At 43.8% G+C, this 71,419-nt stretch overlaps 1 protein-coding gene, 1 non-coding gene and 1 pseudogene across 14 annotated transcripts; 2 read left to right on the forward strand and 1 right to left on the reverse strand.

Annotated features, from left to right (window-relative positions):
- Nucleotides 1-3,377: 3,377 nt before the first annotated feature.
- On the reverse strand, nt 3,378-3,918 carry LOC111523098 (annotated as a pseudogene). The gene has a single exon (XR_002725431.2). The product of XR_002725431.2 is annotated as a 60S ribosomal protein L23a pseudogene (transcript).
- Nucleotides 3,919-10,787: 6,869 nt separating this feature from the next.
- On the forward strand, nt 10,788-58,726 carry RUBCNL (rubicon like autophagy enhancer). 12 transcript variants are annotated; one of them, XR_002725441.1, is made up of 18 exons: nt 11,404-11,533; nt 12,072-12,236; nt 22,343-22,999; nt 26,778-26,860; nt 27,344-27,554; nt 32,586-32,684; nt 33,206-33,266; nt 34,225-34,357; nt 36,148-36,293; nt 39,250-39,314; nt 45,797-46,035; nt 46,810-46,871; nt 50,888-51,041; nt 51,654-51,744; nt 53,001-54,775; nt 55,233-55,292; nt 55,378-55,461; nt 58,591-58,726. XR_002725441.1 is itself a non-coding variant. In XM_023187446.1 (16 exons), exons 4-16 carry the CDS (start codon nt 22,441-22,443, stop codon nt 53,111-53,113), a joined length of 2,025 nt encoding a protein of 674 aa, XP_023043214.1. In that variant the 5' UTR covers nt 11,404-11,533; nt 12,072-12,236; nt 16,899-16,991; nt 22,343-22,440; the 3' UTR covers nt 53,114-54,263. The 12 variants fall into 12 exon arrangements, 9 of the variants coding, with proteins under 9 accessions (XP_023043217.1, XP_023043220.1, XP_023043216.1 ...); XR_002725440.1 differs by lacking the exon at nt 58,591-58,726 and having other exon boundaries at nt 55,378-56,533; XR_002725442.1 differs by lacking the exon at nt 58,591-58,726 and having other exon boundaries at nt 27,344-27,563; nt 54,605-54,775.
- LOC111523125 lies at nt 21,521-21,711 on the forward strand. Its single transcript, XR_002725450.1, has one exon. It is a non-coding gene; the product is annotated as a U2 spliceosomal RNA (small nuclear RNA).
- Nucleotides 58,727-71,419: the final 12,693 nt, after the last annotated feature.

A 71,419-nucleotide genomic window follows, 5' to 3' on the forward strand; every position in this document is an offset into this window, starting at 1 on the left:
GGAATAATGAAATCCAAGTCTGAAGGGCTGAGAACCAAGGGCACAGTAGATAAGATGAGATGTTCTAGCTCAGGCAGTGGGACGGAGAAAAAGGGGCGAATTCTTCCTTCCTCTGTCTTTTGTTCTATTCAGGCCCTCAAGGGATTGAATGATGCCCCCCAACACTGAGGAGGGCCAACCTACTTTACTGAGTTCACAGATTCAAGTGCTGCTCATTTTACCCAGAAGCACCCTCACAGACACACCCAGAAATAATGTTTGACCAGCTATCTGGGCATCCTCTTATCCCGGTGACAGGTAAAATGATACATCACGTTGATATTAGAGGCATTTATTCACAACTCATTAGAGAGAGAAATGGTGAATCCTAAAAGTTTTCAGACTATCAAAAACACACCAGCCATGACTCACAGACTTCATAGTTAGCCAAAATTCATTGATTCAACAGATATTTTTAAGAGCCTATATTATGTTCAAAGCACTTAGATAATTAGAGAAAGAAAAAAATTGAGATATTTCAGGTGAGTCCAGGAAACCACTTGGCAGGTATATGAAATCCAGAAACTGTAAATCGTCAGTGCAACCAAAATAATTCAGGCTCTCAGGGTCCCATGAGTTTCTTATTGCTGCTGTAACAAGGAACTATAAATTTAGTGCTTAAAACAATAGAAATGGCTGGGGATGGTGACTCACGCCTGTAAACCAGCACTTTGGGAGGCTGAAGCGGGCGGATCACTTGAGGTCAGGAGTTTGAGACCAGCCTGGCCAACATGGTAAAACCCTGTCTCTACTAAAAATACAAAAAGTAGCCAGGCATCATGGCATGTGCCTGTAATCCCAGCCACTTGAGAGGCTCAGGCAGGAGAATCGGTTGAACCCAAGGAGGCGGAGTTTGCAGTGAGCTGAGATTGCACCACTGCACTCCAGCCTGAGTGACGGAGTGAGACTCTACCTCAAAAAAATCAAACCAACCAACCAACCAACAAACAAAACCAATAGAAATGTATTATCATATAGCTCTGGAGGCCAGAAGTTTGAAATGAGCCTAGCAGGGCTAAAATCAAGGTGTCTATGGGGCTGTGTTCCTTTTGGAAAGCTCTGGGAGGATCTGTTTCCCCGTCTCTTCCACTTTATAGAGGCTGCCCATACTCTTTGCCTCATGGATGGCCTCCTTCCATTTTTTTCAAAGGCAGCAATGGTTGTTCAAAATTTTGTCACAGTGAATCACTCTGACTCTGACTCTCTTTTACTATAAGGATCCTTGTGATGACATTGAGCTCATATGGATAACCCAGGATAATCTCTTCATTTTAAAGCCAGCTGATTTACTAGCAACCTTAATTTTTTTAAAAAAAAATTTAAAAATATTTTGTTTTACATTTTTGTTTATTTATTTTTAAGACTGCATTATGAGACTGGCTAATTTTTGTATTTTTGGGAGAGACAGGGTTTCGCCATATTGCCCAGGCTGGTCTTGACCTCCTGACCTCAAGTGATTCACCCACCTTGGCCTCCCAAAGTGCTGGGATTACAGGCCTGAACCACTGTGCCCAGCCCAGGAATCTTAATTCTATCTGCAGTTTTAATTCCCCCTTACCATGTAACATAATTATAGGCTTCTGGGATTAAAATGTGGACATCTTTGGGGGACCATTATTCCACTTATTACAGGTCGGATATAATCGGACCAAACTCACTAGAGATTAATATATAAGTAAGAATGATAATTACTTACTATGTACTACAAAAATATAACATTAGGGGAGTGGAGTCGGTGGGAATGTCCACGCTGGTTGGTAAATGTCTTCTCTCTCCCTCTTTTTTTTTTCGGTGTATTTCTCTTTTATTCCAACGCTATATTTACTTTACTATTTTTTTAGTTGGAGTTTCACTCTTGTTGCCCAGGCTGGAGCACAATGGCATGATCTCAGCTCACTGCAACTTCTGCCTCCTGGGTTCAAGCGATGCTCCTGCCTCAGCCTCCTGAGTAACGGAGATTACAGATGCCCGCTGCCACCCCCGGCTGCTTTACTAATATTTTATTTAGGGTCTTTGCAAACATGTTAATGAGAGAAATTGTTTTATTAATTATACTGTAAGTTCTGTGATACATGTGCAGAACATACAGGTTTTTTACATTGGTATACGTGTACCATGGTGGTTTGCTGCAGCCATCAACCCCTCATCTAGGTTTTTTTTTTTTTTGAGACAGAGTCTTACTCTGTCACCCAGGCTAGAGTGCAGTGGCGCAATCTCGATTCACTGCAACCTCCACCCTCTGAGTTCAAGCAGTTCCCTGCCTCAGCCTCCCAAGTAGCCAGGATGACAGGCACATGCCACCACGCCCAACTAATTTTTGTATTTTTAGTAGAGATGGGGTTTCACCATCTTGGCCAGGCTGGTCCTGAACTCCTGACCTCGTGATCCACCCACCTTGGCCTCCCAAAGTGCTGGGATTACAGGCATGAGCCACCATGCCTGGCCTATCATCTAGGTTTTAAGCCCCACGTACATTAGGTATTTGTCCTAGTGCTCTCCCTCCCCTTGCCCCCCACCCCTCCACAGGCCCTGGTGTGTGATATTCCCCTCCCTGTGTCCGTGTGTTCTCATTGTTCAACTCCCACTTTGCACATGAATGTTTATTGCAGCACTATTCACAATAGCAAAGACTTGGAACCAACCCAAATGCCCATCAATGATAGACTGGATAAAGAAAATGTGACATATATGCACCACGGAATACTATGCAGTCATAAAAAAGAATGAGTTAATGTCCTTTGCAGGGATATGGATGAAGCTGGAAACCATCATTCTCTGCAAACTAACACAAGAACAGAAAACCAAACACTGCATGTTCTCACTTATAAATTCCTTCTCTTTCTATAGGCAAATTGGCATAGAAAATCCATTTTTAAGTAGATGGCTTGGTGAGCATAAAATCAGAGTATCACATTAAGCTGAATGAGTTTAATGGTTGGTGAAGTGAACTGACCCAAGAGAAGCTGGATCTATAAACTTTACAGAGAGATGCAACCTCTGTTTAGGTCACAGACCAGTATCCATTGGTATTCATTGTACCAGTGCATTAGAATTTTTGAACCACTATGGCAGGATAATTTATTGAGAAGTTTATTTGTATTTTGTGGCTGCTGATAATTAAGAAATTGATTTGTTTTGTTCTTATTGCTTTGTGGAAAAATCTGAATCAATGAGACCTCTTTTCTCCCTTCTCCCAAAAGACAGCCAGCAGGGCTGGGAGTCCCAAGGGGTAGAGTTAAAGATTTTTGTCTTTAGTTTTTTTGTCTCTAGGATATGGTATGCAGAGAGGCAGGAGTTGCCTGACTGGGAGTTACCTTCTTCAGGTAGGAGATAAGGGAGAGGGATTTTTTTTTTTTTTATGTTGAAAAGATATATATATATATTTAGAATTAGGCAGCTGGACTCAGTTTAGATGATCCCAATTTTGTTGGCAACATCCAAAGCGTCGTAATCAGGAGCCAGTCGAACATATGCCTTTTTCTCTCCATGAGGCCGAGTCAGGGTGTTGACCTTGGTCACATCAATGTCATAGAGCTTCTTCACAGCCTGTTTAATCTGGTGCTTGTTGGCTTTAACATCCACAGTGAACACAAGTGTGTTGTTGTCTTCTATCTTCTTCATGGCAGACTCAGTGGTCAGCGGAAACTTGATGATGGCATAGTGGTCAAGCTTGTTTCTCCTGGGGGTGCTCTCCCGAGGATATTTGGGCTGCCTCTGGAGTCGCAGTGTCTTGGGCCGCCGGAAGGTGGGTGACGTGCGGATCTTCTTTTTTTTGTGGCTGTGGACACCTTTCAACACTGCCTTCTTGGCCTTTAAAGCCTTCCCTTTGGCTTCGGCTTTAGGAGGGGCAGGAGCTTCCTCCTTCGCTTTCGGCGCCATCTTGTGAAAAGGCGGAAGAGGGATTTTTTGTTTGTTTGTTTTGCTGGGAAGATTGAAGAAGGTGTTTGAGGAAGAGACTCTCTGAAAGGGTAGCATTTCGATGCTGAGCCATTAAACCTCTAGGGGCTTGGCAAAGGATCCCTGTACCTACACTGGGCATAGACTGATAGAACTTCCTAATTAACACAGGCTTTGAAAATGGGAACTTCTGCAGTGATAATGATGGAACAAAGAGCAGAAATCTTTCCCTGGATGTTCCATAAGCACCTGGGCTCTCAAGAAGCTCTAGGGAGGTAAGAGTAAGGCTCTCCAACACATGACAGACTCCATTGCTTGTCATTTACTCAAGTAGGAAATACCAGGTCAATTTAATTTGAGTTAGAAGAGATTTTAGAAAAATAAGGTAATGTCACTTTTTTTGATACCAGAGTTATGGAATAAAATTCATACCAGCCACCTAAGATTTTATCTAAGTCTTTTAGCCTTTCCTTAACAAACATTTCATGTGGAAATGACTTGGGGTTGTCTAAACTGGGCTACAAGGCTGCCCCAAAAACAAAGGAAGTGTCAGGCACAAAACACTGAAGTATAGGGTCAACACCAGGAAGTACATGTGAAGAATATAACATGTGGTCCATGACTTGCGGTACAAGGGTAGGAAAATGGAGAATGTTCCCAGAACAATTGGTGGCTATTGTGGATTTTAGGGTATTTGAGGCGGGCTTGAAAGAAGAGACTGAAAATTAGGTTGAGATTACAGACAACACTATAAATGTTAGATGAAGACTTTGAACTTTGGACGTATTAACTGTTTCCAAGCATGGGATCTTAGTTTAATGTCTTCCTGTTTTGCAGGATGGCATTCAAATCACACCACACAGCCAATGTGAGCAGTTAAAAATACTTATGAAACACCTAAAGTATATAAAGTACGTGGCTAGGTTCTGGATAGGGGATGGGGAAGAAATTGAAGAATCAGTAACGTTTTCCTGGCTCCACAACCCAGTTGGCAAGACAGAGTACAAACAACTTAATGTTTTTAGTTCTAACGGTAGATTGCCATTGCACTCATGTGGAACCACGGATTTTATCTATACACATTTTTAGTCATAAAAGTAGACCACAAGACAGGTGCAGCTTCTGGTTCTACTAGTCCAGCTAAGAGCATCTTCAAAGAGGAAAAGTGGCAACTGTGTACTGAAGGCACAGGAGGAAGGACTAAAAGTCAAAGGTTACTTCTTGTTATCTGTCAGACCGAGAGCACATCCCCTCATCCAGTCATTTCCAGGAACAGGCCTACCATGGGGATAATGGTCAGCCTGAAGCTATGGGATGGTCCTATCTGGTCATCTTGGCTGCTGGAAGCAAATAGTCACTTGGGTCTACAATCCTTTTAATTTCTTCAATTTCTCTCTCTCATTCCCTCCCTCTCCTTCTCCCTCTCTCTCTGTAAGTAGTGCACAGATTTAATATCGAAGGTGTGGAGGAAAAGAGTCAAACTCTATAAAATATTCGAAGAGATTTATTCTGAGTCAAATATGAGTGACCATGGCCCGTGACACAGCCCTCAGGAGGTCCTGAGAACATGTGTCCAAGGCGGTCAGGGCCCAGCTTGGTTTTATACATTTTAGAGAGGCATGAGACATCCATCAAATACATTGAAGAAATAGTTGATTTGGTCCAGAAAGGTGGGACAATGAAAAGCCAGCGGTGGTGGGGCTTCCAGGTTATAGGTGAATTGAAACATTTTCTGGTTGACAATAGGTTGAGTTTGTCTAAAAACCTGGGATTCACAGAAAGGCATTGTTCAGGTTAAGATAAAAATTGTGGTGACCAAAGTTGTTTTGAAGTCTTATAGTGTCTGCCCTTAGACATAATAGATGACAAATGTTTCCTGTTCAGATCTTAGTTAATCTCTTTAGGAATGGGAGTGTCTGGAAGAAAAAGATCTAGCTATTTTGATAGAGATTCTTTACAGATGTAAATTTTCCCCTACAAAGAACAGCTTTGTGGGGCCATTTCAAAATATGGCAAAGAAACAATGTTTTGGGGTAAAATATTTTGAATTTCTTCCTTGTCTTGTGATGTTATGCCAGAGTCAGATTGAAAAGTAAGTCATGGCATACAGGGTTAAATAAAACCCATCTAATGGGAATTTATGATTTGTAGGGCATGACTCCCCAAACCCCTTAGATAGGAATTTGGGCAAGAAAAAAAATCAGAGTTTAGTCCTCAAAGGTAAAGAGTCCCTTTTAGGGCCACATCTCTGAATATGCCAACACAAACCCCCCACTACTTAACACCAGCTGGAGCAGAGAGTAAAACAGCATAACTACTCTTCCTTCTGAATAAGGAGCTGCAACAACCCAAAAGCTGGGCCCTGGCACCCCTAAATGGAAAGAAAAATAAATTAAGATTTATTTATTTGATTATTTTGAGACAGAGTCTCGCTCTGTTGCTCAGGCTGGAGTGTAGTGGTGCTGTCCTGGCTCACTGCAACCTCTGCTTCCTGGGTTCAACGATTCTCCTGCCTCAGCCTCCCAAGTAGCTGGGATTATAGGTATCTGCCATCGTGCCCAGATAATTTTTGTATTTTAGTTGGGACGGAGTTTCTCCATGTTGGCCAGGCTGGTCTGGAACTCCTGACCGCAAGAGATCTACCCACCTCTACCTCCCAAAGTGCTTGGATTACAGGCATGAGCCACCACGCCTGACAAAGATTTATTAACATTCATAGAGCCAGGTGTGGTGGTTCATGCCTGTAATCCCAGCACTCTGGGAGGCCAAGGCGGGAGGATCGTTTGAGCCCAGGAGTTCGAGACCAGCCTGAGAAACATAGGGAAACCTTCATCTCTACAAATAACTTTAAAAATTTGGCTGGGTGTGGTGCTGTTTGCCTGTAGTCCCAATTATTAGGGAGGCTGGGGTGGGAGGATCACCTGAGCTTGGGAGTTCAAGGCTGCAGTGAGTCATGATCATGCCACTGCACTCAGGCTGGGCAACAGAGCAAGACCCTGTCTCGAAAAAAAAAAAAAAATTAAAAGCAAAAAGGCTGGGTGTGGTGGCTCACACCTGTAATCCCAGCACTTTGGGAGGCCAAGGCAGGCAGATCACCTGTGGTCAGGAGTTTGAGACCAGCCTGGCCAACATGGTGAAACCCTATTTCTACTACAAATACAAAAATTAGCTGGGTGTGGTGGTGAATGCCTGTAATCCTGGCTACTTGGGAGGGTGAGGCACAATAATTACTTGAACCTGGGAGGTGGAGGTTGCATCGAGCCAAGATCATGCCACTGCACTCCAGCCTGGGTGACAGAGTGAGACTCCATTTCAAAAATAAATAAATAAAAATTAAAAAGAGGCCGGGCGCGGTGGCTCAAGCCTGTAATCCCAGCACTTTGGGAGGCCGAGACAGGCAGATCACGAGGTCGGGAGATTGAGACCATCCTGGCTAACACGGTGAAACCCCGTCTCTACTAAAAATACAAAAACTAGCTGGGCGAGGTGGCGGGCGCCTGTAGTCTCAGCTACTCGGGAGGCTGAGGCAGGAGAATGGCGTAAACCCGGGAGGCGGAGCTTGCAGTGAGCTGAGATCCGGCCACTGCACTCCAGTCCGGGCGACAGAGCAAGACTCCGCCTCAAAAAAAAAAAAAAAAAAAATTAAAAAGAGAAAGAAACAAAAATTCAAGCAAAGAATTTCCATGTGTAGGGGCCATGCCAGCTGATTGCTTTCACCTGGGCTTTTACTCCAAAGAAGTATTACATCATGATAAGACATTTATATTTTTTACATATATATGTATAAATTACATATACATATAATTTTACATTACATATGTGTATGTGTAATTTTACATAAATGTATATGTAAAATATATAATATATACAAATATACATACACCATACACATATGTGGTAAAATATAACAAAATGTATTATCATAACTGTTTTTCAGTGTACAATTCAGTGGCATTAAGTACATTTACAGCATTGTGCAACTATCACTACAGTCTCTCTCCAGAACTTTTTCATCATCCAAACAGAACCTCTGTGTCCATTAAGCAATAACTCCGGATTCCCCATCCTGCCAGGCCCAGCCAACTTCTGTTCTACTTTCTGTCTCTATGAATTTGTCTATGCTAGGTTCCTCATGTAAGTGGATTCATACAGATGCGTCCTTTTGCAGACAGTGACTGTTTAAGTCAGACAGGCAAGGAGGAAGAGAAACAGCCAAGCCAAATGCAGATTCCCTCGGTTCGTTCCTTCCCTGGTGCTTGTCTGGGCTTCTCTCCCATGCGAAATCATCAGTCTTTCTTCCTGGGACTTCTGTGTGGTGAGGATGCCATTAGGCACCCTCTGGTAGCTTACAATGCAGTTCATTCCATCTCATTTCCTTCCTGTTTTGTACAGGGACTGATTTCCTCTTTGCTGTCAGCTGAGTTCAAAACCAGGGTCAAAGCTCTGCTCACAGCACAAATCACTTCTTGTGAAGCCTGGCTGGGTTTTGGCGGGCAGCTGCTAGGCTTTCGTTCTTTTATGAGGCTGTCCTGGCCACAGTGGAGCTTTGTGTGTGATCAAGGTGTGCTGGGCATGAGCCCGGCTGGGCTAGCTAACACGGTGAGTTGTCCCTGACACTCATGACTTTCAAACCCTGTGTCCTGGAGGGCACTGTGATCTGGAAGTTCACCTTCCCCATGAAAAAAACCCAAACCAGCCTCTCCTTTTCCTGCATGGTGATCCGTCTGTAATGATCAGTGACATTCTCAGAATTAACGATTCAGGAAATTCTTGGAAAGCCCACGCCTCAGCATTTAGTGCTTGGGAAATTCTACTTTCAGATCCCAGAGAGGACAGAGCAGATTTCCAGTGAGCATTCCTAACTTGAAAACCCTGTCCTTGAATGTTCCTCCTTAGTCCTAGAGATGCTCTTTCAGAATGTGAACCTCCTGCATCTGCGGTGAGATGTTGAGCGTCTATACTCGGATTTAGTAGGATATCCATGTGATAGTGCCTAGGCCTGCCTTATGGCAGTTTTGATAAAGGTGATTTCAGAGTGGCTTCAGACAGGATGACTAAAGCCCACAATCTTGGTCCAAAATATCTTAATCTCCCTACAAGAATGATTTTCTTGCCTTGGACTATGTCCAATCTGCCAACTAGTACAGCTGTTTTTAGTTTTTGACTCACTGATTTACCTGGCATGACATTTCCTCATTTCAAGCTTCTTTCTCTGAGTTCCTCCTTACTCCTCTTTCCCTTTAAATGTTCCTGAAACTGGCTCTTGCCTGGTCCCTTTATTTCATTTTTCTTCCATCTTGCTGGTGGTATGGTAGAAATTGGACATAGGGTTTGGTGTTAGATACACCTGACTTCAAAGCCTAACTGTGCTACCTACTAGCTCTGTGACTTTGCGCAAGTTACTTAAACCTCTCTAAGTCATAGATTCCCCTTTGTGAAATGGGAACAATGATTTGTTATTCTCAGGGATGTTCATAGACTTGCTTAAAATAATAAGAAAAAGTACCTGGCACATACCCGATACTCAAAAAATGTTAGCATACACCCACACTTTTTTCTTTCTGATTCATTTAAGGTAAGCCCTTCCCAATCGGCCTTCAGCTGACCTGAATTCCTAGGATACTGTATTTGGAATTTTAAATGTTCTAAATATCCAGAGTTCTTGCAGGTTGAAGCTGGTCTAGGCTCCAAACAGGCTGCCCCTAAGGGAAGCAGGGTGATTGGCAGCTAGTATTCATCTGACTTTTGTCATATTGATTCAAGATTTTGTCTGAAGATGGAAGCAACTAGTACATGGTGCCACCGTTTAGCCACTCCATGCCAGAGGTACCAGGCAAGTAAAACCCAAATTACCAGTGCCTTTGCTCCATCCTGGAAATGACAAAGGACAAAGTCAAGGAACCCAGGAAAGTGCAACGGGATTTGGTTTTATGCAGCAGGGAATCTTCTAAGAAAGCCAGGACCCGCATCTTCTAAGAAAGCCAGGACCGGTTCACCTACGTGTCATTACCAGCGCAGGCAGTTCAGAGGTCCTTCCCCAGGAGAAGTTAGGGTACCGCGAGAGAGGGGCTTGGCTTAGTTTCCTTCCTTCCTTCCTTCCTTCCTTCCTTCCTTCCTTCCTTCCTTCCTTCCTTCCTTCCTTCCTTCCCTCCTTCCTTCCTTCCTTCCTGGGCTTAGGTTCCTTCCTTCCTTGGCTTAGGTTCCTTCCTGCCTTTGGCTCCTTCCTTCCTTCCTTTCCTTCCTTCCTCCCTCCCTCCCTTGGGTTCCTTCCTGCCTGCCTGCCTTCCTCTGTCCTTCCCTCCCTCCTTCGTTCCTTCCCGGGCTTAGGTTCCTTCCTTCCTGGGCTAGGTTCCTTCCTTCCTTGGCTTAGGTTCCTTCCTTCCTTTGGCTTTGGCTCCTTCCTTCCTTCCTTTCCTTCCTCCCTCCCTCCCTCCCTTGGGTTCCTTCCTGCCTGCCTGCCTTCCTCTCTCCTTCCCTCCCTCCCTCCTTCCCTTCTTCTCCTTTCTTTCTTTTTTCTTTTTTTAGACAGAGTCTTGTTCTGTCGCTCAGGCTGGACTGCAATGGTGCCATCTCGGCTTACTGCAACCTCTGCCTCCCGGTTTGCTCCTGCTTCAGCCTCCCCAGTAGCCGTCATAACAGACGCCTGCCACCACGCCCGGCTAATTTTTATACTTTTAGTAGAGACAGGCGTTCACCATGTTGGCCAGGCTGGTCTCGAACTCCTAACCTCAAGTGATCCGTCCGCCTCGGCCTCCCAAAGTAGGTGCTGGGATCACAGGCGTGAACCACCGCACCCGGCCAGAGCTTAGGTTTCTATTCGTGACAACTTTCTGTATTGGTTGGCAGGTTCTCCTAGCACCACCGTGATCTCAGGACTAACCGCTGCACACCCGTGATGGGATTCCAAACCTTCGCTGCAAGAGGACAAGGTGACGAGTTGCTGACAGTGAAGGCTGAACTAACACGGACAGTGAAGTGCTAAATGAGTCGGACTCCGACTCCAGGTGAAGCAGCCAGCAGAGGTCAGAGTAAGGCAGCTCACGTTCCGGGTAAGTTGCAGGTCGATTTCAGGGCCGACTCAGCCAGATTACTCAATCTTCATTTCAGGGAATTGTATGACTGCTCAATACAGCTGCTTGGGGCATCTGGGGTTGGGAACTCATTTCTGCCAGGTCTTTGACCCCTGAAAGCGTCATTGCGTCTGGCCCCGTGGGTAGGGCAGGGCGGGATTTCTAGGAGGACCAGCAGAGGGGCGCATGGGTGCGTGGTGCTGGGCCAGGGCGCCGCGGCACCGGTGTAGGAGCGCGCATGGCCATAGTTCCTTCCATCTCAGCGGCGTCTCAGTGCCGCAGCGGGAATGGTTGTTTGCTTCCCTGAGGAGCTTCTAGAGAGCTACGGTGGCCCCCGTGTGGGAGGTGCGGCGGGAGGCGTGGCGGCGTCGGGGCGTCTCAGTCCCCTCCTCGGTAGCTCTCCTCCCGCCCCTTTCTGCTGCTATGGGGGGCGCTCTGGTCACGGAACGCTGCCCGGAGCCGCGCGAGGGAGGACCCGACGCGCGGCGTTTACCCGGCGCAGCGTTCCACCGCCAGGGTTTGGCTGGGTGAGGCGGGCGGGGCCGGGGGCGAGAGTGCAGCGGCGTGGGACGGAGAAGGTGGTTGGAGAAAGGGAAGGGAGGGCAGCGGGAGAGGTGGGGGTGGTGGAAGGGGCGCCGGAGAGGTTTGTGCCCAGCAGAGACACCAAGGTATCTTAGTGTCGGGGAACCCTTGGAGACAGTGGGAAGGGGCTCCCTGCGGGGTGGCGGATTTCAATCCCGTCGACTTTGTAGAGTGAGGTTGATCCTGTGTTCGGCTTGGGCCGAAAAGGGCGCAGAAGCGGGACCTCAGGGCACTTTTAACGCAGGGCGATTCTCAGTGACTACAAAGCCTGCGCCCTGCGTCCTCCCAGGCGCAGTGTTCCGGGATGTGTCTTTTCTCTGTTCTTGTCTTCAACACAGCCAAAGTCGTGGCTATCTGGTGACAGAAAAACATTTTGCTACATAACTGAGCTAGGCTGGAGTGTGAAATCGCGGCGTGTTATTTGGTCCGAGCGCCCTATGTAGCAACTCCCCCCCTCTCGCCCCCCCCCCTCCCGCCACGCAGGACACTGTTAGGCGGGCGTTCCCCCAACCCGCCCCTTGTGAAGTCCACCTGCTGAGACTGATATGGATCCCCTGCGAACTTGATGCTGTCCGCTTGGAGAACGTGGAGAACTTTCAGAGGAGGGGTTACTTCGCCTTGAGTGAAAATTAAGACTCAAAGGAAAAGGTATACTCAAGAGCTGCCCTTACTAGGTTATTTCTATGAAATTTGGAAGGATCTTTGAATTGAAGACGTGGTGGGAGCGTGCAGAGGACAGAGAATCCGTAAGCTTGAGTTTCTTAGACCCAGTTTCTTAAAGCCAAAGTAGCGGGGAGATCTTGGCAAGTCAAGAAACCTCCTTGAACTTCAGTTCCCTTGCCTCAGGGGGAGAATACTCCAGCCGTACCCCACTCTATGGTTTAGAAGGTTAATGGCTTGAAGGGAGGGAGGTGTTTTGAAGCCTATAAAGTATCCTATGAAGGTATCCCCGCATCTGCTGCCAGCTCAAACACTGCCGGCCGCGACAGAATCTTGTTTGGAGCCGAGTTAGGACAGCATCTTTATGGCAGTACTGGGGTTTTCGTGATTACCGGTCCGGAGTGTCAGGACACATCTGTTTCTCAAACCCCAGTTTCTGCACTGCCACATGAAACTGCTCATTACTGAGTGACAGCAGGGGACAGGAACTTTGCCTTTTTCATTAACTTCTTTAGGGCCTGTACAAAATGGGAGCTGGTAGGAACTTTGATGAAAATTGAGGGTCATAGCCTCGGAGAGGGGTGGGTGGTTAGATTTGACTGGACATAGTCTTCATGCAACCATTTAACTCCTAAAACATTGTTGGCTGAGTTCTTGTTTTTTGATACAGGGAACATTCTGTCAGAGTAAACGTTTGTTGGTTTTTTTTTTTTTTTTTTTTTTTGCATGATCTTTAGAAGATTATAAGTGAAAAACTAAAGAAAGGATACATTGCTTGCTGACATATTTTTCCCCCACCCATCTGAAGGCACACATAATAGCACTGGAAAATTTGAATAGTTTCCCTTGTTACCAAATCTACATTCATATTTCTAATATGGAACGATTATTTGTAGTATGGAGAGAAATACGGAATTTCTAACATGGAAGATTTAGCGTGGTGTGTTATTGTAACGATTTAGGCAGTTCTTGGATAAGTATGTCCAGCCTTCCAGAGACTCTAAGTGTAGTAATATTAGTGCCTGTTAGTCATATTGTGTGTCTTCCTGATACCCAATTAGATCTCTGATTGTTTTTTCTTTTTAATTAAAAGGAGCTGAAAGATGACTCAGTTAAGAAGCTGGAAAATAAAACTAGGTCTCTTTAACTGTGCTGTCTTATTCTGAACTGAAAGTCTTTCTGCAATAATAATGATTGTGATAATAAAGCTAACCTTCATAGGACATTGTGTACCAGACTGATACACATGCTACAATTCTGTTCATTGTCACACCATCCTTCATGGGGAGGTTAAGAGCATTGCTCAAAATCACACAGCTAGTAAGTCATTTTTCTCAGATTGGCATAACAATTATATTGAATTGGGTCCTGTGTGTGCGAGTATTTTAACTTTTGCATTGTGTTTTATCCCACACACGCAGGCGACATGGATGGTGAAACTAGGGGCTCTGGACAAGGTTCCAGAGTTTGGACTTGAGCATCTGCTGAGTGGCTATGTGGTCATCACTTTACTTCCTTTTCTGACCCATAACATGGTGATAATAATTCTACATTGAATGAATCCTTTGTTTCTAGTGAACATAAAGTATGCTCTGTGAAAGTAAAATACTTCTCAGAATGTAAAAAGAAAAGTTTCAGGTTCAAGCCTTTTTGTCATCAGTAGGCTGGAAAATGAATAGATAAACTATACAATTAATGTGATTTTTCCAACAATTATGTTGAAAAATTATTGTTTAAAAATGCATTCATTCCAATGATCCTTAGCTTTATATTTATTAAAAGAAGTAAATGTAAATTAGACCTCAAAGTTTTTTTTAACAGATAATGTTGAAAAGCACCCACAGTCAACAGGTGCTGTTCGCTGGTTGATTTTAGATGATGAATATTGTAGGCCGGGCGCGGTGGCTCACGCCTGTAATCCCAGCACTGTGGGAGGCCACGGCGGGTGGGTCACAAGGTCAGGAGTTCGAGACCAGCCTGGCCAACATGGCGAAACCCCGTCTCTACTAAAAATACAAAAAATTAGCCAAGCATGGTGGTGGGCACCTGTAATCCCAGCTACTTGGTAGGCTGAGGCAAGGAGAATTGCTTGAACCTGGGAGGCAGAGGTTGCAGTGAGCCGAGATTGTGCCACTGCACCCCAGCCTGGGTGAAAAGAGTGAAACTCCGTCTCAAAAAAAAAAAAAAAACTCCGTCTTTACCAGGTCTTGATTTTTTTTGTTTTTTCCTTTTCTAGATAGTTCTATCATGACAATTTCACTTTTACTTCCTCTTTCTTCTCCTTACCTATTTTTGACACATTTATTCAGTATTTCCCTTATCTACTCTCTACTTCTCCTTTTAACTTTCTCCTATCCTTTCAGTATCTTTGTTCACAGCCAGATGTGTAGCTTGTGCTCCTTGGATCCCTGTAGCCCATGAAATACAGCTCCCTTTAGTTCTAGATCTTTTTGAAGGGAGATGAGCATTTCCTACTCGTATTTTTAAAAAAATACTGTTATTGAGATTGAGATAGAATTTACATGCCAAACGCTTCACTGATTTAAAGTGTACAAGTCTAGCCCAGCATGGTGGCTCTTGCCTATAATCCCAGCACTTTGGAAGGCTGAACTAGGAGGATTGCTTGAGGCCAGGAGTTTGAGACCAACCTGAGCAGCATAGTGAGGCCTTTCCTCCACAAAAATAAAAAAATTGGCCAGATGTGGTGGCACACCTGTGGTCCTAGTTGCTCTGAAGGCTGAGACAGTAGGATCACTTGAGCCAAGGAGGTCAAGGCTGCAGCGAGCCTTTGAGTAAGTCGCCTAATGGTCTCCATTTCAGTTCTTAAATTGGCATAATAACACCTGAAAATTTGCAAATTATTATTTTGCAGAATGAGACTGGGAAGGGTGTCATATGCAGTGACCACAGGGAGTTAGTCATTTGGGTGTTTTGGGCAACCCTGCAGTTCTTTTAGGTGAAATATTCAATTTTCCCTGAACTTTGCCTTTCCCTTCTTACCCATTTCTCTTGATTGCTTTCTGCCCTTCTTTTATGTTCTTCTGACAGCAAACCTTCAAAATTAATGGTCATTGCCAAAGGCTAAATCAGTTAGAGTGGAGTCTTTTGTGACACCACCCAGCCACATCGCAGTATAGCACTGTTTCCTTTCTGTGGCTTTTATTACTACATAGTATATAGTATATAGATGAAATAGGAAAATTGCAGTTTACCACAATTCCTGGACACTGTTTTGGAAGCTGTCGAGTTAAATTATCGGGCGTGTTAATGGTTTGTATTTGATAGGTGATAGTTTTAGACTCTATTTTTCTCTTGGGGATATGAATCTTTGCCTAACATCAAAGCATGAAGAGATGTAGATCCCGAGAAAGAAGGGAAGAAGTTCTGGGGAACTGTGGTAACCAAGCAGCTCACATCCTACAGTTTAAGATTTATCCGTGCTCCACTCAGCATTTTTTTATTACTAGCCAGGGAGATAGTGAATAGACATACATTTATACATTCAGATATACATACATTTCAAGGATTGATAAGCAGAGGTATTACAGGTCTAAGCAATACTTAGCATCTTCTCAACATACTTCCTCCCACTGCCACAAAGCGGGTCACTGTCTCCCTTCCACCAGAACATAAGCTGAGGAAGGGCAGGAAGCTCATTTTAGTCCCCTCTGTTACCCCAGTGCTACCAAAACAAAAACAATGCCAGACCTGTAGTAGATGCTCAGTAAATATTTCTTAACTGAATAACTAACACACTACAAACAATATGGCAGCAAGGAACATAGCTGGCAATGGTATCGTAGCACCTGTGCTTAGTAACGTAGCATAAAATTGATAAAAATGAATTTTACCTTTCACTCTAGACTCTTATTTATTTGTGATTTCTATTCTCTGATATCCTTCATTCTAAGGAAATGGTTGATGAACACTTAGGTCATGATTTCTAATTTCTTCTAAAGGGTGACATCCATTCTTGACTTCCTTTCTTGATGACAAAGAAATAACCAACATAACCATACCTAGGTATTGTTTGATAATTTGTTCATGATTTCATTCATAAGTGCAAAGAATATATTTATCGAACACCTATTATTGCCACTGTTCTGGGTTCTGGGGACAAAGCAGTGTCCAAAATACCTTATTTTAAAAAGTACCCTCGGCCACATGCGGTGGCTCATACCTGTAATCCCAGCACTTTGGGAGGCCGAGGCGGGTGGATCACCAGAGGTCAGGAGTTCGAGACCAGCCTGGCCAACATGGCGAAACCCCGTCTCTACTAAAAATACAAAAAATTAGCCAAGCATGGTGGTGGGCACCTGTAATCACAGCTACTTGGGAGGCTGAGGCAGGAGAATTGCTTGAACTTGGGAGGCAGAGGTCGCAGTGAGCTGAGATTGTGCCATTGCACTCCAGCCTGGGCAACAAGATGAAAACTCCGTCTCAAAAAAAACCCAAAAAAGTGCCCTCATAGGTTTAACATTCTGGTGGGTGCTAGTCATTGAGGTTAAATATAATGAGATTTGTGCTAAAGAGAGAAACAGAGCTAAAAAGAGGGATAGGAACTGTTTGGGAGAGACAATTGCTAGTTTTTATAGGCTGACCAGGGAGGCCTCACTGACAAGGTAAGATTTAAGATGTGTCTTTTGGCAGGCGCAGTGGCTCACGCCTGTAATCGCAGCACTTTGGGAGGCCGAGGTGGGCGGATCACGAGGTCAGGAGATCGAGACCATCCTGGCTAACACGGTAAAACCCCGTCTCTACTAAAAATACAAAAAATTAGCCGGGCGTGGTGGTGGGCGCCTGTAGTCCCAGCTACACGGGAGGTTGAGGCAGGAGAATGGCGTGAACCCGGGAGGTGGATCTTGCAGTGAGCCAAGATTGCGCCACAGCACTCCAGCCTGGGTGACTGACTCACCCAGGCTGAGACTCCGTCTCAAAAAAAAAAAGATGTGTCTTTACTCTGATGTCCCCAGTTGTGTATTCAATAGGCAGTTAGGGTTGGGGCATAGAAAATCCTAAATCCTGAATCTGATGTACTTTTGCCTGTTCATGAAATAACTTCAAGAGTGTTATATGTAGTGGGAGCTAAAGCTGCTCTGTGCTCAAAGTGCTAACTGCTTATGATCTGAAAGACTTTTGTGAGGTCACTGTAGGTGTCATGGTGGCACTGAGGCATCTGTCCCTCCTGCAGGAGTTGCATCTTTGCTGTTAATACTGTGCCTGTGTGGTGGCTCTAGTGATGCAATCATTCTCGATGGGGCCACTGACTCTGATGTCACAATGATTTAGCTGGAGGAGTCCTGAAGTCTCTTGTGTGTCTAGGGCCTTTGCTGCAGCTTATATGTTCACTAGTAATCTGGCCTGTGCTTACCTTTTAATCCCAGCTGGAAAATCTCAGTAGGAATGATGGTAAGCTTTGAGACTGATATCTCTTCCTTTAAATGTTTTTGGAAATTGATTTTATTTTTTGTACCTAAGTATCTCCGATTCAAAGGACCCCTTTGTGACAGTGGGAGGAAGTATGTTGAGAAGATGCTAAGTATTGCTTAGACCTGTATTACCTCTGCTTATCAATCCTTAAAATGTATGTATATCTGAATGTATAAATGTGTGTCTATTCACTGTCTCCCTTCCACCAGAACATAAGCTGAGGAAGGGCAGGAAGCTTATTTTAGTCCCCTCTGTTACCCCAGTGCTACCAAAACAAAAACAATGCCAGACCTGTAGTAGATGCTCAATAAATACTTCTTAACTGAATAACACACTACAAACAATATGGAAACAAGTGACATACCTGGCAATGGTATCATAGCACCTGGCAAATTGTTTTTTGCCTTAAAGTTAAAATAAAAAATGGGGATATTGACCTCCTGTCACTACTGCATGGACTTTGATGGTTTCCAATCATTACTTTCTCCTCTGTGTCAATCTGCCTCTTCGAGAAACTCATACTCCTGGTGAGGATCTGACCTGGCCTTTTGTCCTCTCTCTGCCACTGTCCAACTGTGACCTTAGACATGGTTGTGAATATATTATGGGCCTATTCTAACTCTCAATGCTTTGATATTATAACCTGGCAAAGCAGCACCTGCTGGTGGTTTTTGTGAAGCAACAACACTTTTCTAGAAGGAAGTGAAGCAAGCACCTGCTTCTGACAGTTGCTTTTTATAAGGAAGTTGGTTTTTGCTCAATTCACTTGGGTCATTCCATGTATGGGAGGCTCCAAATAAGGTCATTCTCTTTGAACTATTGACTTTAACTTGTTTATTAAAAAAACACTGGGATCGGCCAGGCACAGTGGCCCACACCTGCAATCCAGCACTTTGGGAGGCCGAGTTGGGTCGATCACTTGATGTCAGGAGTTTGAGACTAGCCTGGCCAACATGGTGAAACCCTGTCTCTACTAAAAATACAAAACTTAGCCAGCGTGGTGGTGCCCACCTGTAATCCCAGCTGCTAGGGAGGCTGAGGCATGAAAATTGCTTGAATCCGGGAGGTGGAGGTTGCAGTGAGCCGAGATCGCACTGCTGCACTCCAGCTTGGGCCACAGAGCGAGACTCGTCTCAAAAAAAAAATAAAAAGAATTAAAAACAAAACCACCTGGAATCACTACTGCTTTACCATTTGAGATTGCATATTTTTCATGTGGTTTCACATCTATAATCATCTCCCCTCACCAAACACACAAAAGATATGTGTAGAAAATTGAGAGTAAACCATAACTTACATAGTTTTATTCTCTTGGAAATAATGAGGCTGTCATGAACTATGGACTCAGACTAAGAGTGGAACTAGTAAGAGAAAGGAACTGAAAAAAGAAAGTCAACCAAAACAGGACACTAATAAGGATGTTCACTGTTACATACTTTATAACTGCAAAAAGTTATGCATAAATTTCTATCAGTAGGGTCTGGCTAAGTAAAGTACGATGTATTTATACTATAGAAAGTGACAAGACAGTTTAGGAGAATCAGATACACCCTGAAGACATACTGTTGAGTAAAAAAGAAGGTAAGTTGTCGAATATCTCCAGTATGATCCCATGGATGTGTTTAAGAAAGAAAACATATCTTCTGTTCTGAAATATGTACGTTAATTCATAGATAAAGGTCTAGAAATAATAGAATGATTAACAATATTATTTCTGAGAATAAAGTAGGATTGTGGGGCTTAGGGTGATGAGAGCTGTTCACTTTTTACTCTAGGCTTCTATGTTTGGGCATTTTATAAAAACGTCATGGTTTCCTTTTGTAATTATAAAATCCAGAATTATTGGAGAGGAAAAGATGTGTGACAAAGAGAAATTGGTGCACAAGGTGGGATTTGAGGTCAGGAGAAGGAGGATAGGCATTTTGGGCTGGTGAGTTCTGGCAGTTAACACAACCAGATGTACTCTGTTGATATTTTTTATGAATGGTGATTTCTATATGTATGTTTATATATATATATATGTGTACTACATACAAACGATGCATTTATGTATTAATATATGTTATATACAAAAGGTATATATGTGTGTGTGTGTATATATATATATATGCCTCCAGAAGCAATATATGTCATTTGCAAAAGATATATATATACACAACCCTACAGTTGACCCTTCAATAGTGCAGGGATTAGGGACAGTAACACCCTGTACAGATGAAAATCTGCACACAACTTTTGACTCCCCCGAACTTAACACTACTTATAACCTACTGTTAACCTCAGCCTTACTGATAACATAAACAGTTGATTAACACATATGTTGTATGTTAGTGTATAATACTATATACTGCATTCTTACAATAAAGCAGAGAAAAGAAAATGTCATTAAGAAAACCATAAGGAAGAGAGAATATATTTACTGTTCATTAAATGGAAATAGATTATCATAAAGGTCTTCATCCTCGTCCTCTCATGTTGAGTAGACTGAAGAGGAGGAGGAAAAAGAGGCGTTAGTCTTGCTGCCTCATGGTGACAAATATGGAAGAAAATCCACATGTTAGTGGATCCACAAAGTTCAAATCCATGTTGTTCAAGCATCAATTGTGTGTGCGTGCGTGCGTATGTAAATTGTACATATAATCTTTATTACTCAAAAAGGTATAAACTAGAATATAGAGCCCCCAAATAAAGAAGTCTCAAACACTCTTGAGACTCAAAGTCTCAAAAACAGTTTTCATATGTACCTTATTTTGGTCTACTGAACTTTTATTATTGGAACAATTTCATGTTTTAGGAAACATGGATTCACTTCTATTCCTATATGAGTAATTTTGCCCCATTAATAGAACAGTTATATCTGCCACAGAAGTCTTTTCTCTAGCTCTTTTTTTTTTTTTTTTTGAGATGGAGTCTTGCTGTCTTCCAGGCTGGAGTGCAGTGGCACGATCTTGTCTCACTGTAACCTCTGCCTCCCAGGTTCAAGCGATTCTCCTGCCTCAGCCTCCTGAGTAGCTGGGATTATAGGCGCCTGCCACCACGCCCAGCTAATTTTTGTATTTTTAGTAGAGGTGGGGTTTCACCATGTTGGTCAGGCTGGTCTCGAACTCCTGACCTCAGGTTATCCACCCACCTCGGCCTCCCAAAGTGCTGGGATTACAGGCGTAAGCCACTACGCCCGGCCTTTTCTCTAGCTCTTAACTTTGTCTCCATTTTGTTGGATTTGTTCTTTCAATTCGTAAACATTTATTGAAACCTCATATGCAGCTCTAGGTATGGGGCATGCTACCCGACAGGGAACAGACAAGGCCCCTCCTCTCATGAAGCTTATAGTTAGGTGGGAGTGGAGGGAGAATGGCGGTAATGAACTAAAAAATAGCAGGAAGTGAGCACCTCTGTGACGAAAACTCAGTGTTTATGGCCATGTGAGAGGTAATGATGGGGGAAGTACCTGAAGAAGAAAGGTGGCTAGGAAAGATATCTTTGAGGAAGTAACTTATAAATCAGGGCATTCACAACAGGAAAGAGCCAAATGTGTGATCATCTGGGGGAGGAGCATTTCAGAAAGAGGAAACATAAAACAGCATTCCTAGGGTTAGAAGGAGCCTATAGGGTTCAAGAGCTTGCAGTGTGGTTGCAGCTTTTGTAGGCTGGATGAAGATAAGTGAGAGAGGTTTACAGGGACAGCATCATGTCAGGCCTTCAGGGCAAGGTAAGGAGTCTGGATTTTATTCCAGATTTGATGAGAAGCCTTTGGGGGATTTCGACTAGGGCAATGACACGATCTGATTTAGGTTTATAAAAGATCTCTCCGAACACCTCTTGATTGTAAATGGGCAAGAGTAATCGCTTCTCGTCCTTTTGGCTAAGATCAAGTGTAGTATCTGTTCTTATCAGTTTAGTATCTGATATGTCCTCTATCCGAGGACAAAATATTAAATGGATTTTTGGAGCAGGGACATGGACTAGGAGCTTGCTCTGTCCACTCCATGCATCAACCTGGTATTGCCATACCTCTAGGAACAGTGCACCCCTCTGGGTGTTAAAACATGGTGTTACTGGCTGGGCACGTTGGATCCCGCCTGTGATCCCAGCACTGGAAGGCTGAGGCAGGTGGATCACGAGGTCAGGAGTTCAAGACCAGCCTGGCCAACATGATGAAACCCCATCTCTACTAAAAATACAAAAATTAGCCGAGCCTAGTGGCGGGCACCTGTAATCCCAGCTACTCTCAGCCTCCCAAATAGCTGGGATTGCAGACGCTCACTATCATGTCTGGCTAATTTTTGTATTTTTAGTAGAGATGGGGTTTCACCATGTTGGCCAGGCTGGTCTCTAACTCCTGACCTTGTGATCCACCCACCTCAGCCTCCCAAAGTGCTGGGATTACAGGCGTGAGCCACTGCGCCTGGCTGATCCTTTGTGATTTCTTAATTTTATGCTTTGAAAAATGTTTCCTACCCCAATGTCAAGCCTCTGTAGGTTTACTGCTAGTTTTATAGCTGATTTATTTATTTTTTGACTTATAAATCCAAGTGCAGCTTACTGTGTTGGACAGAACCAAGTACAGACTTCTAAATTTTTTGGGTTTTGCCTTCTCAAAGTAACTTGTAGCCAAAATACAATTGAATTCTTACTTATTTTGAATGATTCTTTGCTCATTGTAGAATAGCTCTCCAGACCCCCAGCTGGCCATGTGGTGAGTTCGGGGCCCAAATCAAGTCGTACCAGCAATCAGGGAACTCCCTCTATCTGTTTTGAATGGATGCACAGCAGTCACAAGCCTGGAAAGATGGTGTCACAGTCTACAGTCAGGCAGGATTCTCCTGAGGACCCCTGGGAAGGGATCACCCATTACTCTGGCATTATTGATGGTTCGCCTGGACTCCTGAACACTGACCATCCTCCTTGCCAATTAGACATCAGGCTCATGAGGCACAAAGCTGCCTGGATCAACCCCCAGGATGTGCAGCAACAGCTGCAGGACTTGCAACCTCAGGTGCCAGCAGCCGGGAACAGTGGGACCCATTTTGTGACAGATGCTGCCTCTCCCTCAGGCCCTTCACCTTCGTGCCTCAGGGACTCCCTGGCAGAGACAACATTGTCTGAGGCTACTACAGACTCCACTGGCAGCGCTTCTCCCCATGGCTCGAGGGAAAAGAGTAGCAGGTTCTCTCTGTCCTCAACAGAAGTACACATGGTCCGCCCAGGATACTCTCATCAAGTGTCTCTGCCCACAAGCCCTAGGATTTTGGTCACCTCCCCATATCCTGAGACTGACAGTGCTTTTTTTGAGCCTTCCCACCTGACATCTGCTGCTGAAGGTAATTTTAGTAGGTGACCTCCCTCATTCCTCTCTGTTCACACCCTTGCTTTACCTTACTCTAAAGCCTGCCTTATTGTCTTCCCCGTGGGAGAAAAGTTCGTGGGTTTCCACTTTGACCAGATGCCAGTGCATTGCCTCATTTAATATTGTCAGCAGCCCGGCCGGCTGGGTGGTCACAACAGGTGAAATCCAGTATTGGCTTTCTCCTTTGACTGCAGAGAATTGTTACCTTTTTAGCTTAATGTAGTTGATAATCAATGCCATGTGCCATCTTTAAGCTGGTGTCTGCCTTCAGGAACTTAGAGTTCATTAAATTGTCTGCAAGGGAGAGCATCAGAAGCACTCTCAAGTCAGTGTGGGGGTTGGAGGTGTTTCCAGACAGTCACAGAGGGCTCCATTTCACACCAGTACCTAGTAGGTGGTGAACTCACTTCACTTGTTATATTTATCTGTATAGAGTCTGACGGGAAAATAGGAAGATTTTAAAACAATAACCACAGTACCCCCCGACGACTATACCAAACCCCTTTTTATTAAAACAAGGGCTCTCACTGCTATGAAGTAATGTACATATCCCTAAGACCCTAAAATTCCTAATACTTGGATAATCCATGCAAAGGGCTACTCAAGAATCAATAAGTTAGCTATCACTGTTATCATCTGTGACATGTTTATTTCATTTTTAAATATTTATGTTATAGTCACACTTGTCATTATCAATTTACATTTCTATTAGAACCCTAGTACAAATAATTAATGAAGCTTTTTCTTTCCAAGCAATTTAAAAAGTCATCAGTCTGCCTGCTGCCTGCCTATTCCTCTATATGTTTATTTCTCACTAGCAGGAGCTCATCTTTGTTATTCATTCTTTTGGAATGTTCTTTGGAAATGTTTGGGCAATCAAAGATGATGATAGTCTTTAACACATTTATTCATCGCTTAAGAAGAACACATTTTGGACAATCTTTCAATGGTTAAGTTTGAGATAAGGACCAAGTGTAAGCGAAATGACAAGACTGATGACAGACCTTTTTTTTTTTTTTTCTCTCTTTTTTTGCTTACTTGCTTGGATAGTTCTAAGATGTAAGAGTGACTTGCAAATTTAGTAATGGCTAAGTGAGAGATTTTTTTTTTTTTTTTGAGACGGAGTCTGGCTCTGTCGCCCAGGCTGGAGTGCAGTGGCCGGATCTCAGCTCACTGCAAGCTCCGCCTCCCGGGTTTACGCCATTCTCTTGCCTCAGCCTCCCGAGTAACTGGGACTACAGGCGCCTGCCACATCGCCCGGCTAGGTTTTTTGGGTTTTTTTTTTGTATTTTTTTAGTAGAGACGGGGTTTCACCGTGTTAGCCAGGATGGTCTCGATCTCCTGACCTCGTGATCCACCCGTCTCGGCCTCCCAAAGTGCTGGGATTACAGGCTTGAGCCACCGCGCCCGGCCCTAAGTGAGAGATTAGTTTTAATAGATTGTTTCATCGAGGAAAGCCCTCTCCCTAACAGAGCACCACCATAAGGACAAGTTCTAATAAACTGAAGATGATCTCTGGGGCCTAGCATGCCCTTGCCTGAAACCTTTTGTTCTATCACGGTACAGGAGGTCGTTCTACAATTTACAATTATCCTGTAGCTTTGTCTTTTTCTCAGAAAGAAAACAGGTACCCCAGCCCCTGTTGCCCAAAGACAAGGACTCCCAGCAGCTCCTGCCAGTGCCTTTAGAAACAACTCAGAGAGCCGGGCGCGGTGGCTCAGGCCTGTAATCCCAGCACTTTGGGAGGCCGAGGCGGGCGGATCACGAGGTCAGGAGATCGAGACCATCCTGGCTCACACAGTGAAACCCCGTCTCTACTAAAAATACAAAAAATTAGCCAGGCGCAGTGGCGGGCACCTGTAGTCCCAGCTGCTCCGGAGGCTGAGGCAGGCGTGAACCCGGGAGGCGGAACTTGCAGTGAGCTAAGATCGCGCCACTGCACTCCAGCCTGGCCGGCAGAGCGAGACTCCGTCTCAAAAAAAAAAAAAAAAAAAAGAACTCACAGAATGTTTTGAGAATATCTCTTAGACTCAGAGAGGGGATTCATTCTATAAGACTAAGAAAAAGAAGCCCTGAGTGATCGGGTTTGTTTCTTTCTGTGGTGTGGAGGCAGCAATAGGGAAAACAGCCATTGGCCACTAAGACGTGGATATTCCTATGACCGCTGCATCTCAGATGGCAGCAAAAGGGTTTTGTTTTGTTTTGTTTTTGGGAAAATACTTTAGGGAAAGACTGCCTGCATCTGTAAGCATTTCTTGAGACTGTAGGAAGGGATTCCACAGTTTCTTTGGTTTGTGTAGGAACTACACGTTCACCTGCCTTTATCTCCTTAATGTCCTGATAAATTTCCCAATTTCAGGGCTGAGAGCATTCTGATGCAGAGGCACAGCCGGTGAACGGACAGCTGGAACTGGAATCTACTCTGTTTCAGTTCTTCTCTGTGTTCTTTCCTCTATACTCAGAGTCTGCAAACTATGACCCATGGACCAAATTCTGCCAGCTTCCTGTTTTTATAAATGAATTTCTCTTTTGTCTATAGCTGCTTTCTCATTACAGTGGCAGAATAGAGTAGTTGAAACAGATACTGTATGGCCCTCAGATCCTCTAATATATACCACCTAGCCCTTTATAGAAAAAGTTTGCCAACCCATAGCTTCTGAAGCTAAGAAATCCAAGTTTTTCCATGCAACAACTACTTTCTTGAACATGAAGCAAGGGATTTGAATGATCCTGCTTGCAACTCCATCATGCTGAGAGCTGTGTCACCACCATGTGCAGCGTTTTGTTCTAATTTAGCAGGTTGAGACATCTCAGCTCTTGACACAGAAATTTTTGCTTTAAATGCTGCGGTAAGAAATCACATGACAGAAAAAATGTTCGTTTTGATGGTGGTCATTGCCAGTAATGGAGTGGCTAAGGGTGCAGGAATGGATGTGTCAGCAGAATATACCTTCTGCAGTTTGTTGGTTTTGACTGGAAGAAGACTATCTTAGAGAAGCAATGCTGACCTTTTTTTGGATGGATTTTATTTCTCTAGACAGGAGGTTTAGGGCTGAGTGCAGTGGCTCATGCCTGTAATTGCAGCACTTTGGGAGGCTGAGGTGGAAGGGTAACTTGAGCCCAGTAATTTGAGACCAGCCTGGGCAGCCTAATGAGACCCCCATCTCTGCAAACAAAATTTAGAAAATTAGCTGGGCATGGTGGCACCAGTAGTCTCAGCTGCTAGGGAGACTGAGGTGGAAGAATCGCTTGAGCCCAGGAGGTTGAAGCTGCACTAAACTGTGATCACGCCACTGCACTCTAGCCTGGGTGACAGAGCGAGATACTGTCTCAAAAGAAGAAGAAAAAAAGGAAGTTTAAGGTCAATCACAATGAGTTAGAGAAGCGATCTCATAATCCTTAGGACCCTGCTTCTGGACTGTGGCTTCTCACCCTACCCCAGTCCCTATTGGGATTTCCCAGGACCATATTCTCTTTCTACCCTTTTCCCCATTGGTCTCATCCACTCCGGTGGCTGAGGATACCTCCCAGTTGCTCCAACAGCCTCTCCTAGAAATGACCATCATTAAAGCAATATCTGCAAGACCTGCCATGGGAAAGATCTTTCTTTTTCTGTCATCTTAATTTATTCTAGAATTGTACTTATTGTTTTTTTACATTATTTAAAAGCCGCTTCCTAGAATTGTTTTATTTTATTAGGTAATCTTTAAACTCCCTTTTCTCCATTTTTTAATAATTTGCTATATTGGCAGGTGCTGTTCAAGTCAGTAGAAGAACCATTTCTTTGAATTCCTTCTCACCAGAAGTATTTGTGCTGCCTGTTGATGTAGAAAAGGTAAGTGCTATCTTCTTTCTTTTTAACCATAGAGTCTTAATCCTTTAGATAACGTTGTTTTGATTTAACCTGGAAACTTCAATTTGATGAAGCATTACAAATAGGTTTCCTTTCAGCATTTCATTGATAGAGACTGCCAGAAACACTAAGCTAAGAAGGGTTCCAAGGCAGTGCCTGTGCTCAGCTGGAAAGTTTTCTGTGATTGATGAATGATGTCTGGCTTAGGCTTCCCCCAACCTAAGGTTTTATATAACAAGAAATCCAACTTGAGTTGTCTGTTGATTACAGTAAGCCAAATGTACGGCTCTGGACAATGTGTGCTATAAGTCATAGAGTGACCTATGACAACTCAGTTAAATAAATATTTATGTTGATATGCATTAATTCCACTTAAATAGAGCGCCTTGATTTTTCAAATCTAATATACCCTCTATGAAAAAAAGTTGATTATGCTTGTATTTTAATTGATTTCTTTTTCTGCAGGAAAATGCCCACTTTCATGTTGCAGATATGATTATATCAGCAATGGAGAAAATGAAGTGTAACATTCTGAGTCAACAGCAGACAGAGAACTGGAGTAAAGAAGAAGCCAGTGGGTTACTTGGGAGTGATCAGCCTGACTCTGACGTGACTTTTGATACCAACATAAAGCAAGAGTCTGGGTCTTCCACTTCTTCATATAGTGGCTATGAAGGCAAGTTGGGCAAGTATGAGAAAGCTGTATGTTTTGTGTTTCACATGTATCTCCTCTGTAATTCCCCTTTATCCACGGGGCATATTCCAAGACCCCCAGTGGAAGCCTGAAACCTCAAATAGTACCAAACCCTGCATACACTACTTTTTTTTTGTTTTTGTAACCAAGAGGGTTACTAAGTGACTAGTGGGTGAGTAGTATATACAGTGTGGTATGCTGGACAAAGGATGATTCATGTTCCAGAGGGGACATGGCAAGACAGTGTGGGACTTCATCATCCTACTCAGGATGGGGGACAATTTAAAACTTAAGAATTGTTCATTTCTGGAACTTTTCATTGAATATTTTTGGATCACTTGACTGCAGGTAACTAAAACCACGGGAAGCGAAACTGCAGATAAAGGAGGACACATGTAGGTGTTTAAATCCTTTGTCTAAAAACGTCTTGAGTAACCTCTGTAATCCTCACCATTTCTGCTGTCTTGGGTCAGGATTGGTTATCATGCTCCATTCAGTTGTCAAATCCTATGGTTTTTTGTTTTTTTTTGTTGTTGTTTTGTTTTGTTTTTTGTTTTAATCTTGGACTTCTTCCTACTTTTCTTTTGCACTGGAAATAAAAGTGGCTGATGTCTCCTCTTCCTTTGTTTTCTGTCACATGGCATTCTCCTGGCTCTTCTTACACCATCTTTCCTTTTCCAACGCGTCTTCTTTTTTTCGTTCAGTAATGAGCCTGTGTCATGCTAGGTGCTGAGCGTCAGCAGTACACAGCGTGTGCTCCTTCCTTCAAGGAGCCTGCATGCTGGAGCACGGGACCGGGAAGCCCTGTGGGGTAACTTGTAGAAAAGAGGTGAGGACCCAGCACAGTGCATCACTGTCACTGAGGAGGAACAGCTCGGCTCACTCTAGGACCCAGGGATTCTTCCCCGAGGGACGAGTGCCTAAGCTGTTAGCTCATGTTAGGGTTTGCTACTTTCTTACCATTTCCTAAGTCCTGCCTCCAGTCCTGTATTCTTTTTTTAAATCTGTATTTGCTTCCTGGCATATTTAACCTATTATACACCTTCAGTTATCACCTTCAATTACTCCTTCTCAGCTATTATCTCCCAAATCTGTGTTTTCAGTCCTGGACATCTCTTCTAAGTGCTTGCTGTCTATGGCTGGAGACTTGTCCATCTGGCTGACCCCGCAGGACCTCTGACTTAATACTTCATTTCTGGGTGACTTAAAATGCTTCATTTTATTCATTGTTGATACATGTTCACTGCAGCATAAAGGTGGGCATAGTTAACCTATAACTTAATATGTCTAAACTAGTCATTTCTCCATCACTCCCTCACAGTCCTCTTCCTTCCAAAGAAAACCACTAAAGCTTGCTTTTCTTCTTGGCTTCCTTTACTACACGTTAATCAGGAATATTCAATAACAAAGGAAGAACTCACTCCATATGTTGTGTAGCATAATGCCTGGCCCAGAATAGGTGTATGATTAAATGCCTGTTGAATGCACTAACTGGCTCAAATTAAAAGGGTTGTTTTGTCTTAAGATACAGAACATTCTCACTGAACCCAGTCATGGGAAATATATCTGGGACATATATGACCAGTATAGACATAGCTCCAGGGTCTATCTTTTTGCAGACTTTGAGCCTCTCACCTCTTCTTTTTCTAGCAATTGCTTCATTCTTTTTCTGTAGCCTACCTACTTCTACCCACCCCTGGCATCTAGTTTCAGCTCTGCAGTCTTCCTGACCACTCAGCCAGGTCCTCACAGCTCAACAACTCCGTTTTGCAGGACCCTCAGTCCAGATTCCAGGGCAGAGCACCTGATGAACCTTGCCTTGGTTGGATGTCCGTGACTGGTTGGTCAGATGCAGCCAGGGGAGTAGGGGAATGTGATATGGACGATCATGCCTTCTGAGGCTACCAGTAGGGAGAAAATGAATATGAGTGGAGAAGAAGTAATTCCTGTTTTAGTACACTGGGCTCTATCTTGAAATCTTTCTTCTTCCTTGGTCTTGTGCTCCTGTCCTGTTTCTAGTTAGTGAACAAATCAATCCTGACTTCTCAGTCATAATCACTTCTCTTCCATCCATTTCCTATTTCTATCCCTTACCTGGCCCGCTGCAGTAGCCTTCTGGCTAGTCATTTTGTAAGAACTACAATTTAGTTCTTCAATACTGATTTGGTTTAATTTTCTCTCTTTACTTTCAACTTGTTTCCCCTAGTTTATCCTGCACATATCTGTCTTCCTGGATCACAACTTCTTGTCCTCTATAATGGCTTGCTGACCTTGTGCCACATTTTGTTCTAGAATTTTTAGCCTTGTGGCATCTGGCTGCTTCCTGTCTTTTAAACAGGAATCTCGTGCCATTCCCCTTGGCTGGATGGTGAGCTATAGTTGAACTAGACTGTGTATAGTTGCTGGCAGACATTTCCCCCTATGGCTTTAGGAAGGATGTCCTGAAATGTGGGTTCCCCCAGTAACCACACATCAGGTCTTTCATCCTTCCCATCCTTCAGAAGCAATCTCCTGCCACTGTCACTGTGACACGCTCCCTGGTTTGTATCCCAGGGGAGGGGCACCATCCATGTGGAATGAAACACAGGTTGTGTTCCAGAATGCTCCAGCCATCTACATGCATGGCTTTCTCTGGAGTTGTGTAGTGCAGAGCCCTGCCTCAGAACTTCTCAAGGCCCATGCAATGTGTTTTGTGTGTGTGTGTGGTTTAGGTCTATTAGTGTATCAGCTTCCTCTTGGGATTTTTTTTTTTTTTTTGAGTTGGCGTCTTGCTCTGTTGCCCAGGCTGGAGTGGAGTGGTGTGATCTTGGCTCACGGCAACCTCCACCTCCCACATTCAAACCATTCTTCTGCCTCAGCCCCCCAAATAGCTGGGATTACAGGCACACACCATCACACCCAGCTGATTTTTGTATTTTTAGTAGAGACAAGCTTTCACCATGTTGGCCAGGCTGGTCTCGAACTCCTGACCTCAGGTGATCCACTTACCTCGGCCTCCCAAAGTGCTGGTATTACAGGTGTGAGCCACCACATCCAGCCCTTCGTGAGATTTTAAACTCTTAGATGGATGAGAAACTGTCTTGTTCGTATTTGTGTTTAGTATAATGCCTTGTCTGAAATAGGTATTTTTATAAATAGTGGTTGCGTAGAAATTGATGGTAGCTGAAACTTTAAGAAAACATGAATAAATATGAATATGTTAAATGAAAATTAAGAACATTTCTATCCTCCAAATATAAATATTTATCTTGTATTAAGTATTTCTCTTGTGACATTTGTGGCAATAGATGTTCCTCCGTGAGGTGGGTTGGTATTACTCAAACTGCCAGTTGGTCCTGAGAACATTAAAAAAGAAACAAACAAGAGTAGAAAGTATCAGAGTGCATCTTGCTGAGGGTGACCAATGTTTCCCGAAAGTTTTTTGTTTTTTTATCAGTTAAACATATTATTGTGTCTGTACTGAGTCACAGTGTAAATTGTATGTTACTGTGGATGATGGGCACAAGACAGTGAAAAACACAGATGGGCGCTCTTACCCCCATTCTGCCCATGAGGAAACTGCAGCTGGAAGCGGTGGTTGTCCATAGTCATCCAGCTGGAATTGGTTCTTAAAGTCAGCCAGCCTACTGCAAAACCCTTCATATAACTTCTTCTTCTTTTTTTTTTTTTTTTGAGATGGAGTCTCTCTCTGTCACCTAGGCTGGAATGCAGTGGCACAGTCTCAGCTCACTGCAACTCTGCCTCCCAGGTTCAAGCGATTCTGCAGCCTCAGCCTCCCGAGTAGCTGGGACTACAGGTATCTGCAAACACGCCTGGCTAATGTTTTTTTTTGAATTTTTAGTACAGACGGGATTTCACCATGTTGGCCAGGCTGGTCTCAAGAAACCTGGAGGCACAGCTACAGGTTTCTGTGATATCATTAAAATCTCCAAGCTCTGTGGGAAAATAAAAGAAAGAGTGGTGAGGTTGTTTAGTCTGTTTCATTTCATCGCAGTCCATTTTATAAGAACACTAAAATCACTCCCTGCATCTCAGAAAGAGCAAATTATTGATCCACCTGCCTCAGCCTCCCAAAGTGCTAGAATTATAGGCGTGAGCCACCATGCCCAGCCCACATAACTTCTATGTAAACTATGAGCTAGACTATTTCCCTAAACAACTGTATTCATTTTTCTGTGTTTCTCTCCTATGTTTATTCAAATGAAGACAGTTTTACAAATTAATATTTACAATGATTATATAATTATATTAACAATATAATTAATCATAATATGATTAATACTATTATTACCAGTATTAATAGTATTAATAGTGTTCATACTAATAGTTATTAATAATCATGTTGCTTTAGTTTTCACTTTTTTTTTTTTTTTGAGACAGGGTCTTACTCTGTCACCTAGGCTGGACTGCAGTGGCATGATCTCAGCACACTGCAGTCTCCGCCTTGCAGGCTCAAGTGATTCTCCCACCTCAGTCTTTCGAGCAGCTGGGACTACAGGCACAGGCCGGGCCACCACACTGGGCTAATTTTTTTGTACTTTTTGTAGAGACAGTGTTCTGCCACGTTGCCCAGGCTGGACTTGAACTCCTGGGCTCAAGTGATCCTCCTACCGCAGCTTCCTTAGTAGCTGGGACTACAAGAACACTCCACTGCCCCTGGCAGATTTACATTTTTAAATGATGGTATTTAATCATGTGATTTGCAAAATCAATTTCCTATTATTAAATGTTTAGGTGCTTTCAGTGTTTTAATATTTTAAAACATTGGATGTACTGCAAATAGCTTCTTTGTGATGAAAGCCTTCTGAGTAGCTGGGACTACAGGCACTTAATCATAGTGAATGCAAAAAGAACACACAAACAGTTCCCTAATTTTTTACTTCTTTAAGTTGAAATGCTTAATTCTCTTAAACTTTTAGCCCTCTTCATTTCCCAATTTCTATTTAGCTGGGTGTTGCAGGTTGTACAGTTTTTCTTCTTATTGGTAAAAACCTCCTTCCTTTCTTTGTCTAGGTTGTGCTGTGTTACAGGTCAGCCCAGTGACTGAAACAGGTACTTACCATGATGTGAAAGAGATTTGCCAATGCGACATTGATGAATTTGTTATTTTAGGTAAGATTTGGAAACTACTTGGATGTGACTGGCTGCCTCCCCAATCCCATCTGCATACACATACTAACATACGTCACACACAATACTACGCTACAGTGGCATTCAAATCAACTTCTTCCAGAATCAGATTATGTCCCTGATATATATATTTATATATTTTTATATATATTTATATATATTTTTATATATATATATGGATGTTCTTGTTTCAAATGTCTGGATAGCTAATCTCCCATCTCACTTATAGAGTTGAATGAAAAAGCAGATATTCATTATGGTCTGATATCTCTTTGGCCTCTCAGTGATATTTTGGCGAAATTTCAGATGAAATCCCATCTTTGATCATTATCTATACTCTCATTATCTGTTCTGTCCATTTCTCAGAACCTGAAGCATGGAGATGCTGAATAATTTGCTGCTTCTGAGATGCAGGGAGTGATTTTAGTGTTCTTATAAAATGGACTGCGATGAAATGAAACAGACTAAACGACCTCACCACTCTTTCTTTTATTTTCCCACAGAGCTTGGAGATTTTAATGATATCACAGAAACCTGTAGCTGTTCCTGCAGCTCCTCTAAGAGGTATCTGTCTTCTGTGCGCAGTGCACATAGACCCTTGGGCTGTCTTCTCTGAGGCAGTGTGAACACTAGGCCTCTGACATTCTGGGCCCACTTCAACTAGTTCCAATGATTTGTTCCCACGAATCTAGGAGATTACCACCTAGAAATGAAACAATCACCCCCAAAGTTGTTATAGTGTTTTACAGTATATAAAAGGCTTTTGTATGCATTTTCATTTAATCCTCATTTCAGTTAAACAGGCTGGGTGAATTTTATATATGCGTGTGTGTGTGTGTATTTATGATTTTTGTTCTTGTTGTTTTTGAGACTAAGTTGTGCTCTTGTCACCCAGGGTAGAGTGCAATGGCCTGATCTCGGCTCACTGCAACCTCCGCCTTCTGGGTTCAGGCAATTCTCCTGCCTCAGCCTCCTGAATAGCTGGGATTACAGATGCCTGCCACCACACCTGGTTAATTTTTTTTTGTATTTTTAGTAGAGACGTGGTTTCACTATGTTGACCAGGCCCATCTTGAATTCCTGACCTCAGGTGATCCGCCCGCCTCAGCCTCCCAAAGTTCTGGGATTACAGACAAGAGCCACTGCACCCGACCATGTATTTATGTATTTTTAAACCTAATTTTATAGACATAAAAATTGAGACTCATACAGGATGTGCTTCAGGACACGAAGGCTGTGAGGTAGAAGCAGGGCTTGAATGCAGATCTTCTGACTCTAAAACCGGTGCTCCTTCACCACACCTCTAAGTCTTAGTGCCCTCAGTAAATAAAAGATGCTTTATTTATTGAACATGGAGGAGCTATGTTGAGTAAGATAGCTGGTGCGTGATTGATGTGTCATCTCATACGACAGCCTCTTCTGAGTTTTGGGGGCTGGGAAGAACAGTTGAAAACCTCAGGAAGACCGTGAACATACTCCTCATGAATATAATTTTCCGGTTTTTGCATCTCTTACATTTCAGTGTCACTTATGAGCCAGAGTTCAATTCTGCTGAACTATTAGCCAAAGAGCTGTACCGCGTGTTCCGGAAGTGCTGGATACTGTCACTAGTTAATTCTCAGCTGGCAGGTTCCCTGAGTGCAGCTGGCTCAATAGTAAGTATCAAAAAACATTGACCTTGAATTGAAAGTTCCTAAATCCTCATTTTGCCTGCCCTGTTCACTTTAAACATTTGTGTTTCCTTGTATGGTCATTGGATATTAGGGGAGACTCAAAATGAATGAGGAAACTGGCATGTATTGAGTACTTATTGTGCACCAGAGACTGCTCAGCAGTCCACATTATTTTATTTTATTTATAATTTTTTTTGAGATGGATTCTTGCTCTGTCGCTCAGGCTGGAGTGCATTGGCGCAATCTCAGCTCACTGCAACCTCCGCCTCCTGGGTTCAAGCGATTTTCCTGCCTCAGCCTCCCAAGTAGCTGGGACCATAGGTACCTGCTACCATGCCCAGCTAACTTTTTGTATTTTTAGTAGAGACAGGGTTTCACCATGCTGGCCAGGCTGGTTTCCAACACCTTACCTCAAGTGATCTGCCCACCTTGGCCTCTCAAAGTGCTAGGATTATAGGCCTGAGCCACTATGCCCAGCCAGCAGTCCACATTTTAATCCTCGTAAGTATCCTATTAGGTAGAGGCTGTCCTTATTTTTATTTTTAAGTGGTGGGCCCAGTCTCCCAGCAGGGCTGGTCAGCCGTGAAGCAGGAGTCATGACCAGGCTGTCTCACGGGAAAGTACATGTTGGTTCCCTCATGCAACACACTGCTCACTGCTGTCAGAGAGCAGCCAGCCTTCTCGGGGTAGAGAATATTATGACAGAGGCTAAAATAGGGGTAGGGAATATGCCCTCCAAGTGCAGAGGAGGGCGTGTTTAATTTTACCAGAGGAACTTAGGAAGGCTGATTGCAGATTTCAGAACTTGAGCTAAGTATTGGGCTGGCCAGAACTGTGGCAGGTAGAAAGGTTGGGGGAGGACATTCTTGGCAAAGGGGAGCTGCAGCAAAAGCAGAGGGGCATGCTATGCTCTTGAGCAGAGTGATTTGGTGCGGTTGGATAATACCCGTTTGTGAGTATTTGTGTGCGAGAGGTTGTTCTTTATGGAAGTAAGGTTTGAATGATGGTAGCCAAATTGTGGAGGATGTAGAATGCTAATTTGAGAAGTTTGGATTTAATTTAATTTAATTTAATTTAATTTAATTTATTTATTTTTTGAGGTGGAGTCTCCCTCTGTTGCCCAGGCTGGAGTGCAGTGGCACAAGCTTGGCTCACTGCAACCTCCACCTCCAGGGTTCAAGCAGTTTCTGGCTAACTTTTGTATTTTTAGTAGAGATGGGTTTTCACTATGTTGGCCAGGCTGGTCTCGAACTCCTGACCTCAAGTGATCCGCCCATCTCAGTCTCCCAAAGTGCTAGGATCACAGGCATGAGCCACTGTACCCAGCTGAGAAGTTTGGTTTTTAAATGACAGTAGGAAGGTCCAGTGGTTTGGGGGGAGGCACTGAACATTTATAAGCAAGGGGAATGGTCTTAATAGAGCTGTTTCTGGGGAAGACTAATAATGATAGGGGTTCTATCATTGATATCATTATATCAATGATATAGGATTGGTAGCATTTGTCAGTCTGTTGACTAAGAGGGGTAAAACTTCTGCTATTCGTAAATGCATTCCAGGTCAAAATGACCTACTTACAGTAAATTTGAAGTCCGGAAATAAATGAACTAAAAATACTAAGAAAAGTGATCTCATCTGGGTGGTGTTTAAAGTTAAAAGCACTATTAATTTTTCATGGTAAATTTTACTGTTGGAAATACATTTAGGTGTTCCTTTAATTTAAATTCTTTGAAATATGCTTAAGTTGTTCCTAAATCATTTTATGTCTTATGCAGGTTGTAAATGAAGAGCGTGTCCGAAAAAACTTTGAATCCAGTATGAATGTTGTACAGGAAATTAAATTTAAGTCTAGGATCAGAGGGACTGAAGACTGGGCTCCTCCTAGATTTCAAATCATATTTAATATTCATCCACCACTCAAGTAAGTATGGGCTGCTGCTTGGGCCTCCAATCCATTTAAATCACATTGTAACAGATCCTACCTGACGCTGTATGGCAGTAGGTGAAAAAATACATATGCTAAAGAACACAGGAAAATTTGTTTTAGGGAAAGGAAAGTTGGCTGTCTTTTCTGGCTTAGGTTTTTTTTTTCCCTCTTGTTTACCATGGACTTTTGGGGCCTCTATAAGTTTTGACAAGTTGAGAATTCAACTATGCAAGCCTAATTGTAAATATTACATAGCAACTCACAATTAAATAGGCTTAAAGGAGATTTTTTAAAGTGGCTAATATCAAAACTTAAAAATTATATACAGTAATTTTTAAAAAATTTGTTTCCTTTTTGAAAAAGTTAGAGATGGGGTTTCACCATGTTGCCCAGGCTGGTGTTGGACTCCTGGGCTCAAGTGATCCACCCACCTCAGCCTCCCAAAGTGCTGGGATTACAGGTGTGAGCCACCTCGCCCAGCCTATGATCATTTTAAAAGACCGGACCACTTTATCTTCCAGAACAGTCAGTGTGAAATAAAAATGAATGAATAAACTTCTAAAAAAGGAACATTTAATCTCAGGGTAAGCACTTATAGTTAAAAAAATGTTACAGAGACCAGGGAGTGGCTCACACCCATCTGTAATCCCAGCACTTTGAGAGGCCTAGGCTAGGATCGGGGATCACCTGATGTCGGGAGTTTGAGGCCAGCCTGGGCAACATGGTGAAACCCTCTGTCTACTAAAAATACAAAAATTAACTAGGCATGGCGAGCGCAGGCCTGTAATCCCAGCTACTCCGGAGGCTGAGGAGCAAGAATTGCTTTAACCCAGGAGGCGGAGGTTGCAGTGAGCTGAAATTGCGCCGCTGCACTCCAGCCTCGGTGACAGAGCGAGACTCCATCTCAAAACCAACAAAAGAAATGTAACAGAATGTAAATAAAAACATGTTTGTTCTCTAAGAAGTAACAAAAGTCCTAAAAGACAAAACAACTAAGATTATGCAGAAAAGGAAATAAACCTATAAATTTAAAATAATAGTTTAATTGTAATTTGTTCTGAGAGTATAGGACAGATTATGGAAAAAGATTATACACAAAACATTTTAACCAAGTATAATTTTTCCATCCCTCTTGGTTTGTATTCAATTTGGTGTGCAAACCGCCACACGTTACAAAGGGACTAGTGAGGGTTGTTGACTGTGTCCAAGGGACTGGAGAGGGGTTGACTCTGCCTCATGGAGATGCCTTATAGACTAGATATTTCTTTTGTTTTTCTTCTTTTGAGAGAATGCCAAGAAAATCTCTAGGTGTTGTGAGGGGTCACTTTCCTTAGCCTGGGGTATCTTTACTTTAGGGGTTTCCTAAGTCCTTGCTATGGCACCTGGGCAGAGATTTAGCATATTTTTACCTTGGCCATCTTTGCTGACCCTGAACTGTAATCACATTTTACAATTTCCTTGGTATTTCCAAGTCACATGTAAAACTATGGCATAAACAGTTCCATAGAAAATCCCTCAAGCCGGGCTCAGTGGCCGATGCCTGTAATCCCAGCGTTTTGGGAGGCCAAGGTGGGCGGGATCTCCTGCGGTCAGGAGTTCAAGACCAGCCTGGCTAACATGGCGGAACCCATCTCTACTAAAAATACAAAAATTAGCCGGGCATGGTGGTGCATGCCTGTGGTCCCAGCTACTTGGGAGGCTGAGGCAGGAGAACTGCTTGAATCCGGGAGGTGAAGGTTGCAGTGAGCCGAGATTGCACCACTGCACTCTAGCCTGGGTGACAGAGTAAGACTACGTCTCAAAAAAAAAAGAAAGAAAATCCCTCAATGGAATGGAATATCTCTTACCAGAAATGTTTGATTTGATTTCTTTGTCTTATATTACCTCTTATTCATCTAAATTTCTTTAGATCCATTTGTGAATTTCCCAAGTGCATCATCTTTTGGTGTATGGGCTCCCTGAACTATCTTCCTTGTATAACATGTCTCTGGTTCTCTCTGGAGCTGGAACCCTATACATGGGCATTGAGACCCTCCCTAAAAACCCCTTGGGGTTATCAGTGACACTGACTTCTGCTTTGGTTTTAGCAGAAGCTTTTTGTTTTTTGGTTTTTTTTGAGACAGAATCTCACTCTTTCACCCAGACTGGAGTGCAGTAGTGCAATCTCGGCTTACTGCAAGCTCCGCCTCCCAGGTTCATGCCATTCTCCTGCCTCGGCCTCCCAAGTAGCTGGGACCACAGGCGTCCACCACCATGCCTGGCTAATTTTTTTGTATTTTTAGTAGAGATGGAGTTTCACCGTGTTAGCCAGGATGGTCTAGATCTCCTGACCTCATGATCTACCTGCCTCGGCCTCCCAAAGTGCTGGGATTACAGGCATGAGCCATTGCACTCGGCCTAGCAGAAGCTTTTAAAGAGACGTAGCTTTAAGGCTGGGCACAGTGGCTCATACCTGTAATTCCGGCACTTTGGGAGGCTGAAGTAGGAGGATGACTTGAGGCCAGGAGTTCGAGACCAGCGTGGGCAACATAGAAAGACCCTATCTCTACAAAAATAAATAAATAAATAAAGCCAAAAAAAAGCTAGCTGGGCATGGTGGCGTGTACCTATAGTCCTAGCTGTCTACACAGGAGGCTGAGGATTGCTTGAGCCGAGTCGAGGAGTTTGAGGCAGTAGTGAACTATGATCATGCCAGTGCCCTCCAGCCTCTGTGACAGAGCAAGACCCTGTCTCAGGAAAAAATAATAAAAATTAGTTGTAGTTTTAAAAGACCCAGAGATTTCAACTAGAAAATTGTATTGAAAAAATCTATTTCTTTCCCAAATGGAAGGTGACAAAGTTAAGGCCCTTAGTTGAGAGAAGTATCACGATGGCAATTTCTTTTCTAATTAGTGAAAAACATTCCATTGGCCTTCTCTGAAATGTAACTAGTATCATTTTTTGTATTCAGGAGGGACCTTGTGGTAGCAGCCCAGAATTTTTTCTGTGCCGGCTGTGGAACTCCGATAGAGCCTAGTAAGTACGGATAATGGATCGCCTGCTTATTATGTGATGGCACGGTCAAGAATAGCAAAGTAGGGCAGCGCATTGCTTGTGTGAGAGACGCCTTTGATGAGAAGTTGTTATAAAGGCTTCACAGAAGTTGCCCTCTTTTTCATGAGGAGGCCATCATGACTGACAAGGCTGTGTGACCAACTAGGACTGAGGACACCAGGACCAGCCTCCTAGTTCTCTCCTTGTTGGGCATCAGCTCCAACCACGTGGCCTCCTGCTGCCCCTTTAAAATGCCAGGCTCACTTCTGACATATTTGCATTTGTGGTTTTCTCTCCCCAAAATGCTCTCCCTGCAGACACCCCCATGACTAATTCCTTTGCTTCTTTCACATTTTCACTCCAAAGCCATGAGGTCTTCCCTTGCTGCTCTATCTAAAATGCCTGTCTTGCCCCACTGCTGGTCACAAACAATCCCATGTACACTTTGTATTACCCATCCTTATTTTTTTCTTTATTTTCTTGCACAATATTTTCTTAGAAGCCCCTTCTTTTTATTCTTAGCACAGTCTTTCTAAAATAGTCTCTTATATTTTACTAATATGTCTTCTTCTTATCTGTCTTCAACACTAGATTATAAGTTCTGTGAGGCCAGATGTATTGTCTGTTATATTTATTACTTTAGTCCCAGCTTCTAGAAGAGTGCCTGGCATGTAGTAGGTCCTCGAAAGATATTTGTTGAGTAAAGGAATGACTTACCAAGGAGCTGGCCAAACTTCTCTGAGGGAATTTGAGGAGGTAGCCTGAGAGGATCATTCCTGGGCCAACTGAGGCCTAGAAGATTAGACTTTCCTGGGCCAGGCACGGTGTCTCCCACCTGTAATCCCAGCACTTTGGGAGGCCGAGGTGGGCAGATCACCTGAGGTCGGGAGTTTGAGACCAGCCTGGCCAACATGGTGAAACCACATCTCTACTAAAAATACAAAAAAGAGAAAAAAAAAAAAAAAAAAAAAAGCCAGGCATGGTGGCAGGCACCTGTAATCCCAGCTACTTGGGAGGCTGAGACAGGAGAATTCTTTGAACCCAGGAGGCAGAGGTTGCAGTGAGTCAAGATCGCACTATTGCACTGCAGCCTGTGAGACAAAGTGAGACTCTGTCTCAAAAAAAAAAAAAAAAAAAAAAGTGCTCAGGCTTTCCTCAGTCAGAAATGCAAGTTTACCCCTTGAGACTGGGAATCACTTGTTTTGCTCTGATGGTACCTGTATGTCTGACCTGCAAAAGGCTGGAAGGAGGAGCTTTGTGGCATGAGTTCCCTTAGGCTTTGATAGTCGGTATTTGAAGGAAAAAGACTATGAGGAGCTCCCACTTCAAGAGATAAAAATAGTAAGCAGGAATGGATCTGGGCTTCCTCTCCCACACTGGATGATAATGCCTGACGGGCATCACCGTTGTTGCTGATTTTCTTTGAATGAGTCATTTTCCCAGCACATCTAGTGGGGAACATGTCTCTTTGGTTAACCGCTGTATCCTGGCACTTCCATAAATACCTAATGCATGAGTCAGAAACTGCACACGTATGACTATCATTCCACCAACTTTTTGTTATTTCCCTAAGCTTGTTCAGGTATGGAGGTGTGTGTCTGCACTTTTGTACATTGGCCTTGCCCTCAGGAAACTTGCTTATCTTTTAGGGAAGATACACTCATCAGCCAAGTAAGTGTACGTAACAAAAGAGTCAAGAGTGCTGTGGGATTTACAGCAGGGGAACGTCGTCTGAGCTTGAGGAGCTGGGAGTAAGAGGTTTCATCAGAAACTGATTGCCCACAGAAGTAGGGGTGTTTGTCATGTGCAAAGGGCCTGTGGCAAGTAAAAGAAACCCTGTGTGAGCAGAGAGAAAGAATAGGAGGAGAAAACATGCCACAGAGGTAGGGGGAGCACAGATTGCAGACAGCATAGAAATAATTTTGGGCTTTTCCTGTTAACTTCCTCTAGCTTCTAGGATAAATTTTTTTTAACTTTCCACTTTGAGTTAATTTTAGACTTACAGAAGAGTTGCAAAAATAGTAGAGAGAGTTCCTGTACACCCTTCACCCAGCTTCCTCTACTGCTAACATGGTACATAATCATAGTATAATTATTCAACCTGAGAAATTAGCATTGGGTACAGTCCTATTAATGAAACCCCAGCTTTTATTCAGATTTCACCAGGTTTTCAACAACATCCTTTATCTGTTTCAGAATCCAATTCAGAATTCCATGTTGAATTTAGTTGTCATGTTTTCCTTAGTCTCCCTCAATTTCCACACACCAAACATGACATTTTACCCTTTACTAGTTCAGTATGTCCCAACAATAAGGATAATAAACAAGTTATCACACCAAAAACATTAAAAACAGTTCTCTAGATTGTCTACTTCCTAGTCCTTGTTGTTCTTAAGGTATCATTTATGGCGATTTTTTTCCATCAAGATTGCAAACTTGATGTATGCAATCAAGTTTCATACATCACATTTAGTCATTGTTTCTCTTTAGTTAGCTTTGTTCTAGAACTGCACTATGCGGTATGGTAGCCACTAGCCCATGTGGCTATTTAAAATTAAATTTAAATTATTTGAAATTAAGAATTCAGTTCCTCAGTCACACTAACTACATTTCAAGTACTCAATAGCCACATGTAACTCATGGCTACTGTATTGGATGGCACAGAGACAGAACATTTTCATCCTCATGGAAAGTTATACTGGACATCTCTGTCATAGAGTATTTCCCTTCCACCCTACCCCCTGACACTGACTTTTCTTTTTTTTTCTTTTCTTTTTTTTTTTTTTTTGAGACGGAGTCTCGCTCTGTCACCCAGGCTGGAGTGCGGTGGCTCGATCTCAGCTCGCCGCAAGCTCCGCCTCCCGGGTTTAAGCCATTCTTCTGCCTCAGCCTCCCGAGTAGCTGGGACTACAGGCGCCCGCCATCTTGCCCGGCTAGTTTTTTGTATTTTAGTAGAGACGGGGTTTCACCGTGTAGGCCAGGATGGTCTCGATCTCCTGACCTCGTGATCCACCCGTCTCGGCCTCCCAATGTGCTGGGATTACAGGCTTGAGCCACCGCGCCCGGCACTGACTTTTCATAAAATGAGAACAATTGTGTTTTAGAGCAGGATTTCTCAACTGCAATACCATGGACTTTGTCGTGGGGGGTGTCCTGTGCACTATAGGATGTTTAGCAGCATCAGTAGATGCCAGAAGCAGCTCCCAGTGGCAACTGAAAATGGCTTCAGACATTTGCAAGTGTCCCTGGGAAGCAAAAATCACCCTTGGCCAAGAACCACTGGTTTAGGTCACTTTGTATTGTTCTCTTTTAGTTAAAGGACTTAGGAAACTAAAAAAGATGGGCATTAGTGTATTCTGTATTGATAGTATAACAGCATGTATTCAATAAAGTTTAATGAATGAGTGAATGTATAGTGAGTGTGTGTTGAGGAATAGATGAAACTTTCTACCAGAAGCTCACAGGTGCCTAACCCTGAATTTCCCCCAGAAGCAGTGGTTCAGTATTGACTAATTCAGTGTTCATGGCAACTCTATAGAACATAACTATAATGAATAACAAAAAACAACTCTATTTGTTTGCTTTTAAACATCAACTGAGTGTGACCTGGGTCTGAGGGACATTTTGGGCAAGTGCAAAGGCATTAGCTCCCTCTCCCTTTCCCGCCATCGAATGCAGCAGAGGAGGAGTGGGACATGGTGGCTGTGGGCTGCAGCTTTGGCAGTCCAGGCTTGGGTTGGAGTCCTGTGTGGCTACATACTGTTCGTGTGTCCCTACGTGTTGCGTAACTTCAGTGTCTTGTGCTTTCATCAATGAAATGGGGAAATAACTGTCCCTTCTCACAGACTTTCGAGCACAGAATGACGTAGTAAACATAAAACATTGAACAGATCTGTGGCACAGAGTAAGTATTCAGTAAGATTCCTTTCTCTGGTCACTCCCAGCCAGGCCCAGTTTATTTTTTATTTTTATTTTTTTGAGATGGAGTTTCACTCTTGTTGCCCACCCAGGCTGGAGTGCAATGACACAATCTCGGCTTACTGCAACCTCCACCTCCCGGGTTCAAGCACTTCTCCTGCCTCAGCCTCCCAAGTAGCAGGGATTACAAGCATGCACCACCACTCCAGTCTAATTTTGTATTTATAGTAGAGACGGGATTTCTCCATGTTGGTCAGGCTGGTCTCGAATTTCCGACCTCAGGTGATCCGCCTGCCTTGGCCTCCCAAAGTGCTGGGATTACAGGCATGAGCCACGACGCCTGGCCAGGCCTTGTTTATTTTTAAAGCCGTTATTTGGAAATGATCTTCAGAATCTACAGTGTACGGGTTCTACAGCAACTGCTTTCCCATTCATGATTTCATTAATCCTCCCAATATATGGCAACTAAGATTTGTGTTATGCTGTATGATATTTCAATTACAAAGACATACATGACTCAAACTATGAATGATAAATATCAAACTTGGTTCATGTCAGAACCTAGTGTTGAGGGAGGGGCACATAGGAGACTTCAACTGACTTGTTTTCTTTCTGAAGCTGGGTGGTGAGCGCACAGGTATTTGTCGCATTTGTTTCTATGCCTTTTGTTTGTTAGTGTATTTTATTAGAGACATTTCAAAAAGTGGTCAGTGAGTGTTTATTTTAGTAGGTTAAAAAGTGCGCTGGGCGTGGTGGCTCACACCTGTAATCCCAGCACTTCGGGAGGCCAAGACGGGCGGATCACTTGAGGTCAGGAGTTTGAGACCAGCCTGGCCAACATGGTGAAACCCCATCTCTACTGAAAATACAAAAATTAGACGGGCATAGTGGCGCTCCCTGTAGTCCCAGCTACTGGGGAGGCTGAGGCAGGAGAATCGCTTGAATCCAGGAGGGAGAGGTTGCAGTGAACCGAGATCATGCCACTGCACTCCAGCCTGGGCAACAGAGTGAGACTCCGTCTCAAAAAAAAAAAAAAAAAAAAGTATAAAGAGCAAAAACTTCTTCTTTCCCCTACCCTCCAGAAATAGTCACTGTTGGCTTTTTGGTGGAGATCTAGACAGTGCATATGTGTTTATGTGTATGTTTATATATATGTTCTTAAATAAAATTGAGATCACATTATATCTACTTGTAACTGGATGTCCACTTCCCATGCTCTTCCATGTACTTTATGGGCTGTGCGGCATTTCATGTTGAGTGCACCACACTTAATCAATTGCCTTTTGATGGACATTTTGGTTGCCACCCCAGTTATAAATGTGCTGTAATGAATATCTTTTTATGTCACTGTGTGTGCCTGTTAGCACTTCTGTCTGATGGAGTCACAGAAGCAGGATTACTGTTGCACATGTAAGAATTGAAGTCTATCACAAAAATGTCTTCCTATAAATTAGTTCTATCAGTGCTAGACGTAAGTGCCCTCCTCTAGATACTGCACCAGTTCTGGGTCTTCTAAATTTATGACAGGCTGAGTCAAAACAGAGTATCTCACTTTTCTTTCATTTCATTTCAATTTCATTTTATTATTTGTCATCAGTTTGTGACAGGATCTTACTCTGTTGCCCAGGCTGGAATGCAGTGGCATGATGGTGGCTCACTGTAGCCTCCACCTTCAAGCGATCCTCCTGCCTTAGCCTCCCAAGTAGCTAGGACTACAGGCACACACCACATTGCCTGGCTAATTGTGTGTGTGTGTGTGTGTGTGTGTGTGTGTGTGTGTGTGTGTGTGTGAAGATGGGGTCCCACTATGTTGCCCACGCTGGTCTTGGACTCCTGGGCTCAAGCGATCCTCCCGTCTTGGCCTCCCAAAGTGCTGGGATTACCGGTACAAGCCACTGTACTCAGCCTCACTTTTAAAATATGCATTTCTTTGTTTCTGAGATTGTTTTTCTCTGTTATCTGCATTTCTTCTTTCCATGAATTACGTATTCCCATCCTTTGTGCATTTTTGTATTTTTTTCTCATTGATTTATCAAGGGATCTTTATGATGCTGCTTCCTAACATTGTATATATACTGTTTCACAATTTATAAAGCACTTTTCATATGTGTAATATCACTCAATCCAGTTCTGAGTCACATTCTGTGGTCTCAAAACAGTTAGCCTAAAGAGATTACAGCCTGCCTTCAGTTTTCCTGCTCATGAGAGGAGTCTGGACTCCCACCCGGATTTCCAGATCCTGAAATGAATGTTCCTTTTGCCACAATGCAGTTTGCAATTTCCATCTTCCAAATCCAGGAGTATTTTGGGAAGGTTTTGTTTTTCCGACATCTGTTCCACAAGAGCAGAGCTCATGAATGGCCGTGATTTGATTCCCCAAGTCTCTGCCGGAGCCTTCCCAGCTGTCGTGAGGTTGAGTATGGCTTCATCATCATGAAACAAGTCATCAGAGTCTTTGTATCTTGCATAGGAATTGGAAGTCGGGAGTAGACCAGGATAGGTTTTCAGCACCAGGTGCAGCACTCACCCTCTGGTATGCTTGGCAGAGTTTGTGAAGCGGCTCCGGTACTGCGAATACCTAGGGAAGTATTTCTGTGACTGCTGCCACTCATATGCAGAGTCCTGCATCCCTGCCCGAATCCTGATGATGTGGGACTTCAAGAAGTACTATGTCAGCAATTTCTCCAAACGGCTGCTGGACAGCATATGGCACCAGCCCATTTTCAATTTGCTGAGCATTGGCCAAAGCCTGTATGCGAAAGCCAAGGAACTGGGCAGAGTGAAGGTGAGCCGCAGGCCCAACCCCATCCCTCTCACTGGAAGTGTCCTGTGGTGGGAAATACACATCACGCTAGCTTAGGGAACCCACAGATACATCCTCTAAGACGCAAATGGATCATAAAGCGCGTGAAGCGGCTGAGTGTGGTGGCTCATGCCCGTAATCCCGGCAATTTGAGAGGCCAAGGTGGGCAGATTGCCTGAGGTCAGGAGTTCGAGGCCAGCCTGGCCAACATGGTGAAATCCCATCTCTACTAGAAATACAAAAGAAACACACACAAAAATTAGTCGGGTATAGTAGCACATGCCTGTAATCCCAGCTACTCGAGGAGGCTAAGGCAGGAGAATCGCTTGAACCCAGGAGGCGGAGGTTGCAGTGAGCTGAGATTGCACTACTGCACTCCAGGGGAAGTAAAAGAACACCCCCCAAAAAAAAAAAAAAAAAAAAAAAAAAGGAGTGAAGCTTACACTTTGAAACCCCTCTCCTGCACAGGCTCTTTCCAGGACCCCACACTGAATCTTATACTTAGTATTATGTTTTTCTTGAAGAAAACCCCAAAGTTGTATAAGTTTTAGGTTCTACAAAACCTGGATCCATCCAGGACACAATCTGTGGATCAGTGGACTCAGTTATGAAGCCTTGCTGTATAGGTTGTTTGCTTTCAAGGTTTGTTTTATACAAATGAAGCATTTCAAGGTTAGAAATATTTAAATTTGACTTGCACTTTTCCTGTGTCATTTATTACGTTTAACTTTCCTTGTGTTTGGTTTGTCCCATTAGGAAATTCAGGAACAGCTCTTCCATATCAAGAAGCTGTTGAAGACCTGTAGGTTTGCTGACAGGTACTATTCTCAGCTGGGACAGGCTGCCTTGCCTCCATTCATCTGCTAATCCTATTAGTGCCTCCTGCATCTGGCTCCCCCATTACACAGGGCCTCTTAGCACAGTGATGACCTCATGGCTTTCCTTGGGAAATCATGCCGTCTCTTTGAATTACTAAGCCAATGGTGGAATGCATTAGTCTGTTCTCTTTTTTTTTTTTTTTTTTTGAGACGGAGTCTTGCTCTGTTGCCCAGGCTGGAGTGCAGTGGCCGGATCTCAGCTCACCGCAACCTCCGTCTCCTGGGTTCATGCCATTCTCCTGCCTCAGCCTCCTGAGTGGCTGGGACCACAGGCGCCCACCACCTCGCCCGGCTAATTTTTTGTATTTTTAGTAGAGACGGGGTTTCACCGTGTTAGCCAGGAGGGTCTCGATCTCCTGACCTCGTGATCCGCCCGTCTCGGCCTCCCAAAGTGCTGGGATTACAGGCTTGAGCCACCGCGCCCGGCCTAGTCTGTTCTCAAGTAGCTAATAAAGACATACCAGAGACTGGGTAATTTATAAAGGACTCAGTTCCACATAGCTGGGGAGGCCTCACAACCATGGTGGAAGGTGAATGAGGAGCAAAAGGACGTCTTATATGGTGGCAGGCAAAGAGAGAGCATTTGTGGGGGAACTCTCCGTTATAAAGCCATCAGATAGGTCAGGCATGGTGGCTCATACCTGTAATCCCAGCACTTTGGGAGGCCAAGGTGGGTGGATCACGGGGTCAAGAGATCAAGACCATCCTGGCCAACATGGTGAAACCCCGTCTCTACTAAAATTACAAAAATTAGCTAGGTGTGGTGCCGTGCCCCTGTAGTCCCAGCTACTCGGGAGACTGAGGCGGGAGAAATCACTTGAACCTGGGAGGCAGAGGTTGCAGTGAGTCGAGATCGCACCACTGAACTCCAGCCTAGAGACAGAATGAGACTCCGTCTCAAAAAAAAAAAAAAAAAAAAAAATCAGATACCGTGAGACTCATTCACTAGAACAACATCTCGTGATGTTGTTCTCATCACGAGAACAACACAGGAAAGATGTGCCTCATGATTCAGTTACCTCCCACCAGGCTCCTTCCATGACACATGGGAATTATGGGAGCTACAATTCAAAATGAGATTTGGGTGGAGGCACAGCCTAACCAGATAATTGAGAATTTAACTCATTAAGAATGGTTTAGCTGGAGGATGGAACAACTCTAGCCAGTGACCTTTTTATTATTATTATTGTCATCATTAAATTGTGGTAAATACATATAAAATTTACCGTCTTAACCATTTTTAGCATATACTTTGGTGGCTTTAAAGTATTAATATCCTTATGCAATCATCACCACCATCCAGCCCCCAAACTCTCTTTCATCTTGCAAAACTAAAACTCATTTTTAACAACTCCCCATTCCCTCTTCCTCCTAGCCTAACTCCTGGCAGCCACTATTCTACTTTCTGTCTTTATGATTTTACCCACTCACATGCCTTATATAAATGGAATCTTACAGTATTTGTCTTTTTGTGACTGGTTTGTTTGACTTAGCGTAACGTCCTCAAGGTTCATTCATGTTGTAGCATGTGTCAGAATTTCCTTCCTTCTTAAGGTTGAATAATATTTCATTGTATGTATATACATTTTTTTTAATCCATCTATTCATCCATGGACACTAGGGTTGCTTCTCCTCGGCTATTGTGAATAAGGGTGGATATGACCATGAGTATACCAGGGGCCTTTTAAAACCCCTTATAGGGAGGCATGTCTAACCAAGTGGGACCATGGTCTTCAGAAAGTCTACTTTTAGAAGTTTATCTTAAGGACATACTGATGGATATAGGCAGAGATTTAAAGTATAGTTTTTTTTGTTTGTTTTTGTTTTTGTTTTATTTAGACAGTCTCGCTCTGTCACCCAGTCTAGCGTGCAGTGGCACAATCTTGGCTCACTGCAACCTCTGCTTTCCAGATTCAAGCCATTCTTGTGCCTCAGCCTCCCAAGTAGGTGGGATTACGGACATGTGCCATCACACCTGGCTACTTTTTGTATTTTCAGTAGAGACAGGGTTTCACCATGTTGGCCAGGCTGGTCTTAAACTCCTGACCTCAGGTGATCTGTCTGCCTCAGCCTCCCAAAGTGCTGAAACTACTAGTTTTGTTTTTAAATAAGAAAAGGTATTAAAAGTCTATTAAGAGGTATTATGCTCTCTCCCTGGGTGATGGGATCATGGGTACTCCAAACCTCAGTGTCGTGCAATATGCCTATGTAACAAACCTGCACACATACCCCCACATCTAAAATAAAAGTTGAAATTATTTTAAAATCTACTGGCTGTTCATAATAGGGCAGTACTTACATTAATACCATGTCCATAGAATAGAATACTATGTAACCAGTAAAGATTTAGGCATGAATTCATTCAGAGAGAGATTTTTAAGTGGAAAAAGCATAGGTTACTCAAGGGAGTTAAGATTATTTATTGTAGTTGGTGAAATCATAGAGTTTTTAAATAAATGGTTTAGCTTAAAAGTATTTTTTCAGTCTCTAATCTTTAATGATAATGTATTGCTTTTTAATTAAATTTGGGGGGAAGGAGCATATATTCTTTTTTTTTTTTTTTTGAGACGGAGTCTCGCTCTGTTGCCCAGGCTGGAGTGCAGTGGCTGGATCTCAGCTCACTGCAAGCTCTGCCTCCCGGGTTTATGCCATTCTCCTGCCTCAGCCTCCTGAGTAGCTGGGACTACAGGCGCCCGCCACCTCGCCCAGCTAGTTTTTTTTTTTTTTTTTTTGTATTTTTAAATAGAGATGGGGTTTCACTGGGTTAGCCAGGATGGTCTTGATCTCCTGACCTTGTGATCCGCCCATCTCGGCCTCCCAAAGTGCTGGGATTACAGGCTTGAGTCACCGCGCCCAGCCAGGAGCATATATTCTATAGTCATTTGGTTTTGAGCCTTTGCTTCATGGCCTTGGCATGGCATTGGTCTCAGGGCCTCAGTTCTTTCATCCACAACATGTAACAATACCTATACTTCCTACCTTGTGCAAAAATTATTGAATATCCATTCTGGGCTTCAGATAAAAAAAATTGGTAGATCTGTGTTAAGTCCAGGGGGATGGTCAGCACAAACCAATCATTGCTGCACTGAATGCTAGACATGTGTCAGGGCACCATGAGGATACAAACAGAGGCAGCATTTAGCTCAGGAGTGAGGTGGGGTAGAGAGCAAGCAAGGATTCCAGGAGAAAAAGGCTGAGCTTAAGAGTGAGGTGGAGCAAAGACGAGGGATTGGGGATTCTCCAGGCAGAGGATGCCGCAGGAGTGGGCACCTCAGGCTGGGTGGAGAATTGAAGAGAATTTGGCATTGTAGCATGCCAAGTCCAGTGTAGGGCATGGCTGTTTTGGAAGTGCAGGAAATAGTGCTTCTACTAGCCATTTAGAGAATTCAGGTCGACACCTGCTGGCTTTGGAGAAGATTAAGTTTTGAATGCCCTAGGGACCATGACCACTGGCCATTGGCTGCATGAGCCTTAAGCTCAGTGCCTGACTCGTGCGTTTGGAAGTCAGGCTTGCTGGGTGAGTGAGAATTCTCCCAGCTGAGCCAATAGACCATAAGGCTGATAGACTTGAAATGTAGCTGGAAGAAATAAGGTAGGAATTTTGATTACTTGGTAATCAAAGGGTACTAGGTACACCTTCTTTAAGACTTAACAAACTAATGCTCAGCTTTCTTTTGCTCCATGTGTGCATGGGCAGGCTGTAAGAGATGTGTGTCTCTGCTTATTCAGCTTTTTGAAATCAGCTTTCGTGGAATTTTAACTTCCTGGCTTCCAAGCAAACTTGCAAAATGTAGAATGCTGGCGAGCATGGCTCACTGTTGTTCTTGGAGCTATTTGTTTTTTAAATCGAGTTAAAAAAATTAAGCGTGAGTGCCAAGAGAAAACAACTGGCCCTATTCTTCCCCGGCCTCTGTGTGGGTGGGTTTCTGAATTCCTCTGTGTTTCCTCTCTGGCAGTGCATTAAAGGAGTTTGAGCAGGTGCCGGGACACTTGACTGATGAGCTCCACCTGTTCTCCCTTGAGGACCTGGCCAGGATCAAGAAAGGGCTGCTGGCACCCTTACTCAAGGTCATTCTGAAAGCTTCCCTTGCACACGTGGCCGGCTGCGAGGTGAGGGTGCACCCGGAGCAGATGCGTTCCCGACACACAGGGCATGTGCTGGGTGTTCCGCACTTCATTTCACTCTCACAAACCCTGAGGGAAGTGCCAGTGACCTAGTTAGAGATGAGAAAACTGAGGTCAGACCTGTGAAGTAGCAGCTGAGATCCCCCTGCGGGTAAGTGGCAGAGCCGGGATGCAAGCCTGGACCAAGGGACTTCGTCTGGGTGCCCAGTTCTGCTCAGGGCCCACTCTGCCCTGAAGTGCCAAATACAGTCATGTGGAACCAGGATTCAATGGAACAGGAAGCTCTGTGTCTCGAAGGATTGAAGAACTGTAGTGCAGCAATGAGAAATGAAATTAGATCATTGCAGAGTGCATGTTTACAATTAGGCCCTTACTCTGGTACTTTAAAACTGCTTTGATGTGGAATTGGATGAATGTATATTTTTTTCTTTTTTTTTTTTATTCTGATCCATTCATTGCTGCAAAACAACATCCTTTTCTTTCTAGAGGCTGGAATCATAGACATTCAAACACTAATGTTTATAAAGTTCTGTAATAGTGAAAACTCAGCTTCTCCATCAAGCGAAGGTTGTAACTTTTTGATGTCTTCTTTCACAGCTGTGTCAAGGAAAGGGCTTTATTTGTGAATTTTGCCAGAATACGACTGTCATCTTCCCATTTCAGACAGCAACGTGTAGAAGATGTTCAGGTATCTTAATAACTTAATAACATAAGCTTAATAATAGCTTAACTAATTAACTAAACTAAGTTTAGTAACTTAAACACAAAATTAACTTAAGCTGAATGATAGCTTAATAATTTAAGCACAGTTATTTAAAGTACAGTCATGCTGGTGTGTGCTTGTATGTTGGATTGGAGATAATGAAGTTTTGGGCACAGAAGGAGGAGTAGTTGGGTGGGGCAGGGATAAAGGATGATGTCTTCTGGTGCAGGGTTTGGATAGAGGAGATGGTCCCTTTGTTGCCTATGCCCACCTCTCTGTCTTGTAATTGGATCAGTCATGCCCAGTGGTGAAGTCTCTGGCTGCTTTTGCACCACAGAGGCAGAGCTGAGTAGCTATTGTAGAGACCACATGACCCACAAGGTCTAAAACATTTGCTATCTGGCTCTTTACAGAAAAGGTTGCCGACCCTTCTATGGTATTAGTGCCTGAGAGAGTCCCGTGTTCTGTAAACTCTGTTTCATGGGAGAGATCCTGGTAATGAACTCTACCTTCACCCTTGATAGGGGCACATCCTCCTGTCAGGCCACTCCAGTGTTGTCTCCCCAACCCTTTAGGCAGTGTTGCAGGACTGGCTCCCCAGCAAAGAGACTCTGGGGCAGAGATTTGCCAGAAAAAGTTTCATGTTCCTCAACTTAATACCTGTGGCGGTGTGCAGGCAGCAAGACTGGGAGAGGGAGAGGTTGAACAGTGGTGGGTTGCAGTGGAGCCCTCAGCTCATCTCATGGGGAGCTCTGGAGTTTGGTGGCCTTTCAGCATTGTTCCAAACTGGGGACAAATTGGGGCCAGCCTTCTCACTACGTAGTGATCAGTCACTGAATGCAGGCTGGTGCCAGGCACGGGGCATGAGCTTGGACAAAGCAGCTTTCTCGATGTAGGGCCATTTCTAGAGAAACAATGTGGCTTCCCAACAGTTACCAGCCACCAGCTCTCTCGGCAATTGGGGAAACGCCTGCCTCAGTGCTTGGGCAGATCCGGGGGGCACTGCGGCGTCCATTACATCAGGCTCTCTGAGCCTCCTGTTCATGACCTGTTGGAAGAGTCCAACAAGTCTGCTGAAACGTGACCTGCTGAAATGTGAGTTTCAGCCTGGCTGGTTTCTTTTTAGAGACTCTGGGTTCTGGATTCAGACCCCCTCCCTCCCTAGGATGGAGATGAATGTCTGCAGAAATGTGAGAAAACAAGATAGCCTGTTTGCTGACGGCTGTCTTCCTTGCTTGCAGTGTGCAGGGCTTGCTTTCACAAACAGTGCTTCCAGTCCTCCGAGTGCCCCCGGTGTGCGAGGATCACAGCTAGGAGAAAACTTCGGGAAAGCATGGCCTCTGCAGCAACATGATGCCCCTGAGTATTGTGAAAAAGACTGTTCAACATGCCTTAAGATAACATCGATTTGTGTCCATTATTGGTGACATTGTTTTAGATAATCTGGTATTGTATAGTAAGGAAAAAGATGGTCTATATTCTCTTTATTGCATATACTTAATGTTTCAAAAGAATGCAGATTCTGTGATTAAGCACAGGGTTGATAGTAGGGGTTTTGTTTACAAATGTTCTGTTTTGGCTGCTATTGGTTTTTTAAAGAGGTTTTTTATACTTTTGTATTTGAATAGTTATCTTTAACCGATGTTGAGCCAGTGTGTGTGTGTGTGTGTGTACATATGTGAATTGTAACTGACAAGATGAATTACTCAATTTCTCTCCCTCTAAAGCTTGTTTGATGAAACTGCTTGTTTCTTTCAGTGAACAAAAATATGACCCCAGATCTGTTTGTTCTGGCTTTTATTTCTTCAAGAAACAGACTTCCACTTAAATGCCATTTTGTGATTGTGTCAATCATACACATTTTATTTACTCCAGAGTTTGAATAGAGAGTACACATTTCTTCTGCAGGTTTATTTCATGATGAGTTTGAGTTGCTTAGCAGGGCGTGTGGATCCAGTTGAAGTGCAGTTTGAAGCAGCTGCCTCTAGATGGCATTCTTTCAGGTGGCACAAATCGAACCTGTATTTGTCGTCTCTGTTCCACACGCTGTAATGTCAAGGGACGCAGGAGTAGAACTCCATCCCTGCCCTTGAGGATCTTGCTTTATAGATGTAAAACTGAACATACGGTATTTGCAGATTTAAACAAATTGGGGGAAATAATGAACAGTGTGATTCTAGTAATAACATTAAAATCATAGACATCGACTAATAAGGTTAAATAAATCACAAAACCTTTATGAATTTCTTTTTCCTAGTAGTTCTTATATGTTTTCCTGAAACATGTGAGCCTATTCTTTTTTCTTCTACTTTCTATATACTTTCTCCTACTTGAGAAAGGGGCCTTGAGGCTGGGTCCCTTCATGGTATATCTTTAGACTGAACGGTTTTCAGCCTAGGGCTTGGATGTTATATTCCCTGGGATTCACATGCCCTAACTAAACCTACCTTGATTTTCTCAGACAGCACAGGCAGGCAACGAAGCATCACAGATTGTCCCCTAACTTCATCCAGCCGTGTGTATGTGTGTGTGTTATTCAATGGGATAGTATTGAGCACATGAAAGAAATGAATGACTTCTGTCAGTCTCTTTTCATTCAGTCGTCTCATTCTGTCAATGTGTTCTCATCCGTGATGCCTCTGCCAGAACTGTGCTCACATTCATCATTTAAGCCAGATCTTTTTTAACTATTATGGAAGTGTAGGCACATAGAATAAATAAAAACAGATTTCAAACAATGTTTCATTCTTGCCCATTGCTCATGTTCTCTATTAGGAATCAAGGGTGAGAGGAGTGGTATGTTCACATTCCTTTCTGAGGTAAATGTCTGTATCTCCATTTACAGGCATGGAAACTGAGGCCTAGAGAAGAGAAATAACTTGCCTAGGTTCCCACAGGAAGTGCATGACGGAGCTGGGGTTGGCATTCAAGTCCACCTGCCTCCAAAGCCCATGCTCAGCCCCTGCTTCTTTTGTGGTGTCTTTTCGAGACAAAGGAGTAAAAACAACCTTAACTGGTAAGTGTTGCTCGAACCTGCAGAACTGGCATTGGGCGGAGTGTTTTCTCACCTCAGTGTTGATTTCAGGCAGCTGCTGTGGCTCGAGCATTGCTTGAAGGGCTCTGTGCTCGGGGTTTGTGTGTTTGTAAGGCACCGATGAGCCTGTGTGTGTTACGTATCTTTGATATTAAGGAAGGGTGCATAGCAGTTGCTAGGAAGTGATGCTTTTGATTTTTTATTTTGCGGAAGAATGAGGTCATTTAAATAACTGCAGTATGGGATTTGCCTGAGACTTTGTTCCTCTCCAATGTGGTAATAGAGGCTTCTTCCCAGGAAGACACTTGTTATGGAAGTGATCTTCAGCCCACATGGAGCACCCCGTAGGGAAGTGGTTGGTTGTGGCATAGATAGCTGTTTAATGGGTCTTCCTGATTGTGAGGGTTTTCTGTTCAATTCTTCCTCGGCTGCCGGAAAGAAGACAAATGCCTGGTCAGACCATTACCCGCTGTGAGGCATCAGTTGCAGTGCTGTAAAGGTCAGTGATTCATTTTCTGCCTCTACACTCTTCACATGGGCAGTTCCAGTAGTGTGTCATTTACCGTCGTGATTCTCAACTGCAGAGAGGAAGTTACACCATCTCGAGTCAGAGGCTATAGGATGCGGAGGGGCGAGCCATCCCAAAGACGTCTGGTGTGTTGACCTGGGTGAGAACTATTGGCCACAACTTCAGATTAGATCCCAAATATGCTACTTTCTACCTACCTATGGTGACTCTGGGTGCTCTGGTTTGGTTTGTTTGACTCCTGCAAACCTCATGCTGAAATTTGATCTCCAGTGTTGAAGGTGGGTCTAATAAGAGGCGATTGGGTCGTGTGTGGGCGGATCCTTCATGAATAGCTTGGTGGCGTCTTTGTGGTAATGAGTGAGTTCTCACCCTTAGTTCCCATGAGAGTTGGTTGTTACAAAGAGCCTGGCACCTCCCTGCCCTCTCTTTGCCTCCTCTCTTTCCTTACGGTCTCTGCACGCGCAGGCTCATCCTCCCCTCTCCCACGAGTGGAAGCAGCCACAAGTCCTCACCAGAAGCAGATATTGGTGCCGTGCTTGTACAGCCCGCAGAACCATGAGCCAAATTAACCTCTTTTCTTTATAAATCACCCAGCCTCAGGTATTCCTTTACAGCAACACAAATAAACTCAGACACTGGAGAAGCCATTTAAATTATCTAAGCCTCTGTAAAATGAGGGATATGACTCTCTGCAGCTGAGATGAGGATTAGAAATGAAAATGAAGCACCCACTAAAAGGCCTGGTATAAGGAAGGGCAAATGGTAATAATGAGGTCTAGATAGATTACAAACTGAGTCATACCCTCTATTTTCTGTATCTCTGGGTAAGTTACTCCCTGGGTCTCAGTTTATAATCTGTAACACAGGGATTAGAACAATAGCTACTGCTGTGGGTTGAATTGTGTCCCGTGAAAGAATATGTTAAAGGCCTAACTCCAGGTGTCTGTGCTGTGACCTGTTGGGACGAGGGTCTTTGCAGGTGTGGTTAAGTCAGGATGAGGACATAGTGCATTAGGATGAGTTTTGATCTAGTGTCTGGTGTCCTTATAAGAAAAGGGAAATTGAGAGAAGAGAGAAGATGGAGGGAAGAACAAAAGCAGAGGTTGGGGTGATGCATCTACAAGCCAAGGAGCACCAAGGATTGCTGGTGGCCACCAGAAGCCGGAGACAGATTCTTCCTCAGAGCCTTCAAAAAAAAAAAAAAAAAAAAACCAACGTGGCTAACCCCTTGATTTCAAACTCCTGGCACTGAGAATTATGAGAGAATAAATTCCTGGGTTTTTTTTTGTTTTTTTTTTTTTTGAGATGGAGTCTTGCTGTGTCACCCAGTCTGGAGTGCAGTGGTACGATCTCGGCTCACTGCAACCTCCGCCACCTGGATTCAAGTGATTCTCCTGTCTCAGCCTCCTGAGTAGCTGGAATTGCAGGCACACGCCACCACGCCTGGATAAATTTTGTATTTTTAGTAGAGACGGGTTTTCACCATGTTGGCCAGGCTGGTCTCGAACTCGTGACCTCAGGTGATCTGCCTGCCTCGGCTTCTGAAAGTGCTGGGATTACAGGCCTGAGCCACTGCACCTGGCTCTGTTGTTTTAAACCACCCAGAGTGTGGTCATTTGTCGGAGACTTCAGAATTCAAACTGCTGGAAGGAGCATGGTAGACGTGTTGGGAAGGGGTTTGACACCAAGTTTCTGCCCCCAGGTCTGAGCCTGCATGACTGGCTTAGCCATCGTCAAACGCCACCTGCAGGAAGCCTTCCTGAGCTAATCGCCAAAGGAGGGTGAAGTGTGTCATTTGTCAACCTCTTCTAGAAGCGTGCTTCCTTAAACAAGCATTTAAGGATCTCTGTCTTTAAATAATTTATCAACTGGTATGGGAAGGAAAGCCGTAGTTCCCCTTTTTCACTTCACTAGAAACTAAAACAATACTTTTTTGAGTAATGCTGAGGCAGCAGGCTGCAGACACAATTGGGAAGCTTCAGCACAAACATGAGAAAATGAGAACCTCTGCATCCTTGCACGTGTGGGCAGCTCTCCAAGCCAAGAGGACTAAGGATTGAAGAGCTTAACTACATAGGTTAAGCAAATTGTGTATTTTTCCTTGCACTTTTTTCATTTTTATTTTTTTTGAGACAGGGTCTCACTCTGTCTCCCCGGCTAGAGTGCAGTTGGTGTAATCTTGGCTCACTGCAACCTCTGCCTCCCAGTTCAAACGATTTTCCTGCCTCAGCTTCCCTAGTAGCTGGGACCACAGGTATGTGGCACCACGCCCAGCTAATTTTTTTCTGTTTTTGGTAGAGATGGAGTTTCGCCATGTTGGCCAGGCTGGTCTCAATCTCCTGACCTCAAGTGATCTGCCCGCCTCGGCCTCCCAAAGTGCTTGGATTACAGGCATGAACCGCTGCGCCCAGGCCTTCCTTGCACATTTTCTGGCCTCTACCTGTGCTTCCAGCCTTCTGTCTCCCCAGAGCTGCCCCTTCTTTTCTTGTCTTGCCATGTTCCTGCCTCCATGGTCTTGTTCTTGCATCCCTTGCCTGGGATCAGGACTGCCCCTTCATTCTGGAAAGAGGCCCTGCTCTGGCCTTCCTTGGGCTACGTATACCCCACTGGTGAGGAGACAAAGGGCAAGGGCACCCAAAGCCCCCACCCCTCCTGTTAGATCATGTACCTGGAGCCCCAGACAGAATCCCCTGCCCTGTCGTCTCAAATCCACTTTTAGGGCTGCTCAGGTCTTTCCCCGGTCCAGCCTCCTGAAAGTGAACTGCGCTAAGACCAAGAGGCAGCTGCTTGTGGGACAGAGCCAAAGTGGGAAGAGAGAAGGGCAGGGGTTGGCCCAGTGCTAGCTATACCTGAGCCACCATGCTCCAGAGCAGAGCACTGAGGAGTCAAAAGATTTCAAAATTCAAACCTGCTTTCTCGGGTCCTGATGAAGGCATATTCACCATGGCAGGAGGATAAAACATATTTCAGATTTCAAATACTTGGATATATGGCACGTGGACCTGTATTTGTACTCTTGCATAGGCTCTGCAGATGGGAATGGTGGGCCCTTCCCCTTTCCATCTCCCTCCCGAACTTGCTCATTCTTCAGGGTACTGCTCATGCACACACACGCTCCCTTCTCCTTAAACTCTGATATCTGCATTTACCTCATTATTCCACTGGGAACAGCTCTCAGAACTTTTGGCAGCCTTTGATCCTTTCTATCTGCCCTTGAAAGTCTCTTGGAGACTATGAGAGAGACTTGATTCTCCCTTTGCTCCTGCAGCCCCTGAAGGTCCACGTTCCTGAGGGTCCTACCCAGCTCCCTGTGATTGTTTGAAATAGAACTACTCAGAAGTGTGGCTCCTGCATTGGACTTCGCACAAGCAAGAATAAACCTTTATTGTGTTCAGTTCCTGAGATTTCGTGGGGCTGGTTCCTGCAGTGTGAACTAACCTACTCTGGCTAATATAAGATGTCCTGATGCCGGTTGTCCAGGGGATGAGTACTGAGGGAACAGGCTTGTCACTGTCCTAGTCTGTTTGGGCTGCTACGATAAAATACCTTATACTAGGTGGATAATAAACAACAGAAACTTACTGCTCACAGTTCTGGAAGCCAGGAAGTCCAAGATCCGGACAACAGCAGGTTTGATGTCTATTGAGGAACCACTTCCTGGTTCATAGATGGCACCATCTCACTGTAACCTTACATGGTAGAAAGGAGAGGGAGCAGGCTGGATGTGGTGGCTCACACTTGTAATCCCAGCACTTTGGGAGGCCAAGGCAGGCGGATCACGAGGTCGGGAGATCGAGACCATCCTGGTCAACATGGTGAAACCCCGTCTCTACTAAAAATACAAAACTTAGCTAGGCATGGTGGTGTGTGCCTGTAGTCCTAGCTATTCGGGGGGCTGAGGCAGAAAAATCCCTTGAACCGGGGAGTTGGAGGTTGCGGGGAGTCAGAGGTTGTGGTGAGCCAAGATTGCACCACTGCATTCCAGCCTGGCAACAGAGTGAGACTTGGTTCCTGCCCCCCTTTCCCCCCACCCAGAAAAAGAGAGAAAGGAGAGAGAGAACTTCCTGGGGTCTCTTTTTATAAAGGCATTAATTCCCTTTATGAGGGTCCGACCATCATGAACTAATCGCCACCTAAAAGACCCCACCTCCTAATACTGTCACAATTGGGGGTTAGGTCTTCAACACATGACTTTTGAGGAGATATAAATATTCAGTCCGTAACGGTCATGCAGACATCAAAAACTATTCTACTCCTCTGGGTTATCCATATTATCTAGTATTCCTTACATTAAAAAATAAAGGAATATGCAGAGAGAAAAAAATTCTTTAACGTCACATTCCTTTCCAGTCCTACCTCTATGAACTTTTTCACAGCAACATTTTTGAAAGAACAGTTTTTAATGTTTGCCGTCGCTTCCACACCTCTTTCTTCCTTTACCTGCAACAATAGCGTTTCCCTCTCAACCATTCTCCCCAAACTGTCAAGGTCACTAACAATGAATGCAGTAGTCACTGTATTGTCTTCATCTACCTCTCTACCACAGTTGCTTGCATTCTTCTTAACAAAAGAGAAGAATATTTTATACTAAAATATAGCTAAAAAGCTAGGCTATAATGAATTTTATCATATTGCAGTGGTGATTATCTCTGTATAGTGGGATTAGAATAATTTTCAAAAATTTTCTTTGTAAATGTTACCCTATAGACTAGATATCATTTTAAATAAATAATAAATCAGATGATACTAATGATAAATTATGGATGATAAATCAGATCAGTACTATACAATTTTTAAGAGTGATGGTTGCATTTCTGCTGTCTGCGCCCACAGTGGAGAAATCAGATTAGCTGTTGGGGACCACCTGAAACTTCATCTTCATAGAGTCTGATGATGGAGGTGCTGCCTGGTACCCAAAGCTCCTGGTTTTCCTGATTACTTAGTAAATTACTAAAGACCATGTGAACAAAAAAGAACAGGGCCAGCTGTCAGATGGACCAAATGGATGGATGCAACCATTCACCTTCCTCCTGGAAGCTTTGGAACCCTGGAAACATCGTGACATTTGTGATCTATCTCCTTCCTCTGCAGACAGTGGTCTCTTTTCTTGGTTTCCTTTGTGGGTTTTCCTCTTCTTTCTCAGTCCATCTCTAAATGAAGACGGAGATTCCAGGGCTCAGTTTTACCATCTCTTTTCTTCTCTTGGGATGGTCTTACCTAGTGAAATAGCTTTGAATGACTTCTGAATTTGTAGTTTCAGCCCAGAGGCGTGTACTCAGCAGCCCACTGATAGCTGTGTTTGTATTAATATTTCTTTACAGGCTTTTCCATCTCAGAAAATGTCACCACCATAGACCCAGTCGCTTAAGAAAACACCTAGGAGTCATCCTATCCCTTTCCCTCACTCCCCAGATCCAGTCCATCAATAACTTCTGTCAGTTCTACCTACAAAACATGTCTTAGTTGACGGCTCACCACAGCCACTGACATTATTACAGTCCAAGCCACCATCTCTCTCCTGAACTTCTCTTAGGTTGAACTACGTAGCATTGCTGCTATTTTATAATTGTTGAGCTACCAAATGGCAATTTCATGTGTGCTTCAGCCTAATTAAAAGCCTCCTATCTCCTCTTTCCACACTTGCCCCTCTATAGTCCATTCTCCACAGAACACCAGAATGTTTATAAAGCGTAAATCAGATCATATATCTCCCTGGATTAAACCCTCTGAAGACTTGATATAAAATTAAGTTGACTGGGTGCTGGCTCATGCCTGTAATCCCAGCACTTTGGGAGGCCGATGCAGGAGGATCACTTGAGCCCAGGAGTTTGTGACCAGCCTGTGCAACATAGCAAGACCCTGTCTCTTAAAAAAAAAAAAAAGTTAGCTGGGCACAATGTTGTGTGCCAGTAGTCCCAGCTACCCAGGAGGCTGAGGTGGGAGGACTGATTGAGCCCAGGAGTTTGAGGCTGTAGTGAGGCATGATGCCGCCACTACATTCCAGCCTGGGTGACAGAGTGAGACCCCATCTCAAAAAAAAAAAAAAAAAAAAGTCCAAATTCTTTACCCAAGCAGATTTCCTGTTGGGCTTGACCTGCACCACCTCCTGAGCTGTTCCTCTCTTCCCTCCACCAGGAGCCTCTTTAAAAATTCCTCTTGCCCTTTCCGTGATTTCACCTGAGTACACCCCAAAATCTTCCCCCACTTTCCCTTGGGGTACAGTGAGTCTAAGTCATCCAGAATTTAGAGCCAGAAGCACTTGGATCCTTTCACTTCTAGTCCTGTGATTTGTGAAAAGTTGCTCCAATTTCTTAAGACTTGGGTTTCCTATTTGTAAAATGCTGATAATCTGTCTCACAAGGTTGTCGTGCAGAGTAAATGATGTAAGTTATGAAAAGTGTGTTTAGCACCTTGTCTATCACTTTGTGTATAGAATTCAGTGTTTTGTTTTTTTTCCTGGCCTCCAAGCACCCTTGCCTACCCTTAGTCCATCCCCTTTCCTTTCTAAATCATAACTTCTCTATAACCTCTTGATTCAGCCCTGGTATAATTCACACATCTGAATCATTATCCCTGCCTCCTGCTTGTCTGAGTCTTCCATAAAAATAACATCAACTTTCCTAAGGGACCCTTCCCATTCAGTCACTTGTCCTAGGGAGGAAAGAGTGACGTGGGGAGGAAAAAGTGATGGTTTTGGCCCACAGCCATCATGAGAATGTAGAGTGGTCCGTTAACAGTCAGGAAACCTACATGGAAAGAGTGGCTTAGACACTGTCAAGTGGAGTGACTTTGGACAGATCGTTTCATCTCTGCGTCTTGGCTCCCGTATCTGGAAAGTGGCGCATAACACCTACCTTGCAGGGTGATTGTGTGCATCTAACAAGATAATGGAAGTGCTATAATGCAAAGCACACGGAGATGTAGCTTAGAACAGTTACTCTCTTCTGGTGCTAATGCTTATGAAAACCTCATGCCAGTGGTTTCCACCTTCGGAGCACGTGTCAGTTGCCATTGGATTTCCTCAGAGTCACCTCCCTGCCAACCGTCTTTCACTGTCAGAGTCCACATTTCAGCTGAGCTTCCTGGGGCCCCGTCTTTGGATGAGAGAAATGGTGTGGGAGTGGCACAGCCCTAGTAGGGTTGTCAGATTTGGCACATAAAATTTCAGGCACCCAGTTAAACTGAACTTGAGATAATACGAGTAAGTTTTCACATATACGAGTATGTTTTTACTGTATATATGTCCTTTGCAATATTTATGTTTCTCCAACCCTGAACTCTATAGAAAGCTATGTGGACACCTTTCCTGCACTATGGCCATTCACGGTGGCCTGTGAGCTAACGTGACATTCTGACCATGTCCTGACCAGTCCCAGAGCATGTGCCACCCTCTTGGTGAGTCATTTTACCCAGGGAGCTGCTGTTGGTGGCCGTGGCCGACTGAGGATGCTGATATATGCGCATCTGCACAAAGCTCTCCTGGTACTGGAAGACTGACCACAATTTTCAGGTCTCCGTCGCCCATCTTCTGCGTCTTTACTTCTTGGGCGATCTCATGTATCCAGCAATTCTGAGTTGAAGACAGTTTAAAAATCTATCACTGAGCATCAGCCTTCCTCCGGAAGCACCGGTGTGAACCTGATCCAGTGCATACTTTAGAGACCCTTGCAGCCTCCAAAGTTGACAGTTTTAAACAGTCAGAATCGCCTTCTGATTCCAGCTCCTCCTCGGGCTCTCACTTGGTTCTAAAGCATGACCTATAAAAATGCTCGAGTAAGTACATCTTTGTCACACCATGGGGGCAGGAGAGTGGGTCAGGCTGCATACCACAAATGCCATCAGGCCCTCCCATTCCCTTGCAGAGTAGTCCTAGGACCCCCTGGAGAAGTCTCCCAAAGATGCATGCTAGGGAACACTCTCCATATACATACACGTTACAAACACAAACACAAACACATGCAGAATTTATTGCCTTTGTCTGACCAAACCTGATTCCAATTAGGTTAACTTCCTCTCCTCCCCAACCTGAAGTTGTGGCATGTTGTCTCTGCTGTAGCATCCAGATGGCCAAAGCGTGGGGCAGGGCTGACCCTGATGGCCCCTGCCTCTAGCCCCTGCAGCCATCTGGGTCCATGTGGGTCCATGTGGGATCTCAGTAGCTGCCCAATTCCAGTTCCCCACAGAGGAGGAAAAAAGGCAGAAAAGGGAAGTGGGGTTAAGATGCTGCAGTTACAGAATCTCCATTGACATTCCGGCTCCCCAAGTTTTGTTGCTGATGTGTCCTCTGTCATCCTTTCTGTTCTTGTAAGTTTATGTCTTTAAAATAATTCCTTGATTGTTGCTTTTGAGTAGTCTTTCTACCGTTGCTTTAGAGGGACTTTAGCAGTATGCAAAAGTAAACGTATGTTCAGGCTGCCATTTTTACAGGAAACTCAAGCTCACAGTCTTTTTATTTTATAATTATGGTTAAGCTTACACTCTTAACTGTTGCACTATGCCTCACCTCTATGTTTCACTGTCTCAGGAGCCCTTTCTTTTTTTTTTTTTTTGAGATGGAGTCTCGCTCTGTCACCCAGGCTGGAGTCCAGTGGCACGAGCTCAGCTCACTGCAAGCTCTGCCTCCCGGGTTCATGCCATTCTCCTGCCTCAGCCTCCTGAGTAGCTGGGATTACAGGCACCAGCCACCTCGCCTGGCTAATTTTTTGTATTTTTAGTAGAGACCGGGTTTCACCGTGTTAGCCAGGATGGTCTCGATCTCCTGACCTCATGATCCGCCCACCTCAGCCTTCCAAAGTGTTGGGATTACAGGCGTGAGCTACCATGCCCTGCCCAGAAGCACTTTTAACAGGGGACTACTATGTCTGTGCCTTTTGAAAGTTAACTGTGGTGATGGCATGGAAGATGGAGATAGAATTGTGGTAGGGAAGCTGTTCTGAGGCTAGTATTGACAAAACTCTGTTACAAGAAGGAACACTGGACTCTCACCTTCTTGGGAGCATCACTCAGTGCTGGGGGATTGAAATTCTAAAGTTGGATTACAAATTCCGTACTAGAAAGCTCTTAAGCAGCAGCCACATGGGAGATAGACATATGGAGAATTAGTAAGTCCAGCAAAGCAAGGCTGTTCCTCACTTTGAAATAGATTGCTGTTTTAACACTTGAACAACAGAAAAAGTAGTTGACTTGCATTTGTTGAATTAAAAAAAAATTGTCTTCAGATATTATTTTCACACTCATGGTGGCATTGTACGTGCAATGGGGACCAAGAGCCCCCAAGGGAACCACAGGCTCTTGTCTGCCTCTCTCCACAGCACAGCCTCCTTTTTTGTTGTTGTTTCTTTTTCCTTCTCTCTCTTTTTTTTTTTTTTTTCTACAAGCTTTTGGTTAAATTGTGATAAGTCAAATATGCAGATGATGAGATAGTAGTGTAAAAACAAGAAAGGAAGTAGATAGCTGCAGGGAGGATAAAATGGTTTTGTGCCTACATAAATCGTGGCTATTTTAAAAATATTCCTCAATTCTTTCTCCTCTTAGTCTTTATTCCAAACGTAACTGCAGATTTTTCTCTCATATTTTTACTTTACAGTATTGTTGGGGGGTGAAGGAAATGATTATTTTCCCCTGCCTAGCATCTAAATTCCCTTCCTACTTTTGGGAAATTTTAGTCTGGTGATTCTTGCTGGGAGCCAAGGCCACATCTTGCCATAAATGCAAAAATTTTCAGTCTTCTTCCTTCTCTGACCTTTTCTTCAGCCAGGGCACTGGCAGGCGACTCAGGTACCACGGATTGGATGCATCCCGGCAGTTCTGAAATCAGGATCTTGTGATACAGGGAGGCGGGTCTGGGGAGCACCCATTCCAGGGGCATAGCCGTGATGTGATTGTGCCTGAGATTCTGGCCACCGAAGGCTTCTCATTTCGGATTATTTCCAAGCATGGTTCTTTAACCTTCCTTGCTATTCTGGAAGCTCCTGATGTCCTTTCTACAAATTTCTGTTCTGCTTAAAGCAACTGGAGCAGGTGACTCTTGCTTTCTTTTTTTTTTTTTTTTTTTGAGACGGAGTCTTGCTCTATTGCCCGGGCTGGAGTGCAGTGGCCGGATCTCAGCTCACTGCAAGCTCCGCCTCCCGGGTTTACGCCATTCTCCCGCCTCAGCCTCCGGAGTAGCTGGGACTACAGGCGCCCGCCACCTCGCCCGGCTAGTTTTTTTTTTTGTATTTTTAGTACAGACGGGGTTTCACCGTGTTAGCCAGGATGGTCTCGATCTCCTGACCTCGTGATCCGCCCGTCTCGGCCTCCCAAAGTGCTGGGATTACAGGCTTGAGCCACCGCGCCCGGCCGACTCTTGCTTTCAATTGTGAAGTCTGACAGATTTTTTAAAAAGGAGGGAATTTTCCAGGAGCCTGGTCCCAGTCCACAGCCACCAGGGTAACATGCCTAGTGACAGAGCTGTGTGCACGCACATCCAAGTACACGCACATCCAAGTGCACGCACACAGCCTCCTTTACTTAGGCTTTCTTTGCTGTCTAGGTTAGGTTTTGGGGGCTTAAGCATGTTTGACTCCCGGTGAGAAGGGCCAGGCTGCACTTGCTGCTCCGGTTCACAGCCTGGGGGAGTGGATAGAGCGTGAAGAAGCAAGTGGGAAGGAGGAAGCCCATGGCAGAGAAAGGCGTGACTTTCACCCTTGCCTTGTCCTGGCCCAGGCAGTGTTGACCTCGGAGGGCCTCGCATCCAGTTTTACCTCATATCTGGTCTGGTGGGGACAAAACACGTCTTCTTTGAATAGAAGTGAGTTTGCATTGGACACCTTTTCACTGTTTCTAGCTGCTACAATTAGCAGACAATCCTAAAGCTGCAGAGGTGCTTCTGCTGAATTTTTGGTTGGTATTTGAAAGCATAAACCCAGAAGGATTGTGCCATTAAAACGAAGAAGAAAACATAAGGGGAAGTCTTTCCTCATTATTCACCTGGAAAACTCCTAGTCACCCTTCATTGCCGTCCTCTGCGAACTTAGCCTCGTTCTCCAACTTCTCTCAGTATTAGTTACTCTTTCTGCTTTATTATTTTTATACCTTGTATATATTTATACTATGACACATTTTTTACTGATTATTAGTCTGGCTCACCTAAGGTTTTTGAGGGTATCTTGAGTATCTCAGAATGTTTTACTCACAATGCTCCTGACAGCAAGTACGTGGGGGTTTTCCACACCAATGACCAATTCTCCTTCTCTCAGGACACCAACTGGTTGTCCTACAGTTTAATTCAATGCTGGCACTAACCACCCGGAGTTAGTGTTGCACTGTACACATCTAATCACTCAGCCCCCAAAGACTGTCCTCACTTCAGATGCCGGACCCAAGTATTGTGTGCCCAGGCTACTCACATTGCTGTCTAATTTGGCTACAAAGTTGGAGGTTCTCACAAGCCTCCCCTCTTTAAGGTTCAGTAATTTGCTAGGATGACTCAAAGCTCAGAAAAGTACCTATATTTACCCGTTTATTATAAAAGATACAACTCAGGAGCAGCCAAATGGAAGAGATGCAGAGGGCGGACTATGGCGGACGGCGCAGAGCTTCCACGCTCTCTCTGGGTGCGGCAGCCTCCCAGTGTCTTGACGCGTCCACCAACCTGAAAGCTCTCCAAACCCCGTGGGATTGCTATGTTCTACCCACACTGATTTTTCTATTTTCAGAAGGCGTTCAACTCCTAGCTCAGAAGACGCTGTTTACTGTTCCTTCCCAGGGCTTCCCATCTTCAAATGTTGGGCTTCATCCCAACCTCAGACCTCAGCTCAGCTCCCCTACCCTCCCCCTCGACTCAGTCGGTCTTCTTCCTACATGTCTCCAAGTCAACACGGTTATGTTTTCATTGTAGCATTAACAGAAGTTACAGTTCTCTTGTCTGCTCCCTTCTGACAACTGCTGCCCTCAGTAGCCTCTAAACTGAGGGTACACACATTTCATTCGTTTTAGCCTCCTCTGGCATACACCAGCTACTCCATATACTTTATTGAATGAGTGAATCATTGATTAAGGTAAAAATCAGTGAGAAAATCAGGATGAAGATAAAATAAGAGGAGAAATACACCGTGAATTCAGAGGAAATGTCAGAATACAAAATGCAAGTGCAAGAGGCTTTACCTTCACTAAGGGAACATAAGTTTGGCCTTGAACTTTCTCACAGCTCAGGTAGAGAGCAGTACTCTCAGTTATGTGATTCAGGCCCCTGAGATAAAGATCAGACCTTTTACAATCAGGAGAGATGCAATTATTCCTAGAAATCACCCTTCAGAGATATTTCTCTTGGGGGTCAGGTAGACCCTCAGGACATCCTAAATCAATATATCAGAGCTTCAGTGAAATTTCTGCTTAATTGTAGCTGCTTTCTGCTGAAAGCATCTTCCCATGTAAGCCCCTTGAAGAAGGACCATATTTATTTGTTGTTATTTATTTTCATTTTTCCCTAAATGGAAAAGTAATGTATTACTATTTCTGATTATAAAAGTTATTCGTGTTCACTCTAAAAATCCCAAACCTTTGAAAATGTGTGAGTTTTGTTAGCTATTCTCCTACACCTATTAAAAAGGGGATTATTCAGCAAATTCTGTTATGTGAACTACTTTTTTCTCCCAGTAATGTTTTTGGATATCTTTTCATGCCAGTTCATATAGATCTCCATAGTTGTTTTAATGCCTGTATTGTATTCTATTCTGTGGTTCTACCATAATTCATATGACCAGTCTAATTTTTGTCCAAATATTTTGCTGTTATAAAAATCCTAATATTTTTTGCTATTATAAAGGTATAATGTACCTATAGCTTTATTCACGGGTCTAATTATTTCCTTAGGATGTGTTTTTCTTTCTTTTCTTTCTTTTTTTTCTTCATTTTTTTGAGACAGAGACTCGCTCTGTCACACAGGCTGAAGTGCAGTGGCACAATCCTGATGCACTGCAACCTCCACCTCCTGGGTTCAAGTGACTCTCTGCCTCAGCCTTACAGACAGCTGGGACCACAGGCGCCCACCACCACACTCAGCTAATTTTTGTTTTATTTTTGGTGGTGGTGGGGCTTCGCCATGTTGGTCAGGCTGGTCTCGAACTCCTGGCCTCAAGTGATCTACCCACCTTCGCCCCTCAAAGTTCTGGGATTACAGGAGTGAACTATCATGCCTGGCCTCTTTTCTTCCTTTCTCCCTTCTTTACTTCTTATATTTCTTTCTAGCTACTCCTTTGGCACCAGTTTGAAAATTTTTCCTGAAATTAATTCTAGGAAAAGGAACTGCTAGGTCAAAATGTGAGTATAATTAACATTTAAATAAATATTTCCAAATTACCTTCCCTAATGATGAATCAGTTCATACACTCACAGGTTCTGACTGAGAATTTTCGTTTTTCAGCAGTCTCCCAAACACCACGCTTTTTTTTTTTTTTTTTTTTCATTTTGCTTTTTACAGCTTTATTGAGGTATAATTGACATATGCTAAACCACACATATTTAGCATCATTCTTTTAAACCTTTGCCTGGTTGATGACAAATGATATGTTATTGATGTAATTCACATTTCTTTATTTACAAATGAGATTTAGCATCTTAGCATATGTTCATAGAACATTATTTTGAGTGTTGCCTGTTCTGTGGCCCATTTTTCACTTAATTTTTAGTCTTTTTCTTAAAGATTTATGATTGAAACTCAGATTTGGATTTGCCATTAAAATCAAGTTAAAGTTAAAATCTCGATTTGTCCCCCAGTGGCTTGGCTGACATCTGTGCCAGTGCCTGCCTTACCTGATGCTGTGACATCACTAACCACCAGATAAGTAAGGGTGTAAAAAAAGAAAATGACGGCGGGGCGCGGTGGCTCAAGCCTGTAATCCCAGCACTTTGGGAGGCCGAGACGGGCGGATCACAAGGTCAGGAGATAGAGACCATCCTGGCTAACACGGTGAAACCCCATCTCTACTAAAAATACAAAAAACTAGCTGGATGACGTGGCGGGCGCCTGTAGTCCCAGCTACTCGGGAGGCTGAGGCAGGAGAATGGCGTAAACCCGGGAGGCGGAGCTTGCAGTGAGCTGAGATCCGGCCACTGCACTCCAGCCTGGGCGGCAGAGCGAGACTCCGTCTCAAAAAAAAAAAAAAAGAAAATGACATCAGTTGCATAGAAGGCTACTCTTGGTCACTGGTTTATGGTGCGCAGGTCTATGCAAACCAACCCCCAAAGGCCAAGGGAACTGAGAGGCTGAAGAAAGAGGCTGAGAAATCTAGTTTCTCAGAAGCATTTAATAGGGACTTATGAACAGAAGCAATGTCTTGGGCAGCCCTGAGACAGTGAATCCCCATGCCTGCCCTCCAAAAAATATCATTTATATAGCAATCTTTTAAGGTAGAGACACATGCTCTTAAAAGAGCAATCTTTTAAGGTAGAGACACATCCAAAAATATCATTATATAGCAATCTTTTAAGGTAGAGATTACATGCAGCTGATCATGTCTCAGACTTTCTTGCCAGGACTAATGACCACTGGGGAGGTTAGATGAGCATCTTTATGAGGAATTATCTATGCCGCAGGCATTGTTTAAAGACCTTGCTGAAGAACACCTTGGTCTGCAGGAGTCAAATATCTGCCATCATGGCAGTTCCACTTCAAGATGGTGTCACTCTTGTCATGCAACAGTCTGTTTTCCTAGAGTCAGTCAGGGTTCTATCAGAGAAACAGACCCAGTAGGACACACACATACATGTTCATTTGTTTGTTTGTTGCTTGATTGATTGCAAGGAATTGGCTTACATGTGCGTGGGATTGACTAGCCAAATCTGAAATCTTTAGGGCAGGCCATCAGTTCTTCTTCCTCAGGGAAATCCCAGTTTTGCTCTTAAAGCCTTTCACTGGCCAGAGCAGGTCCACCAGACTATCCAAGATAATCTTCTTTACTTAAAGTCGGTTGATTGTGGATGTGAATCACTTCTACAGAATACCTCCACAGAAACACCTACACTAGTGTTGGATTAAATAGCAGGGTACTATAGCCCAGTCATGATAACACATAAAACTGGCCAACAGAGTTGTCAATCTTCAATCATCTGAGAAAAGAAGCATGAGATTCTCAACTAAGGAGGAATCTGGGTAGGAGGGTAGGGTCAGGACCAAATGATATGAAGATGAGAGGAGAAAACAGAGTTTTCATAGCTCTTGTAGGGACAGTAATTAAATCTGCAAACCACTGGGAAAATCTTGAATTTAAGATGTTTTCTGAATCACTCATCTTTCATCCAGGTAGTGAGAAAGTACCAAGCCACTGGAAGGAGTTATACTTTCCTGAAACACAGATATCTTTTATTTCTTCCTTCCACCTCTTTCTCATCTCTTCCTTCCCCACATTACCTCCTTCTTCTCTTAAAGAATTTAATGTCTTACATGGACGGCTGGTTGATCTTAGAACCAGGGAAGCATCCTAGAAAAAAATAGAAGGAACCCAGTGGAGCCAGCTCTGTGAGGACAAATACCGTCATCTTCATCAGGAATGTTCCATCATCTGTCTACTGCTGGCAGTGCTTTTTCTTTTCTTTTTTAAAGTATAATAAGAATTGTAATAAGCTTTGTATCAGATTTTAAAATTTTACATAGCATTTTTATATGCACACTTTATTATATGTTTCATACACATTTCACAACAGCTCTGTAAGATTAGATTTCATTATTTCCATTTTACTATTGAGACAACTGAGGCACAGAGAGGTGCCTGCTCAGTGTCATCCAGCTAAAAAGTAGAAGAGGAAAAAGAGCACACACGAAGGTGATTTATCCCTTAATTGCCTTCCTTCTACTGTGTTTCTTGTTGGAATATTTATATGCTCCATAATTTACTTTTTAAGGCCTTTAGCTTATTCAAAATAAAGGGTTCAGCTCCTTGGATGAAAAGCCTTTTAGCTATTTTAACATAAAATAATCGAATAAGGCCTGGATCAGTCCATTTTATGTTGCTATAAAGGAATACCTAAGGCTGAATAATTTATAAAGAAGAGAGGTTTATTTAGCTCATGGTTCTGCAGGCTGTACAAGAAGCATGGAGCCAGCATCTGCTTCTGGTGAG

Source organism: Piliocolobus tephrosceles, chromosome X (assembly GCF_002776525.5).
Source record: "Piliocolobus tephrosceles isolate RC106 chromosome X, ASM277652v3, whole genome shotgun sequence".
NCBI lineage: Eukaryota > Metazoa > Chordata > Mammalia > Primates > Cercopithecidae > Piliocolobus > Piliocolobus tephrosceles.

Coding starts and splice junctions, on each gene's coding strand:
- RUBCNL (XM_023187449.1), top strand. CDS start 22,441: ATGCACAGCAGTCACAAGCCTGGAAAGATGGTGTCACAGTCTACAGTC. Junction 26,861..27,343: donor TGCCTGTTGATGTAGAAAAG/GTAAGTGCTATC, acceptor CTTTTTCTGCAG/GAAAATGCCCACTTTCATGT. Junction 34,358..36,147: donor TGAGTGCAGCTGGCTCAATA/GTAAGTATCAAA, acceptor TGTCTTATGCAG/GTTGTAAATGAAGAGCGTGT.